This window comes from Phyllobates terribilis, unplaced genomic scaffold (assembly GCF_046119375.1).
Source record: "Phyllobates terribilis strain yellow unplaced genomic scaffold, ASM4611937v1 Scaffold_7__3_contigs__length_470593459, whole genome shotgun sequence".
In the NCBI taxonomy this organism is placed as follows: Eukaryota; Metazoa; Chordata; class Amphibia; order Anura; family Dendrobatidae; genus Phyllobates; species Phyllobates terribilis.
Window position 1 is genome coordinate 378,276,015 of NW_027362767.1, and position 60,948 is coordinate 378,336,962.

The following is a 60,948-nucleotide window of genomic DNA, read 5'->3' on the forward strand; positions in this document are numbered from 1 at the left end:
CGGGCTTCAGTGCAATGTTGGGGGTAGTGTAATAGAATGCTGGTGGTGATGGTGCAGGCGCAGCATAAAGCACACAGAGTCAGTGATGCAGTCCAGGGTCTTTTACTCACAGTTGTTATCCGAGTCACTTCTGCAGGGAATGACTGCCCGAGCCGAGCTGCGTCCACCAGGTGAGGAGCTCGGTCAACCCCCAGGCAATTCAGGAGTATGGCACAGGACCCGCTTCTGTTCGTTCTCTGGCCTCTCGTGCCCCACCAGTGACCACACTTCTGTCCAGCTGCCTCGGGCCTTCTCTTGGTGAAACCTGTCGCTGGTTTCCCTGACCCTATGTGGTGCCTTCCTAGTGGGTGTAGCAGGGGGTCGCACCAATAGATGATCACGACCTCCGGTCTTTGGCTGAGGGATGATTTACCTCCACCAACTCGGGAATCCGGTACCCTTATTCTGCCCGACCCTTCACCCGTTATCTCATGGGTCCCTTCTGCCTTCTTGTTTCTGGAGCCTTTCTACTCCTCTTTCTCTCCACCTTTCTTCCTTCTCCTTCTCCTCTTCTCCCTTCTGGCTCTGGCCTTCACCCTAGGCCTGCCTCGTGGAGCTGAGCTCAGGCTGAGCCACAGCTCCCTGTCAGCCCTCTCTGGTTGAACTCCTTCTCTCTCTCAACTCACTCCTCTCCTAAGATGGCCCCCACCTTTTATCTGCTTCACTGTGTCTGAGCTCAGGTGACCTGCAACCAATGAGCTCCTTCCTATGCTCCAGAAACTGTCCCCTTCTGCTCCTACATCACAGGGTTATCTCCCCCCTCCCCACTCCAGCCAGGGACATGGTCAGTTGTGCCTGCATATATATAAATGGGAGCACCGTCGAGCTGTCCCCCGGAAATGGGATGAGTGTGTGTATGCAGCTATCTGAGCCCTGGTCCATACTCCATCCTTACCTGGGAGTGGAATATCACACCTCTGGTTGAGGTGCAATACCCCTGTAGCAACCGAACCCTGGGGCGCTATATTCCCCCCTGGTAAACCACAGCACGTCCTCGGGCTGGAACAAAGCAAAAACATTTGATTTACAAGACATGCAAAACTTTTTCAAAACTTTTCACATTAGAAACCGGCCGGCATTATTCAACTTCCCTTTATGGGAAACACTTTCTCTTACTAGACATTATACTGCATTTTTAATATTACCCGAATTCTTTTGTCATATATCATATAAAACATTTCCAATACTATGTAACTCTTTTAGCAGCATATAAAACTTTTCATATAAAACATTTTAGTAAATTCTCTTCTTCACTGGCCACTGTGCAACTTGCGACCAGGTGTCCATTTTTTCAATAAGTGCAAAACTTCAGCAAACTTTCAAACATGTGGGACACTTTGTCCGGAGGTAGACGTTGCAGTTCTTTTATAAAACCAGTAGGGGGCGCTTTAAGAAGCGCAACTATTTACAGGGATTGGCCGCTCCCAGTCCTCGGCCGCTTGGGAAAGGGGAATGGCTGCTCTCAGTCCTCAGCCAGGTAAGAGTTCAATCAGGATCAATTCTGTATCACACAAACAGTTCCTTTTGCCCTGACGGGCAACTATGTACACAGGTACTCTGCCACTCACTAGTAGCGGTGTCCTCCAGACGCTCCTTCTTCCTCCGCATATTGATCTTCAGACCCGTCCGGGTCCTCTTGATACTCGGGTTCTGATTCAGGGAGCTGCTCCTCTTTTATTCGCTGGACATGAAGGGCATACCATCCCTTTAGGCCTCGGTGTCGGGTGTAGGACACCAAGTCTCCAGGGAACAGATCTCGTTCTGGGTGGCCTTCTGGCAGGTGACTCTCCACATCTCTCCGGGTAACGAACACGTCCGTGTCCATGGTCGGGTCCCGGATGAAACCCCATCCTTGCACCTGTTGGAATTTGACGACGGTCCCGATGATTCTGGAACCTCGCGCAGCCTGAGGGTCTCGCCGGATGTGCATCTTCTGCTCCGCGCTCTAGGCGTGTAGCCGCTCCTGCCTCTGTCGTCGTGCCCGCCTCTCCCGTTCAAACTGCGCCACCTGTCGGTCACAGAACTCTCGTCTGCGGGCTGCGGCCGCCCGCGTCTCCTGTGAGAACCCCATGAGGTCTTCTCCTGTCGGGTCCCACTCATACTGGGCCTCCTCGACCGGGAGCTGGGGGCCTTCAACAGGCTGTGGGTCAGGCGGGGATGGAAGCAGAGGAGCTCCGGTCTCCGCGGACGGGTCTCCCCTTTGCCGAGGATTAACCCACCCGGGCGGCCAGGTAAAGGGCTGTCCATCAGGACCCGTATGTTGGGCGTACAGGTCCGCACCCAGAGGTGGTGATTTTGGGACCGGGGTCGCACGCGGTCGGGGGGCGCCTGGAGTGGTCAGGCCTTGCGACCGGGCCTGGAGCGGGCCGCTTCCTTCTGCGCTCGGGGTCAGAGGGCACGACGGGGGGCGTGGTTCAGCGACGGTGCTCGTGGCTTGCGGCATAGGTGATTGTGGCGGGAGCGTGGAAGCTGCAGCGGCTCCCTGGACTTCTGGCCCCGCGACGGGATCCAGCGGTACGGCTACGGTGGTGTCAGGACCCGGGGCAGGGGCGTCCGCCTTACTTGCCTCTTCTGCAGCGTCGTCCTCGGCCTCCGGTCTCCTCTCTCCGTCCTCGGGGGCAGGCGCACTGTCGGGTGCTGGCAGTGTCTCTTGCTGCCGGGCCGCGACCCGCCGGGCCATCTCCTCTTTCCACCCGGCGACGACGTCCCTCTGCGCTCGGACCATTCTCCGGTCCAGCTCCTCCAGTGCAGTCCGCAGAAACTCAGGGTCTTCTGCGGGGAGATGAGCCATCAGCTCCGTGAGGCTGCAGGCCGCTTGCCAGGGTGCTGGAGTTGACACTCCTCTCCATCTCCGGGTGTGGTCTGGTGAAACTGATCCAAACCACACCCTGCCCCGCAGTTTTCTTCTCTTTCCGCCCCTGTTGGGGGAGGTCCTGGGGCAATCTGCTGACAATCACTCTCAGGGGCAGCCCCCCCACCTGGATGGACATCTCTACAGCCGCACTCATGGCTGTTGGGGGTGGGCTCTTTCTTTGGCGCTATTCTGGGACCTGGCCCACGATGGGAGGTGGCTTCCTGTTGTCTTTTGGCTCGCACATTATGGCGTCCGTTCTACTGGGGCGGACGCCATTTTTAATACAGTGAAACAGTCTCTTTTCAGGCACGCAATACCCATTTGTGGCGGGTTGGTCACAATCCTGCCGACTACGCCAAAGCGGACGCGTGGGGCACTCGAAACCGGGCTTCAGTGCAATGTTGGGGGTAATAGTGGCAACCCGATCCTGTGGCTCAGGGTGGTCAGACCAAATGCTGTGGCAGTGTATTTGTAGGTTTTGAATGTCCGACTACGCCACCCGTGGATTGCGGTCAGGAAGGACCGCCGCTGCAAGGCAGACCACTGAGGCTGATGTAGATGTGTAGCACAGGGATAGGATAACTCCCCACGGGAAGAGTGTAGCCTCAGGGCAGTGTAATAGAATGCTGGGGGTGATGGTGCAGGCGCAACATAAAGCACACAGAGTCAGTGATGCAGTCCAGGGTCTTTTACTCACAGTTGTTATCCGAGTCACTTCTGCAGGGAATGACTGCCCGAGCCGAGCTGTGTCCACCAGGTGAGGAGCTCGGTCAACCCACAGGCAATTCAGGAGTATGGCACAGGACCCGCTTCTGTTCGTTCTCTGGCCTCTCGTGCCCCACCAGTGACCACACTTCTGTCCAGCAGCCTCGGGCCTTCTCTTGGTGAAACCTGTCGCTGGTTTCCCTGACCCTATGTGGTGCCTTCCTAGTGGGTGTAGCAGGGGGTCGCACCAATAGATGATCATGACCTCCGGTCTTTGGCTGAGGGATGATTTACCTCCACCAACTTGGGAATCCGGTACCCTTATTCTGCCCGACCCTTCACCCGTTATCTCGTGGGTTCTTAGGGTCCCTTCTGCCTTCTTGTTTCTGGAGCCTTTCTTCTCCTATTTCTCTCCACCTTTCTTCCTTCTCCTTCTCCTCTTCTCCCTTCTGGCTCCGGCATTCACCCTAGGCCTGCCTCGTGGAGCTGAGCTCAGGCTGAACCACAGCACCCTGTCAGCCCTCTCTGGCTGAACTCCTTCTCTCTCTCAACTCACTCCTCTCCTAAGATGGCCCCCACCTTATATCACTGTGTCTGAGCTCAGGTGACCTGCAACCAATGAGCTCCTTCCTATGCTCCAGAAACCGTCCCCTTCTGCTCCTACATCACAGGGTTCTCTCCCCCCTCCCCACTCCAGCCAGGGACATGGTCAGTTGTGCCTGCATATTTATAAATGGGAGCACCGTCGAGCTGTCCCCCGGAAATGGGGTGAGTGTGTATATGCAGCTATCTGAGCCCTGGTCCATACTCCATCCTTACCTGGGAGTGGAATATCACACCTCTGGTTGAACCCTCTGTAGCAACCGAACCCTCGGGGCGCTACATCTCTCTCTCTCTTTTCTCAAATCTTCAAGGTAAATACGAACCAAGTTTCTTGTGGTTGACCGAGTGGCAATAGCTCTGGCACTGACTTTGCAGTGCAGTTAGTCAGGATGGCTGAGTGGTCTAAGGTGCCAGACTCAAGAGTCATTTCTTCACCAAAAGGTGGGTGTTCTGGTCTCCAAGTGGAGGTGTGGGTTCAAATCCCATTTCTGACAGCTGCTACTTGTATCTTTACTTATATATTTCTGAGGTTAGTTATTTGTAAATTGTGGTAACAACCTTTCAACATGTATATATTTATTCAAAAAATACGTGCAAAGAGACTGCAACAACCACGAAGGGACTCAAACCCTCAATCTTCTGATTCAAAGTCAAACGCCTTATCCATTAGGCCACGCGGTCGACAGATTAGCACTTGTTGTTTACTAGTGTGCTTCCGTGGTCCAAAATAATATGCTCACCTTCTCGAATCTTTCTCTCTCTGTCGAGAATCACACTCTTGACACATCCTACTTTTTGATGTAGAAATTGTCCTGTCTTATTTTTGTATTACTCGACCCCAAGATCGGCATTCTTTGGTGGTTCCTGTGTCCTCCAGTATGACTTTTCCCTCATAGTTTGATGTTCTGTTCTCCAATTGGAGGTGTGGGTTCAAATCATACTTCTCACCAGGGCCAGCGTCAGCACCCGGGCAAGTGCCGGGGCCCTGAGCAGGCAGAGGGGCCCACTGGCGGTCGCGCACCCCGCCGGGCTATGGGTGGAGGAGAGCGGTGTCAGCGCCGGCCCTTCTCCGCCGCTTGCTCAGGGCCCCGGCAGCCGGATACTTACCTCTCCCCGTGCCTCCGCAGATCCGCTGTCTTCCTGCTCTGCGCTCCCTGTGACGTCTCAGGTCAGAGGGCGCAGGTGAGGAGCAGTGAGGTGAGTATTTGATTTTTTCTTTTTTTAACGTATGGAGGCATGGGGCATAATATGGGGGGGTGACAACCTGCATGGGGCATAATATGGGGGGGTGACATCCTGCATGGGGCATTATAAAGGGGGGCTGACATCCTGCATGGGGCCTTGTAAAGAGAGGGGGTGACATCCTGCATGGGGGATTAAAAAGAGAAGGGGGGTGACATCCTGCATGGGGCATTATAAAGAGAGGGGGGTGACATCCTGCATGGGACATGATAAAGAGAGGGGGGTGACATCCTGCATGGGGCATTATAGAGAGAGGGGGTGACATCCTGCATGGGGTATTATAGAGAGAGGGGGTGACAGCCTGCATGGGGCCTTTTAAAGAGGGGGGTACATCCTGCATGGGGCATTATAAAGAGAGGGGGGTGACATCCTGCATGGGGCATTATAAAGAGAGGGGGTGACATCCAGCATGGGGCATTATAAAGAGAGGGTGGTAACATCCTGCATGGGGCATTATAAAGAAAGGGGGGTGACATCCTGCATGGGGCATTATAGAGAGAGGGGGTGACAGCCTGCATGGGGCCTTATAAAGAGGGGGGTACATCCTGCATGGAGCATTATAAAGAGAGGGGGGGGTGACATCCAGCATGGGGCATTATAAAGAGGGTGGGTGACATCCTGCATGGAGCATTATAAAGAGAGGGGGTGACATCCAGCATGGGGCATTATAAAGAGAGGGTGGTGACATCCTGCATGGGGCATTATAAAGAGAGGGGGGTGACATCCTGCATGGGGCATTATAGAGAGAGGGGGTGACAGCCTGCATGGGGCCTTATAAAGAGGGGGGGTACATCCTGCATGGGGCATTATAAAGAGAGGGGGTGACATCCTGCATGGGGCATTATAAAGAGAGGGGGGTGACAGCCTGCATGGGGCCTTATAAAGAGGGGGGTACATCCTGCATGGAGCATTATAAAGAGAGGGGGGGTGACATCCTGCATGGGGCATTATAAAGAGGGTGGGTGACATCCTGCATGGGGCATTATAAAGAGAGGGGGTGACATCCAGCATGGGGCATTATAAAGAGAGGGTGGTGACATCCTGCATGGGGCATTATAAAGAGAGGGGGGTGACATCCTGCATGGGGCATTATAGAGAGAGGGGGTGACAGCCTGCATGGGGCCTTATAAAGAGGGGGGGTACATCCTGCATGGGGCATTATAAAGAGAGAGGGTGACATCCTGCATGGGGCATTATAAAGAGAGGGGGGTGACATCCTGCATGGGGCATTATATAGAGAGGGGGGTGGCATCCTGCATGGGGCATTATAAAGAGAGTGAGGTGACATCCTGCATGGGGCATTATAAAGAGGGGCGGTGACATCCTGCATGGGGCCTTATAAAGAGTTAGGGTACATCCTGCATGGGGCATTATAAAGAGGAGGGGTGACAGCCTGCATGGGGCATTATAAGGGGGGAACAGCCTGCATGGGGCATTATAAGGGGGGGGGGACAGCCTGCATAGAGCTTTATGTGGGGGGAACAGCCTGCATGGAGCATTATAAGGGGGGAGCAGCCTGTATGGGGCATTATGTGGAGGGTAGCAGCCTGCATGGAGCATTATAAGGGGGGGGGGCAGCCTGTATGGGGCATTATGTGGGGGGTAACAGCCTGCATGGAGCATTATATATAGTTACATAGTTACATAGTTTATAAGGTCGAAAAAAGACAAGCGTCCATCCAGTTCAGCCTATTTCTTGTGCACTGCAGCTATTCCGCAGCGTTGATCCAGGGGAAGGCAAAAAAAAAACATGCGGTATAGGCCAATTTACATCATTGAGGAAAAATTCACTTCCCGACACCAATCTGGCAGTCAGATTAAATCCCTGGATTAATTAACTATCACTAAGCATAAGATGTAATTTTATTGTTCTCAAGAAAGGCGTCCAGGCCTCTCTTGAACTCATTAAGTGAGTTGGACATCACCACTTCCTCTCCCAGAGAGTTCCAGAGTCTCACGGCTCTGACCGTAAAGAATCCCCTTCTATGCTGGTGCAGGAACCTCCTTTCCTCCAGACGCATAGTGTGCCCCCTCGTCTTTGTCACCATCCTTGGTATAAACAGGTCATGGGAGAGATCTCTGTATTGCCCCCTGATGTATTTATGCATGCTTATGAGGTCTCCCCTAAGCCTTCTCTTTTCCAACGTAAATAGGCCTAATTTTGACAACCTCTCTGGGTATTCTAGTCCCTCCATTCCCTTTATTACCTTAGTCGCCCTACTTTGTACCCTCTCTAGCTCCAATATGTCTTTCCTGAGCACCGGAGCCCAGAACTGTGCTCAATATTCTAAGTGCGGCCTTCCCAGCGCTTTATACAGAGGAAGAACAATGTTCTCATCATATGCCCCTATTCCTCTTCTGATGCATGCCATGACTCTATTTGCCTTCGCAGCTGCTGCCTGACACTGGGCACTCAAATTTAATTTGCTATTAACCAAGACGCCCAGGTCCTTCTCCATGTCAGATTTCCCCAACGGTTTCCCATTTAATATGTATGGGTGACTGCTGTTTTTCTTTCCCATGTTCATGACCTTACATTTATCGACATTGAACCCCATTTGCCATTTTTTGGCCCAACTCCCCAATTTATCTAAATCCTCCTGTAGCTGTGCCCTATCCTCATCTGTATTAACTACTTTACAAAGTTTTGTATCATCTGCAAATATTGCTATTTTACTATGCAACACTTCCACTAGATCATTAATAAATATATTAAATAATATAGGGCCCAAGACAGACCCTTGAGGCACCCCGCTAGTAACCCTGACACCCCCTGAGCTTACTCCATTGATAACCACCCTCTGCTTTCTATCACTCAGCCAGCTATTTACCCACTTGCACACATTATCCCCCAGACCAAGCATTCTCATTTTATATACCAACCTTTTGTGTGGCACGGTATCAAACGCTTTGGAGAAGTCAAGGTATACAACATCCACTGACTCTCCCCGGTCCAGCTGTGAGTGTTAGAACTCTCCTGTTAGGTTTTTTTTAGTTTGCTGGTCACATGACCATTTTTGCCTATTTTATCTGGCTCCGCCCTTCTGGCCTTGCTGGACTTCATTGTATTTACTACTCTTCAGCTAGCTTGGTGCTCTGTTACCTTTCTCTGTTAAGTTTGCTAGGTCTTCTGACCTCTATGCTTTTTGTTGTGTGTTTGTCTTTGACTGCTACTATTTCTGCTAGGAGGTGTCCAACTTTATCCCAGTCCCTAGTTCTTGTAGGGATCCCTCCCTCACATCTATAAGTCTTCGTACAGACTAGCCGAGGACTTTAGCGGGTCTGATCGCAGGATCAGGTTCCCCGTTACATCGTAGGGATCTAGTTTAGTTCTATTGTAGGGACAGATCTCCTGTCTTTCCTTAGTCCCTGTAGCAGATCATAACAGTAACTCCAGCCCTAAAAGAAAAAAAAAAATTTTTCTAAGGAAAGACCTCCAGTTTTCCATCATGGTCTCGGTTCAAGATTTGGCTCAACGCTTGCAGGGACTCTCTCTGGAGGTGGCCAAGCTCCAACAACACGTGAGTAGCTGCCCAGGAGCACATTTTGTGGAACCAAAGGTACGTCTGCCTGATCTATTTTTTGGCGAACAACAAGATTTTTTTTCTTTTAAAAATGCTTGTTTATTGTATTTTCATTTGAGACCCGAATCCTCTGGTGATGAATTACAGCGCATAGGGTTCATAATGTCACTTTTGCGCAAAGATCCTCAGGGATGGGCCTACTCTCTCCAACCTAGTGATCCGTGCTTTAGATCAGTGGATAGTTTTTTTTCTGCTTTGGGGTTGTTGTATGATGATCCTGATCGTGTCTCATCTGCTGAGTCTGAATTGAGACATCTGAGGCAGGGATCAGGTAATGTGGAAAAATATTGTTCTCACTTCCGTCGGTGGTCTGCCCAGGTGGGGTGGAACGATTCAGCTTTGAAAAGCTTGTTTCTTGCTGGGCTAGGTGAAAGGGTTAAGGATTTACTGATTGCTTATCCCACACCTGGAAACTTGCAGGAAGCAATGCAATTAGCTATACGGGTGGACAGGAGACTGCGTGCAAGGGTTAATGAGAGCAAATCCTCTGCTATGTCAGCTCCGAGTCCTGAGAGGGTCTGTGCTGACAATGGAGAGACGATGGAGATTGGGGCGATGGCACCCCGCTCTCAGGAAAAAGACCGCAGGCTTTCTGAAGGCTTGTGCTTCTATTGCTGAAATTCTGGTCATTTTATTAAGAACTGTGTGCTTCGTATGAAAAAAGAAAAAAAAATGGTCAGTCATGCACGTATAGCCTGTTTAAATTCTAAGGGAGTATTCCTATCTGCTACTACCGCTGCTCAGGAAGAATTAATTGAATTTCGGGTATTTGTGGATTGTGGTTCTACTCTGAATGTGATTGATGGGGGATTCTTGGAAAAACTTAGATTAGAACCTAAAACTTTGTCATCCCCTATTGCTGTGGTTTCTGTTGATGGCTCTCCCTTGAAGAGTGTTACTCATAAGGTCTGTGAATTTCCCCTCACTATTAATGGTATTCATCAAGAGAATTTGGATTTGGTGGTATTGGATAATTTGCCTTCTCCAGTAATATTGGGGTTACCCTGGTTAAAATTGCACAATCCTGTACTGGATTGGTCTACCAATGAAATTAAGTCCTGGAGCCCTAAATGTTATGACAAGTGTTGTAACGGACGTATTGCTGCTGTGGATAAAGGGGAATTACCTGTACCTATTCAGGATTTTTGGAGAGTTTTTTCTGAGGAGGAGTCACAAATTTTGCCTCCCCATAGAGACTATGATTGTACCATTGAATTTGTCCCTGGAGCGACTCTTCCTAAAAGTCGTTTATTTAATCTTACTATTCCTGAGAGAAAGGCTTTGGAGGAATACATACAGACAAGCTTGGCCGCCGGTCACATTAGACCTTCTAAGTCTCCTGTGGCTGTTGGATTTTTTTTTGTAAAAAAAAAAAAGATGGCGGTTTACGTCCTTGTCTGGACTTTCGTGAGATTAATAAAATTACTGTACGCAATCCTTACCCATTGCCATTGATTCCTGATTTATTTAACCAGTTAGTGGGGGCCAAGTGGTTCTCTAAAATTGATCTCCGGGGGGCATACAATTTGTTGCGCATGAAGGAGGGTGATGAATGGAAGACTGCTTTTAACACTCCTGTGGGTCATTTTGAGAATCTGGTGATGCCTTATGGTCTTACCAATGCTCCAGCATTTTTTCAGAATCTTATTAATGACATCCTTAGACCTTTAATCGGCAAAAATGTGGTTGTGTATTTGGATGACATTCTGATTTATTCGCCTGATCTGGAGTCTCATTGGCGGAGCGTACGTGAGGTATTACAGTTATTAATGGACAATTCGCTTTTTGCTAAGCTGGAGAAATGTGAGTTCGCTGTACAGAGAATTAGTTTTTTGGGCTACATTATCTCCAGTGAAGGTTTTGAGATGGACCCGGTTAAAGTTCAAGCTGTGCAGGAATGGCCTAGGCCTATTGGTTTGAAATCGATACAGAGGTTTTTGGGTTTCGCCAATTATTACAGAAAATTCATAAAAAAAATTTCTATTATTGTCAAACCTCTGACCGATCTCACCAGGAAAGGTGCTAATGCGGTTCAGTGGACTTCTGAGGCCATTGAAGCTTTTGTGTTTCTAAAGGAGAGGTTCAGCTCTGCTCCCATCCTTATGCAGCCTGATGTGACTAAGCCGTTTTTGGTTGAGGTTGATGCTTCTTCGGTGGGGGTCGGTGCGGTGTTGTCTCAGGAAAACAAGGATGGAGTACATCCCTGTGCCTTTTTTTCAAAAAAAATTTCTGAGACTGAACTTAATTACAATATTGGTAATCGGGAATTGCTGGCGATTAAACTCGCATTTGAACACTGGCGTCACCTCTTGGAAGGTGCTGAATTTCCATTCAGGTTTTCACTGATCATAAAAATCTGATCTATCTTGATGCTGCCAAGCGCTTGAATGCCCGTCAGGCTAGGTGGGCACTTTTTTTCTCGCGGTTTAATTTTTCCGTTACTTACATCCCGGGTACCAAGAATGTTAAAGCGGATGCCTTGTCTCGCAGCTTTTCTCCCATGGTCGGTGTTGAGGAGGAAGAGGAGAGCATTTTACAAGAAGGTGTTGTGATTGCTGCTTTGGACTCCGTTTTGGAAGATGAGATTCTTAAAGCTCAGGAGAATGCCCGATCTAACACTCCCCATGGGAGGTTGTTTGTGCCTAGGACCTTTAGGAGAGATTTGTTTGTTGAGTGTCATGAGTCTCGGTTGGCAGGTCATCCAGGAATTTCTGAGAACAAGAGACTTGTGGGTCGCAGTTTTTGGTGGCCTGGATGGCAGAAGGAAGTCATTAAGTGGGTGCGCCAATGTACTGTGTGTGCTAGATCCATGTCTTCGCATGCTCCTGCTGCAGGGTTGCTTTGCCCTCTGGAGGTTCCTAGTGCACCTTGGACACATCTGGCTATGGACTTTATTACTGACCTTCCCCCCTCTGAAGGTTTCACGGTCATCTGGGTGGTCGTGGACCGTTTTAGCAAGATGTGTCACATGGTTCCCTTCATCAAACTGCCTTGCGCTAAGACACTCGCTAAGGCCTTTGTCAAGGAAATTGTCAGACTACATGGCGTTCCTACTGACATTGTTTCTGATAGGGGACCTCAGTTCGTGGCTCGTTTTTGGCGTGCCTTTTGTGACAGGTTGGGAGTTCATTTGTCGTTTTCATCCGGATATCATCCTGAGTCTAATGGCCAGACAGAAAGGAAGAACCAGGATGTTGAGCAGTTCTTGCGTTGTTTTGTGGCAGACAATCTAGAGGGGTGGTCTGAGTTTCTGCCACTTGCTGAATTTGCTCTTAACAACCATACATCCTCTTCTGCTGGGTGTTCGCCTTTTTTTTGTTGTTCTGGGAGACATCCGTCTTTTGGGTCATTCTCCAAATTGGTTTCGGCTGTGCCTGAGGAGGAGAGTTTTTCCGGTGATTTGGAGAGAGTTTGGACGGATGTGCGTGGTAATCTTCAGGAGGCTAACAAAAAATCGAAGAGGTACTTTGATAGGAAACGGCAAGAGGTTTTGTTTGCTGTTGGTGACATGGTTTGGTTGTCCTCTAAGAATCTGCGATTGAGGATTCCTTCTAAAAAATTGGGTCCCAAGTTCGTAGGGCCCTTTAAGGTGCTTCAGATAGTTAACCAATCTGCTGTTAGGTTGGAGGTTCCTACGTCCTGGAAGATTAACCCGGTGTTTCATGTTTCTCTGTTGAAAAAAGCTGATGTGTCGGATGGTGACGCCTCTGCCACTGTTCCTCCGGTGGTGGAGGACGGGGAATATGAAATTTCCCGCATCCTAAATTCTAGACGGTATAGAGGGAGTTTGCAGTATCTCGTCGCTTGGAAGGGTTTCGGACCTGAGGATAACTCATGGGTGAGAGCGGATGATGTTTCTGCTTCCAGACTTGTCAGAGCGTTTCACAGGAGGTTTCCTGGTAAGCCTGGGCCTAGGGGATCCGGAGGATCCTCTTAGAAGAGGGGGTACTGTTAGAACTCTCCTGTTAGGTTTTTTTTAGTTTGCTGGTCACATGACCATTTTTGCCTATTTTATCCGGCTCCGCCCTTCTGGCCTTGCTGGACTTCATTGTATTTACTACTCTTCAGCTAGCTTGGTGCTCTGTTGCCGTTCTCTGTTAGTTTTGCTAGGTCTTCTGACCTCTATGCTTTTTGTTGTGTGTTTGTCTTTGACTGCTACTATTTCTGCTAGGAGGTGTCCAACTTTATCCCAGTCCCTAGTTCTTGTAGGGATCCCTCCCTCACATCTATAGGTCTTCGTACAGACTAGCCGAGGACTTTAGCGGGTCTGATCGCAGGATCAGGTTCCCCGTTACATCGTAGGGATCTAGTTTAGTTCTATTGTAGGGACAGATCTCCTGTCTTTCCTTAGTCCCTGTAGCAGATCATAACAGTGAGCTCACCTCCTCGTAGAAGGCCATCAGGTTTGTTTGGCAGGAGCGATCCCTCATGAATCCATGTTGATATGGAGTTAGACAGTTATTATCATTAAGATATTCTACAATAGCATGTCTAAGAAATCCTTCAAACAATTTACCCACAACAGACGTTAAGCTGACTGGTCTATAGTTCCCAGGGTCACTTTTAGACCCCTTTTTGAATATTGGTACCACATTTGCTTGGCGCCAGTCTAGTGGGACAGTCCCTGTCCATAAAGAGTGCTTGAATATAAGATACAGCGGTCTGTCTATCACATTACTTAATTCTTTTAGTACCGGGGGGTGTATGCCATCTGGGCCTGGTGACTTGTCTATTTTGATATTATTTAGGCGTTTCTGAACTTCCTCCTGGGTTAGGTGGGTGATATTTAGCGGAGGGTTTACTTTATCACTCTGCATTTCCTCCGATAAATTGTTTTCTTTTGTGAAAACAGTGGAGAAGAAGCTATTGAGTAGGTTTGCTTTACCCTCATCGCCCTCTATGATTTTACCCAGGTTATTTTTCAATGGGCCAACTCCATCAGTTTTAATCCTTTTACAGTTTGGGATTCGTTTTACTTTCCTTGGCAATTAGTCTCTCTGTCTCCTCTTTTGCTATTCTTATTTGTTTCTTACAGATTTTGTTTTTTTCCCTATAAGATATTAGCGCTTCCTCGCTGCCTTCTTGTTTAAGTTTACCAAAAGCCCTTTTTTTGTTTTTCATTGCCCTCTTGACTTCCTTATTTAGCCACATTGGCTTCCTCCTATTCCTAGCCCTTTTATTCCCATAAGGTATGTACCTTCTACAGTGACTATGTAGGACTGTTTTGAAAATTTCCCATTTTCTATCCGTGCTCCTATTACTAAAGATACTATCCCAGTCTATAAGGTGAAGGGCATCTCTTACCTGATCAAACTTTGCCCTCCTGAAGTTCAGTGTTTTTGTGACTCCCTTGCTGGGGGCCAGTATCCTGTATGGAGCGTTATAAGGGGACCAGTATCCTGTATGGAGCGTTATAAGGGGGCCAGAATCCTGTATGGAGCTTTATAAGGGGACCAGCATCCTGTATGGAGCGTTATATGGGGGCCAGTATTCCGTATGGAGCCTTATATGGGGGCCAGTATTCCGTATGGAGCCTTATATGGGGGCCAGAATTCCGTATGGAGCCTTATATGGGGGCCAGTATTCCGTATGGAGCCTTATATGAGGGCCAGTATTCCGTATGGAGCCTTATATGGGGGCCAGTATTCCGTATGGAGCCTTATATGGGGGCCAGTATTCCGTATGGAGCCTTATATGGAGGCCAGTATTCCGTATGGAGCCTTATATAGGGGCCAGTATTCCGTATGGGGCCCAGTATTCTGTGTGGAGCGATTCACCGGTTTCTGAGCTATTGTGGAATTTACAATAGATATCGCTCATGTAATGTAAGAAGTGAAATCTTTGCATTGTACTATATATATATATATACATTTCTCTGCGGTATCTATGTTATAGGGGCCCACTGAGACTCTTTCGCCTGGGGCCCAGAAAAACCTGGAGCCGGCCCTGCTTCTGACAGCTCTATTTAGAGGGCTTTTGGTTGCTTTACTTCTCTATAACTGATCTGTTAGTCTAAACTATCGTAATAACCTCTCAGCATGTGTATATTTTTTTTTAAAAGAACATGGAAAGAGACTACAGCGACCACGAAGGGACGCGAACCCTCAATCTTCTGATCTGAAGTCAGACGCCTTATCCATTAGACCACGCAGCCGACATGTTAGAATGTGATTGTTCTTATGCTTCCGTGATGCAAAATAAAACGCTAACGCGCTAGAATATTACTTTGTCTGACGCTCGGCTCCGGGGGGTGATGGGATGGCATCTGGGATGTTTCTGCTCCCCACAGGCGGAGCGGGCCCCCAGGGCAGTGTAGGTGCAAATGGTGGTGATGCTGGGGCTTGCAGTGCAGGAGAGATGGCGCAGCAGGAGTAACTGACAGAGACAGGGGATTCACTTCAGTACCTTTACTGGTGCGGTTGTCAGGTACGGTCCAGGGTACTCGGTAGGAAGGGTGCACTTCAGGACTTCTCCCCAGTGAGCGGGTATAAGGCCTCCTGATCCGTGTCTCCCTCTCTCTAAGCTCCTGGCCAGCCTGCAACTGGGCCTAGCTTCTGTGTCGTGCTGTTCCTTTACCTGTCGCTTGGTAGTAGGACCTTTTGACCTTTTCTGAACTCACTGCCTAACTCCACCCTCCATATATATATCCCTAACGGGCCCCCTCTGGTGGTATGAGGTGGAAGGGTGGAGGTGTTTGTTTGTAACGAGGGCCTCTTGTGGAGAAGTCCATCCATGCACCCTTTTGGGTCCTGTGGTACCTGTGAACAGCAGGGTGCCACATTTGCAGTGGAGGCGATTGTCTCTGCTGCATAGTTACATCCATAGCCATTCATTAGATGCGTTAAATCCGCATGGTTCACTGAACACATGCAGATTTAACTACGAGTTAGAAAGCAGCATTTTGGACGCAGTGAAAATACAATGCTTCAAAAACGCTGCTATTTCCTGATCGTGGAGTCACAGCCCAATAAAGCACAGCGCACCCCCAAGGTAAGGGCTCCATGCCAATACACTGCTAAGATAAGAACTGACAGTATATTATGCATTAGAAAATATAAAAGAAAGAATTTCAAAATGAAACAACACAGGTATTGCACTGCAGGCAAGGCAGGAGACCCAGAGATGGAAAGCGGAGCTAGCAGGGGGCCTGACACATTAGTGATAACCTTCTCTGAGAATGCCAGAACTATGGAAGAGAGAAAAGCCATAAAAATGGACACCATCAGGAAAAAATAAGAGACCCTATTGATAGACCTTAACGAACAGGGGGTAAAAAACTATTGTTATTCTACTCGGGGCACCACGAAAGCTGGGACCAGACTCTCAGCAAATATTACAATGTCAAAACGCGGGGCATTAGCAGAGGCAAATAAATTAGAGTATTAGGATGAGGAGGACCCTGAGACTTTTAATCTTTCCATAAATATTTAGAACAATGGAACTGTCATGGTACAATGAACGGAACCCAAAGTGGAGGAATTTCAACAACAATTACGGCATATTAACAACCAAGTTATAACCCTGAGGCAGAGAGGAATCACAAATACTCCTGATCAGATCACAGGATACAGGCTCTCCTGCTGTCTCCCAGTCCCATCTACATCACAACCCCCCATGGATATTCACAGAGACTACCTGTCCCAAATGGAAAGCCAGTTTATCCAATTCAAAGAGGAATGTCAAAGAAGCCATCCTGCGAAAAATGCAAATGACCAACTGACGGATGAAGTATCAAGAGTGAAAACAGAGCTGTGTGAAATGCAATGGTCATTTCAAGGGCTGCAGAAAGAAAATTCACACCTCAAAGAAGAAATATCACAGCTAAAATCATCAAACCTGGAAATGCAAAGTACAATCACCCCACAAAACCGATGGCTACATCAACTACCTCAGTGCCTGACACATCACAGACCTGCGACAGCCTTAGGCTATGTTCACACATTACGTTTTTTGTGTCAATTTTCTGCAGCAAAACCTGATCTTCAGTGGCATTTTGTTCAGGATTTTTCTTGCAGTTTGTGTGTTTTTTGATGCGTTTTTGGTGAGTTTTTTTCAACGTTTTATTCACTGTCCTTCTGTCTCTTTTTTGCATGTACATAAAATGCTGTGAGAAAAATGAACCCCATTCTATTTTGGCATCAAAAATGCTTATACAAATTTTGATGCGTTTTTGATGTGTCTTTTTCACCACCCATTACTTCCTATGGGTGAAAAAACACTGAAAGAAGTGACATGCTCTATTTTCCAAAAAAACATGCAAAGCACAAAATCCTCAACAAACAAAAAAAACTATGATGTGTGAACAGAGAATTCTGGTTTTGCAAAGACTTTGCTGGTACTGCAAAAGGCAGCTGAAAATTTGCATAAAAAACTGCATAAGAAAACACTGAAATAAACATGATGTGTGAACATAGCCTTAGCCAGATGGACTCTACACACTATTCCAGCAACAAAAATACAGCCCCATCCGCAAAGCAAACCAGGGTAACCAACAACACTGGACCCAACAACACAAAGAGAAACTCTACTCTACTCTCAATCCTAGCAACGAAAATATAGTCCCATCAGTACAGCAACCCAGGGCAACAGATACCCAATGACACAAATGGCCCAAATAAAACACCAGGCCCTGACATCGTCCTATTCATAGAATCAAGTGGGAAATATCTGGACACTAAGAGACTGTTCCCAGGGTCACGGGTCCTAGAAATTCACTGCTCAAAGATCCCATAATCAGAGGAGGTGATCAATAACCCATACTTCACAGAGTCCACACACCTCATACTACACACCAGCTCAAACCATATCCACCAAGTGGCAGTCACACAAGACCTATCTAAACTCGCAATAGCGGCCCAGCAAAAATTCCCCAGAACCTAAATAATCCTGTCTGCCCTGCTTCCAAGGAAAGACATTTGCCAACAGGTAACCCAGTAAATCAACACAGAGCTGGCCGCCCGCATTACCTCAACACCAAACATACAGCTGGCAAGACACCCCGAAATAACGCTCAGTCATCTATATGACGACAAACACCTCAATAAACAAGGGGTCAGCCATCTAGCAAAAGAGCTAAATGACCTGGTTCTAAACCAACCGCCGAGACCACAAGCAAGACACCTTCCAAACAGATGGCAACCCACAGCGATCCCAAGAGAGTGCCCACAGAGAAAGCAGAAGTACAGGAGTCCACATGCCCCACAATGGCAACATAAAGCAAGAGAGGGCAGTAACATGGCAGAAATATAGTGCAGCAAACTCATGGGACACCCCAAAAATATGCCACCCAAACCCACCATTAAAACCGATTATATAAAGATTCCAAAAAATGAAGACAGCACTCCTGTAGAAATATCAGTGATTTATTAGCTCAAAGGAGCTAAAAAATCACTGGAATTTCTGCAGGAGTGCTGTCTTCATTTTTTGGAATCTATCTATTGGGTTGGTCTATACCTGGAGGATGTGCACCCATTTTAAATTAGTGTGTTTGCTGGTGCTGTTTGGACTTTATTTTTTCTATCTCCATTATAAGGTATATCGACAAAATATGACATCCTTAGTTATCAGCAGCTGGAACATTCAAGGACAAATGATGCAGAATTCAAAGAAAGGCTAAAAAACATCAACATTCAGATCCTCCTAGAGACATGGGCCCGATCTGAGGAGGAATCTCTTGCACCCATGGCATACAGGGAATTATCTGTCTCCACCCAGAAAAACAAGAACACCAAACAGGGCTGTTGCTCAAGGGGCATAGCAGTATGGTACAAGGAGGAGATCAAAGAACATATCAAGGCAATAAAAAGAGAAGACAACCACATCTGGATGAGGATAAGCAGCTCCATCCTCACTTCTCAACAGGACATCTACCTCTCCGCAGCTTACATCCCTCCATCAGAATCCCCATACCTCAAGCTAGACATCTTTGAGGTCCTACAGAGGGAGGCAGCCCAATTCCAGTCCAAGGGCAGGGTACTCATCTGTGGAGACCTCAACGCAAGGACATGTGACGCGCCCAGAGGATGGGGATGACTCAGCGCCCGGGCCTTGTTGCCTGGTCTTGGGGATGTCGCGGTAGTCGGCTCCCGGGCCTGTGCCCTGGGCCTCTCTTTAAAAGGGTGGAAAATTATATAAAAGTTTGTGATGCCACCTGTGGTGTCTGGTGAAGATCACCAGCACTGCGGCAGTCCACTGAGGCCGGTATTAAGGCAGCTTGCGTGGTATAGCTCCCCACAGGTGGAGCTAGGCTTCAGAGCAGCGGGGATGTAAGGATGCAGCGATGCAGGACAGAGGAGACCCAGCAGGGTCAGAGTAAGAACAGGGACAGACACGATAGTCACTTCAGTACCTTTTACTGGTGGTATTCAAGGCACAATCTGGAGCACTGTAGGGTGAAGGGTGCATATCAGGATCCTCCCCAGTGAGCGGGTGTAGGGCCTCCTGTTTCTTGCCTTTGTGTAGTAAGTTTCTGACCTGCCTGGAGCTAGGCCTAACTTTGTCTCTGTCCTGCACCGACTGACTTTGTGATAGGGCCTTCTCTTGGAGTACACACTCCCAGCTTGCGTGGCCTCCGTGACTCCTGGCTCTGTTACGTAGCAGCTCTTGGGTGATCCTGGGACTTGAAGTCTTCCAGGGGTCTCCGGTTGTCTCTACAGGGGGGTATACAGCCCTGTAGATGCGGACCCGGTGTCCGGTATATGTTTTCTGATGTGAGCTTGTACAGCTCCTCTGCCCCCAATGCTACTCACTCCTCTAGCCTTAGGCTATACACACTAGCGGCAGCTTGCCGCGCTTCACCGCTCTTATGGCGTTGGCACGCCTTGGGCTCACTAACCTGAGCTCTCTCTGGGCTGAGCTCCACTGCAGGCTGACCTCTCTCAGGCTTCTCTACTGCAGCAACTCTTCAGAGGAACTACTGACTGCCTAGCTCCACCTTCCCTTTTTATATCCCTAACGGGCTCCCTCTGGTGGTCTGAGGTGGAAGGTGGAGGTGTGTGTATGCTGTGAGGGCCTCTTGTGGAGGAATCCGTTCATGCACCCCTCTAGGATCTGTGGCAGTCATGCGCAGCAGGGGCGCCACACATGTACAGAGAAGTACTACATGTCAACTGATGGAAACACATATGTACTGGGAGATGAGTCATTTTACAGTGACTCAGTGCAGACAGCAAGAAACAGCTATGATAGAATCGTGAACAAATGCAGCAGAACACTGCTGAACCTGTGCCGGAGCCTTACGCTGTATATACTGAATGGGCACTTCAGGGTGGACTCATTAGGGAGATCTACACTAAACTTCCACATAGGCAGCAGTGTGGTAGATTACGCCAAAACAGACATGGACCCAGCAAACATAAATGTCTTCACAGTCACTGTCATAGAGAATATGAAAATATTAATATCTCTGAAACCCCTCTCCCCCTCTCTCCTTCACTCTGTCAGTTGCAATCTGAGCTGACACTCAGATGTAGGATCGTACAATAGAATACAAGTAGGAAATTGAATAGTGAACCAGCTTAACTAACATGCAAGAGCTAACAGTCTAGTGAATTACACAGTTTAACATATGGGCCATGTGACTGAATGAGGATGTGTATTGGGTATAGACAAAGAGTACAGATTGAATAGATAGGAAAAGGTTAGTTGAGGATCAAATGGAATATCTCACATTCTTTAGAACTAGCCATTGTCCCAAACAGGCGCCCATTCCTATCATCCACACATATTTGATAGATGCTGAGGCACCTACAGAAAAGTATGAATATTGGAATTTCTATGAATCCAATATTAAAGAGACATACATTTTCGGCGCCGGGGCTAACCATGGAAAAGATACATATTTTTTTATATCTGTGGCACCTGCGTAAAAGCCACAATTCAATAGTAGTCAGATAACTGGCAACAGCTATGCCATGTTTGGTCTCTAAGTAAAGATAAAATTCGATGGAAAATATGGCGTCAATCTCGAGCTTCTGTGATCATCTGGACGCATAACTTGAGGATTTCATAAAATCATGAAGGGCTGAGACCAGCCCACAACACTACCTATGTAAGGTCATCACGGAAGAGTGTGTGGAACTCAGGGACTGATAAAACATCAAGCTGAATTATAATCTGCGTTCCTGTAGAAAGATGAGATTCATGCATACATACATGGATATCTATTTATCGAGCGGCCCCAAGCGAAGTGCTCTTGTGGCACCCCAGGGGTCTGGTTTCCACAGTAATAGCAATATTACGTCTGAGAGCAGGTGGGAGGTCTCCTGGTCAGGAATCCTAAGCATGCCACACCTCCTGCCCAGTCCTAGGAGGGGAAGAACTTCCCCTATATAAACTGGGGCTGAGGCAGGGTTAGGGAGGAGGAAAAAGAGGAGAAGAGGAGTCCCAGACAGAGACATAGTCTGGTCTGGAGAGGAGCAGCTATAGGAAAGAAAGATCAGGAGCTCAGTGGGAGCAGTGCTAAAAGGAGTCAGGGGCTGGAAGCTGTAGAGCTCGCCCTGATTGAAGAGTTCTCACCGGACCCGGAGTCCGAGGCTGTGGGGACTAATCCTTACCCAGCAGCAGAAACCGACCGGCAGGGGATTTCAGGTCCTCTGGCCAAGAAACCCGAAGGCACGGTCACACGCAAGGGACCAGCACCGCCGTCGTGGAGCGGAAGCTACCAGAAGGCCCCGAGTCACCGGCCATACGGGTGAGCACCACACGGTACACTCAGGGACGTGGGCTACTTTTACCCGCCTCTAGCAAGGTAGCCAGAAGAGTACAATTAGTTGGGGAGGCCTACAACTCCCCCTGGCCAGGGGAGATCCCATCCACTCACGGACTGACCAGGCCCCGATCGCTAGCCAGTACTCCGGGAGGGTCTACCTTGGTCATCAGTAAAGACCCTGAACTACACCGCACCGTCTTTGAGTGGTTCCTGCTACCTGCATGCTATTCTGCTACCCCCTTCAAACACGTCGGCTGCCCTGAGGCCATACCCCTCCCGTTGGGGGTTATACCATCTACGCTGCACAATCGTACCACCGGCCTCAGCGGTCTGCCCTGCAGCGGCGGCCTCATAGCCGCATTCAACGGGTGGCGTAGTCGAACACCGTACCATCTTCTGCTAAACTCTGCCACTCAGCTTGACTCCCTGGGCACGGACCGGGTCACCGCCACGAGACTACTACCCCTATCAGATCCGGCTCCGGGTAGGCTCCCGCGTGCGCAACGCTGCGCGACTCAGGCCCAGGGGCGCGTCAACTTTGGCGTAGTCGGCAGGATTCCGTGCCCGCAACCACCGGGTACTGCGTGCCTGAAAGAAGACTGTTAAACTTACCTGTGGTGAAGATTCCCGCCATCCGGCGCCATCTTCTGCCTTCTTCCCGCCATCCGTGGAGTTTTCCCGCCGTTGGACGCCATCTTGAAGACGCCGCGCGGGAAGAAGAGGGGCGTGGACTCTGAAAGCGCGCGAGAACTGAAGCCCCGCCTCACGTCCGGACGTTGCGTAAGGTCCTGGAAGGAGCCCAGCAGACGCCGACGTCACAGGAGCGCGACGGAAGGTCCTCAACCCTGACGATCCACTGCGGAACCGCGGCCTACGGAAGAGGATCATCGCAAGGTAGGCCACGGTCCACTAGGGGGGAGGAGGATATCGGATACGGAGGAGAGCTTCACTGCCACAGCCACCGCCAGCGCCACCGCTGCTGCGGTCATGCCTTTCACCATGCCCTATATCCCAGGGGCAGCCTGGCTACCCCAGTACTCAGGGGAGTCACATACCCTGAATGACTTTAGAGAAAAGCTGGATAGCCTCTTCCAGGTGTACCCCCTCACAGAAGAGCAAAAAGTGAGCATCCTGGTGGCCCAACTAACCGGGGCAGCCCAAAGGGAGGTAAAGTCCTGGCCACCTGGGAGGAGGACTGTCGCAGGGATATTAACCCGGCTGAAGGACACCTTTGATACCCGCACCTCAGCCGAGATTAAGCTTAGATTCTACGGGTGCAAACAGCGAGCACATGAGAATATAAGGGACTATGCACTAAACCTACAAGAGGCCCTGAGAGCCATTAAGCAGACCGACCCTGACGGCGTGGGAAACGAGGACAGGCTGTTGACCGAACAATTTATAGAGGGACTATATTGCAATGACCACCGAACCCAGTTGCGGGCAATGGCCTTACAGGATCCTCATCTGGACTTTGCACAGTTCAAGGACAGAGCCATCCGGGTGCTCCGAGAACCGGCACCGGGTGGCGTTGTGACCCACAGGCGCCCTACTACCGCTTACCACCAGGAGGCGGCGCCCTTGTCGGCAGGGCCTGTGGGAGCTGACGCGCAGGCTTTGAACAATGACCCGGCTCCAGACCTGCACCATCAGGTCCAAGAGCTAGCTAAAAGCGTTGCTGCGCTAACCCGAACTGTGCAGTCTTTACAGGTTTCTGCTCCAGGGAAGATCCAGCTGGCATCCGGACCGGAGGACATCCCGTGGCGTCGACCAAGGAGGACCCCACCGGCCAGAGGAAGACCCAGCGACCGATACAACGAGGACGGACAACCCATCTGCCGCCGCTGCAATCAACCCGGACATATGGCAAGGTACTGTCCTTTAAACTGGCACAACCTGGGGTAGAGGGCCAACCCCTAGGAATAAGATCACCAGGCCCATCGAACTGGCGTGACAAATACGTGGGAGGACGTCCAGTCTTGCCTGTGGTACTGGATGGCATTCCTATGAGTGCCCTACTGGACACCGGGTCACAGGTCACCACCATCCCGTACGTGCTCTTCAAGCAGTACTGGAATGACTCGGATATAACCCGCTACCCTGACGACGACTTGAGTATCATTGCCAGCAATGGTCAGCCCGTGCCACAGATCGGATTTAAAGAGATGACCATTAAAATCGGTAGAGTCGAACTGGCAGCACAGGGACTGATCATTGTAGACATTGACAAGCGCAAGAGTCACCCAAAGATAACTCTAGGAACTAATGTGATTGAAAATTGTCTTGCAGAGGTGATTTTCATTTTACAACAGGTTGCCAAGAACGCCAGCTCCGGCCAGCAGCGAGTGTTCCAAAAAGAGATCCGGGCACTGATGCGGCGGCAACAGGTGGAACTCTCCGGTGGTGAGATAGGAAGCGTGAGAATGTGTGACCCTTTCCCTATTGCCATGCCCCCGAAAAGTGAAATGATGATTTGGTGCCGGGCAGCTATTGGTCTGAGAGGTAGAGATTACCAGGCAATGGTAGAACCAGTCTACTCAGACAGTAGGCCCACCATTTTGACGGCACGGGGGGTGGTTGATGTACGCCATGGGAGGGTGCCCGTTCGCATAATAAATATCGGGAAGAGGGAAGTATACCTGCCCCGGTATGCCACGCTAGCCAAATTGTATACCATCGACCAAAATTCTGTACAGTCCGTGGAACCCTTGCCTCCATCTCACCCAGAGGAAGGTAACGGCTCTAAGAAACCAATGGGGGACTGGTGTCAGCAACTACATTTGGGAACTGACTCCACTCCCTCACACCAGAAACAGGGAGTCTATCGGGTGGTTCAAGAGTACGAGAGAGTGTTTAGTAAACACCCGTTAGACTTCGGGCGAGTAAAGGGGGTAGAACACCACATCCCCACGGGAGACCATCCTCCCATAAAGGAGAGATACCGACCCGTACCCCCTGCACACTACCAACACGCCAAGGGGATGCTTAGAGACATGAAGGAGGCTGGAGTAATCAGGGATAGCTGTAGCCCCTGGGCAGCTCCACTAGTCTTGGTTAAAAAGAAGGACAACACCATGAGAATGTGTGTAGATTACCGGAAAATCAAGCGTATCACACACAAAGATGCGTACCCCTTACCAAGGATAGAGGAGTCTTTGGCTGCTTTAAAATCTGCTAACTTCTTCTCCACTTTGGATCTCACTAGCGGGTACTGGCAGGTTCCTGTAGCAGAGGCGGACAGGGAGAAGACCGCATTCACCACCCCGATGGGACTTAGCGAGTTTACCTGCATGCCGTTCGGACTCTGCAACGCACCAGGAACCTTCCAACGATTGATGGAATGCTGTCTGGGACACCGGAACTTTGAGACGGTCCTGCTGTACCTGGACGATGTTATAGTTTATTCCAAAACCTACGAGGACCACCTGAAACACCTGGCGGAAGTGTTTGAAGCCCTGGCAAACTACGGTCTGAAGGTGAAACCGTCTAAGTGTCACCTGCTAAAACCAAAAGTGCAGTACCTGGGACACGTGGTGAGTGCTGACGGAGTGGCTCCCGACCCTGATAAGATCACCGCGATTAAGGAATGGCCAAGACCCTCCAGCGTAAAGGAAGTGCGGCAATTCCTCGGGTTGGTAGGCTACTACCGAAGGTTCATTCCCGGTTTCACCAAAAAGGCAGCTCCTATGCAGGACCTCCTGATAGGCCAGTCCAGGAAGGCCAAGAACCAGAAGCCGCCCTTCAGATGGGAGAAGCTGGAAGAAGAGTCCTTCCGCCAGCTGAAGATGGCCCTCACGGGGGATGAAATCCTGGCGTACCCTGATTACAGCCAGCCCTTTATCCTCTACACCGACGCAAGTAACATCGGGCTAGGAGCCGTACTGTCCCAGATCCAGCAGGGAAGAGAACGGGTAATTGCTTATGCCAGCCGAAAACTGCGACCCACCGAAAGAAACCCTGAGAATTACAGCTCATTCAAGCTAGAGTTCCTGGCAGTGGTGTGGGCAGTCACCGAACGCTTTAGGCACTACCTCGCCTCTTCCCGGTTCACCGTGTACACGGATAACAACCCGTTGACACACCTGGATACGGCAAGACTCGGTGCCCTGGAGCAGAGATGGATGGCCCGCCTGTCCAACTATGAGTTCACGATCAAATACCGGGCAGGACGCTCCAATACCAACGCGGATGCCTTGTCCAGAATGCCAAACCTACCGAACGTAGGGGAAGATCCGGAGGAACTGGAAGAAGTTGAACTCCCCGCGTTCCACCGTCATGGGACTATCCAGTATTCCCACCGTGTAAGGGGTAAGCAATCTGCTACGTTCAACCCCTTACCTCATTACAACTGGGCGGAAACGCAAGACAGTGACCCCGCCGTCCGACTGGTGAAGGAGATGCTGACTCAGCCAGATGCCCGCCTTGACCCAGACGCTCCGGAGGAGGCCAAGCAACTGTGGGTTGAGAAGAGTCGACTGTTCCTTTACAAGGGGAACTTGTGCCGCAGAATGGTTAACTCCCAGACGCATGAACTGATCTGGCAAGTAGTGGTGCCAAAAAGAGACGCGGCTATGGTACTGGAGGCATACCACAACGGAGCTGGGCACTTCGGATGGAAGAAGCTGGAGTTCCTGCTGCGCGGGCGGTTCCATTGGGTAGGCATGAGAGGAACCATCGAGAGGTGGTGCAGAGACTGTGGCCCATGCAACCTAAGAAGGAAGGACCGTGCTAGCCAGAAGACTCCCCTGCAGTCCATCGTCACCAAGCAGCCGTTGGAACTGGTAGCCTTGGATCATGTAAAACTGACCCCCAGCAGAAGTGGCTACGTCTATGCGTTAACCATCGTGGATCACTACTCCCGGTTCTTGGTTGTCGTCCCCGTCAAGGACTTAACGGCTCAAACAGCAGCTAGAGCCTTCCAGCAGCACTTCTGCCGTCCACACGGATACCCAGAGCAGGTGCTGATGGACCAGGGACCTGCCTTTGAAGCGGAGGTCTTCCAGGAGTTCTGCACTCTGTATGGCTGCCAGAAGATAAGAACAACACCCTATCATCCACAAACCAATGGACTCTGCGAGAAAATGAACCAGGTGGTGATAGATCTTCTGAAAACATTGCCCCTGGAAGAACGCAGTCTGTGGCCTGAGAAACTGCCTGATCTGGTGGACCTATACAACCACATCCCTGTAGGTTCTACCAACTGTACCCCGGCTTACCTAATGAGAGCAAGACCTGGTAAGCTGCCTGTTGACCTGGATATGGGAGTCCTGACACCCGAGGACACTTCACCAGAAGCAGACTGGGACACGGAGAGGCAGCAGCAGTACCGGAAAGTACAGGAGAGCGTGGAGCGAAGTCTCTGTCAAGCTAGAGAAAGACAGGAGAAGACTTACAACCAGTATGCTCCCGCTGTTCCCCTGGTACCTGGAGAGCAGGTCTTGAAGAGGAAGAGACGGCTCCACAAGTTGGACGACCAGTGGGAGAAGGACCCGTACACCGTACTGCCCTCAAGCCATGAGAACCCGAAAGTCTGCACAATCAGTAAGGATGTAGGAGAAACCACAGCCATTGTATCCCGAGATCACCTGAAGAAGTGTCCCGAACAGCTACGGAACCCTGAAGAAGAACAAGAAGACCCTCGACCCGCAGAGGAAAGGGAAGATATGGTCAGTACTGTGCTCGGAGACTTCCCTCGGTCTTGGACTCAAGTCAATGGCGCTGTTGTGGTACCCGTCCTCACCTTCCTCCAACCAGCATCTCAAGTACCTACGGAGAAACAGGTAGAGCTGGAAGAGCAGCCGGTCCAGGAGGCAGAAGACCCCACACAAGCAGACCAGGAGGATCAACCCTCTGCTTATAGTGAGCCTGCCGTGCCCCTAGTGAGCCAAAGAGCCCGTAGACAGCTGCCCAGTTTACCTTTGACAGCCCCTACACCCTGTAGCTCAGGACCAGTCAGTCAGCTCCGTAGGTCTACTAGGGTCACTAGAGGCCAGTTGCCCGTACGTTGGAGGATTTAAAGTGCTCAAACTGTTTTATTTGCATTTACCTGTTTATTGTTGCTTGTGAATAATTGTGTATTTCTAGTTATTTTATAGGTGTCGTTTATGGATTATCCGGAATCCTTTGTACATATGTTTGGAGCGTAACCCAGGAACGGACTAAAGACTGTTAAAGACTCGGGGCAGGACAGACCCATACCTGGTTACGGCTCCCTGTTCTTTGGTGAAATGGACACCCTTGTTTTCTTCAAAAACTGCACCCGGTTGCGGACACGCCGTGACCATCCTAATGTGTTTTTCTTTATTGTACTGTTTCTGTTTATAACTTGTTATGTTTACAAAAATATGTTTAGCCCCGGAGTACTAAATTTTACTAGGGGGGAATGTGGCACCCCAGGGGTCTGGTTTCCACAGTAATAGCAATATTACGTCTGAGAGCAGGTGGGAGGTCTCCTGGTCAGGAATCCTAAGCATGCCACACCTCCTGCCCAGTCCTAGGAGGGGAAGAACTTCCCCTATATAAACTGGGGCTGAGGCAGGGTTAGGGAGGAGGAAAAAGAGGAGAAGAGGAGTCCCAGACAGAGACATAGTCTGGTCTGGAGAGGAGCAGCTATAGGAAAGAAAGATCAGGAGCTCAGTGGGAGCAGTGCTAAAAGGAGTCAGGGGCTGGAAGCTGTAGAGCTCGCCCTGATTGAAGAGTTCTCACCGGACCCGGAGTCCGAGGCTGTGGGGACTAATCCTTACCCAGCAGCAGAAACCGACCGGCAGGGGATTTCAGGTCCTCTGGCCAAGAAACCCGAAGGCACGGTCACACGCAAGGGACCAGCACCGCCGTCGTGGAGCGGAAGCTACCAGAAGGCCCCGAGTCACCGGCCATACGGGTGAGCACCACACGGTACACTCAGGGACGTGGGCTACTTTTACCCGCCTCTAGCAAGGTAGCCAGAAGAGTACAATTAGTTGGGGAGGCCTACAACTCCGCCTGGCCATGGGAGATCCCATCTGCTCACGGACTGACCAGGCCCCGATCGCTAGCCAGTACTCCGGGAGGGTCTACCTTGGTCATCAGTAAAGACCCTGAACTACACCGCACCGTCTTTGAGTGGTTCCTGCTACCTGCATGCTATTCTGCTACCCCCTTCAAACACGTTGGCTGCCCTGAGGCCATACCCCTCCCGTTGGGGGTTATACCATCTACGCTGCACAATCGTACCACCGGCCTCAGCGGTCTGCCCTGCAGCGGCGGCCTCATAGCCGCATTCAACGGGTGGCGTAGTCGAACACCGTACCATCTTCTGCTAAACTCTGCCACTCAGCTTGACTCCCTGGGCACGGACCGGGTCACCGCCACGAGACTACTACCCCTATCAGATCCGGCTCCGGGTAGGCTCCCGCGTGCGCAACGCTGCGCGACTCAGGCCCAGGGGCGCGTCACTCTCCTTCGGCTAAACTCAATCGTCTCTGTAGTAAGTTCTCTGTTTAATCCCTTTTATTTTCTGTAACTGTATATGCTGTATTGTTTTGTACACTTTGTAAAATCTTTTGTATATTTTTCATTAACACTGCCTCCCTTTGGATTACGGTAAATATAAAATTTAATAGTTCTGTTCTTTTTGTCCTGTAATTGAACCTCGTCTCAAAACCATACGCTACCTGCCAGGCGTTCAATCAGCATTTAAAGAAAACAGATTGGTGGTGACAGCGAGTAGTGTGGAGTTATCATGAAGTTAACACTGATATGATACGGTGGTAAATACACATATTCCGTGTGTTGGAATCTGGAGGTGTATATGCCATACCCTCACTGTTAGTTTTCCAATAACTCATTAGTGGGAACAGCCTGCGGCCTCCTCGGTTGTTCGTCAGCCAATCGTGCCATTGTGCGAATAATAGGGGGCAGCAGAGAACTGTTCACTCCAAGGATCACAGCGGGTGGTTTTGCATGACTCTCGGCCTGTGATATCTGCGGTAATTGATGCTAATTCCTGACAAATTGGTGGCAAGCGGTGGGATATTAGAGAACATCAATGATCTGGTTTGAGGAATCATTCCTGTCACTGAAGACTTGAATGGTTCTTGCGAGAATTCTGTGCAGAGTTTTGAGGGATCAGACTCAGTGTTTTTATTATTTTTTCATCTGGGACATTACTGTACATTTAGCAGTTGCATCCTCCCCCTTCTATAATTTTTCTGTTCTATCTTTTGTTTGGCAATGATAGCTATGTTTGGAGAGCCTAACCAGCAGTCGAAGGACACTCTTATTGCCCTCTGTGCGTTGAGACAGATTGACTCCATGGGCAAAACCAAGCCCCAAATGATTGCTGAACTGTTGCAAGGTGACGCAGAGCCAGCCCTGATAATGGGGAGGCTAGCCAAGGTGCAGGTGGTGCTGCTGCACAGATCTAAGCGGTGAATGCCAGCCATACCCGCAAACATGGTAGTGTGGATCCCCTCCTGCAGATTTGTGGCGCCCTGAGGGTTCGACCGCCACAGGGATGCTGCACTTCTTTAATGGAGTATAGTGTTCCTCCTCTGAGGTAAGAACAGTGTGATAGTCGTGACCCAACCTTTGCATCCAACACCATATTTCTCCACCAGAGGGAGCTAGTATGTGTAGCACCCTGAGGATTCGGCTGCTACAGGGGTATTGCACCTCAACCCAGAGGTGTGGTATTCCACTCCCGGGTAAGGATGGAGTGTGGAGCTGAGCTCAGAAAGCTGCATGCACTACACACATCCCATTTCCGAGGAACAGACCAACGGTACTCCCACTTAGAAATGTGCAGGTACGACCGAGTCTGTTCCTGGCTGGAGTGGGAGGGGGGTGGTACATCCCAGTAGTGTAGGGGCAGATAGGGGGAGCAGCCTGGGTAAAGTTAGGAGCTCATTGGGTGCTGGTCACCTGAGCTCACACATAGAGGGAGTATTTAAGGTGGGCACCATCTAAGATCAGGGTCAGTCTGAGAGAAGTCAGTGAGACATCAGTCTTTGCAGAGAGGAGTGGAAGAGAGCAGAAGAGCAGAGCAGCCCCAGCCCAAGAGTGAGAGAGGAGAGCAAGAAAGACCCAGAGGGGGAGACAGAAGGAACTCTGAGAACCCAAGTACAACCCTAGGGTGAAGAGTTGGCAACAGGGTACCGGATCCCAAACTGGTGGGGGCTAAAGCATACCTCAGCCAGAGACCGGAGGCCGTGGGCAGGATCTGCCACGGCCACCCACCACATCCACCCTGAAGGCAAACCACGTGTAGGGTCAGGGAACCCAAGGCCAAGGGTCTCCCAACAGAAGGCCCGAGGGAGCTGGACCTAGGTGGATCCCTGGTGGGGACGGCCAGAAGAAAGGACAAGAAGGAGGGCTCAGGGACACGCTCCGGACTTTCTTGGGGGTTGGCTGAATCCAGGACCTGGTGGACGCAGCACGGCTCGGGTGGTCACTCAAGGCCGGAGTGACCGGAATATCTGCAGTAAGTAAACACCCTGAACTGCACAACCCGACTCTGTCTTTAATTATCATCTACGCTGCACCACCACAACCCCCATCCTCTGCACCTGACCCCCTGAGGCCATACCCCTCCCGTTGGGGGTTATACTATCTAAAGCTGCACCAACACCATCAGCCTCAGCGGACCCTGCTGCAGCGGCGGCCGTAGTGACCGCAATCCAACGGGTGGCGTAGTCGACATAACGAACTTTGTAACATCTGTAGGACTGCCACATACTCTGAGCTTGACACCCTGGGCACGGACCGGGTCACAGCCACTCGGAGACTACAACCCCCATCTGATCCGGCTCCGGGTATTCCCCTAAAGAATATGGCCCAGGGGGCGCGTCAACTTTGGCGTAGTCGGCAGGATCTCGTGCCCGCAACACCCGGGTACTGCGTGCCTGAAGAAAAGAACAAGTTTACCTCAAAAAGAAGTCTCCCGCCGGTTCCGGAGGGTCCCCGCCATCGGACTCCATCACAGATCGATTCCCGCCGGTTGTCCGCCATTAACAGCTTTTTCCCGCCATCTGCAGAGTTTCCCGCCACTGGGAGACGATTCCCGCCATTTCCGAAGATTTCCCGCCTTGGAAGAGCGGACGCCATTATGGGCGTGCCAGAGGGTGGCAAGAGGCCGCCTCCCATCGTGGGCCAGGACCGAAAATGGCGCCAAAAGTGGAAACCGCCCCCACCAACGGAGACTGTGATGCTAGAGGTGTCTGTCAGCGTGAAAGAACTGCCCCTGGAGCTGACAATCACCAAGTGGCCCCGGGACCGCCCTCGAAGTGGGAGGACTGAGAAGAAGAGAGCAAAGATGGGTGTCGCCTGGAGCAGTCTGGAGAGAGCGCACCCGGAGACAAGAAGCCTAGAGCTGAGTCCAGAAGAAGCTTACCCGGAGATGGAAGAAGAGCAGAGCAGCACCGGCCCGCTGGCCAGGAGCCTGCTGGAGACAACGGAAGGAGAGCAGAGCAGCACCGACCCGTTGGTCAGGAGCCTGCTAGAAGCAACGACCCCACTAGGCTTAGTGGAGGTCCTGGCACGGCTCCCCCGAGATCGGGAGTGTGCACAGACCGCGCTGGAGGGCCTCGCACGGAGGATGGCCCGGGTGCAGCGAGAGACGTTAGCAGAATGGAGCCGTGAGATGGTCCAGCAGACAAGAACTCGTCGGCGGAGCACGCCACCCGAGACGAGGAGACAGACCGCCTCTGAGGATGGCGCAGGAGGACTGAAGGCCGGAGACGGCGCCGAGAAGGGAGCCGAACGAAAGGAGGCAGGTAAAGGGGACGTCTCTACCCCAATCCGGGAAACCGCGTACCTGCCCCAGCTCCCCGTCGCAGAGCCCGAAGTACCCCCTGCCGTGCCCGTAACCGCAACGTCACCGCCGCCGACTAGGCCTCAAACGGAAGCCGCGACCCCTGTGACGTCACACGCCTCGACCCCGAGCGTGACCAAGCAGGAAGTACCACCAGCCTGGTCGCAGGGCCTAGTACCCCCGGGCGCCGCAATACCAACAGCGCCCCCTACCTCCGCGGAGCCACCGGCCTGGTCGCAGGGCCAAGTAGCCCAGGGCGCCGCCGTCCTTACGGTGCCCTTCACTTTCCAGGTGCCCCAGGCCTGGCCGCAAGGCCTGGGCAACCCGGGCGCCACCACCACCGCGCCCATAAAACCAAAAGTGCCGCATCTGGGAGAAGATCTGTTCGCCCAACATACGTGCCCGGATGGGCAGCCCTTTATATGGCCACCGGAGTTTCACCATCCCCGACTCCGGAAAGAGAGACCCCTAGACGAACCCCTGATCCCGGCTCCAAAGCCCGTAAAGAGGATCTCGCCCCCGCTAGCAGAAGCGCAGTTTGAGTGGGACCCCACCGGAGAAGACCTCATGGGGTTCACTCAGGAGACTCGGGCAGCTGCAGCGGAGCGTGCAGAGTGCTGCCGGCAACAGCTCGAGGTCTTTGAGAGGGAGCGGAGAGAGAGGCGGGTCCGGGAACAACAAGCCCAAATAAAGAGCGCGGAGCAGAAGAGCCGGGCCAGGAGGAATCCCCGTGCAGCTCATGGTCCCCCTTCCACCGGGACTGTGATCAAGTTCAATATGCAGCACGGGTGGGGCTTCATCCGAGATCACCGCACCCCAGGCGACGTCTTCGTGACAAGAAGAGACGTTGAGTCCCACCTACCGGAGGGACACAGAGGTCGTGACCTGTATGTAGGGGACGAGGTCACCTTCACCCGGCACAAGTGTGCCAAAGGACCTTACGCCCTCCATGTGCATCGCCTGACGGAGGAGGAGCTGCGGTGTGAGGAGGAGCAAGAGGACCCGGACGGGTCTGAAGCTAAAGTTAATCACAAAGAAAGAGCAGGAGGACGTCGTCGTTGAGTACAGCAGAGTAGAAGCTGTATATAGTTGCCCGTCGGGGCACAGTGAACTGTTGCTGCTATTATAGTCCCCGTTGGGACCAGAGAATTGAACTGTTACCCGTATTTCCCTTAATCCACCTGGCCGAGGACTGAGAGCGGCCATATCCCCTTGTATATAGTTGCGCTTCCTAAAGCGCCCCCTACCGGTTTTATAGGAAAACCATTTTTCTAGAGAAACTGTTGCACTTTTCCCGGGCACACGTTGCACAGTGTCCGGAGGAGGAGCTAGAAGCAAGAGAAGTCTACGAGAATGTTATTTATGAAAAAAAAAGTTTTATTGCTGATATATATGTTTTATATGTTTTTATTATGTTGTTTATGCAAAAATTGTATGTTTTGGTGTTTTTATATCTTACAGCCCGAGGACGTGCTGTGATTTACCAGGGGGGAATGTAGCACCCTGAGGATTCGGCTGCTACAGGAGTATTGCACCTCAACCCAGAGGTGTGGTATTCCACTCCCGGGTAAGGATGGAGTGTGGAGCTGAGCTCAGAAAGCTGCATGCACTACACACATCCCATTTCCGAGGAACAGACCAACGGTACTCCCACTTAGAAATGTGCAGGTACGACCGAGTCTGTTCCTGGCTGGAGTGGGAGGGGGGTGGTACATCCCAGTAGTGTAGGGGCAGATAGGGGGAGCAGCCTGGGTAAAGTTAGGAGCTCATTGGGTGCTGGTCACCTGAGCTCACACATAGAGGGAGTATTTAAGGTGGGCACCATCTAAGATCAGGGTCAGTCTGAGAGAAGTCAGTGAGACATCAGTCTTTGCATAGAGGAGTGGAAGAGAGCAGAAGAGCAGAGCAGCCCCAGCCCAAGAGTGAGAGAGGAGAGCAAGAAAGACCCAGAGGGGGAGACAGAAGGAACTCTGAGAACCCAAGTACAACCCTAGGGTGAAGAGTTGGCAACAGGGTACCGGATCCCAAACTGGTGGGGGCTAAAGCATACCTCAGCCAGAGACCGGAGGCCGTGGGCAGGATCTGCCACGGCCACCCACCACATCCACCCTGAAGGCAAACCACGTGTAGGGTCAGGGAACCCAAGGCCAAGGGTCTCCCAACAGAAGGCCCGAGGGAGCTGGACCTAGGTGGATCCCTGGTGGGGACGGCCAGAAGAAAGGACAAGAAGGAGGGCTCAGGGACACACTCCGGACTTGCTTGGGGGTTGGCTGAATCCAGGACCTGGTGGACGCAGCACGGCTCGGGTGGTCACTCAAGGCCGGAGTGACCGGAATATCTGCAGTAAGTAAACACCCTGAACTGCACAACCCGACTCTGTCTTTAATTATCATCTACGCTGCACCACCACAACCCCCATCCTCTGCACCTGACCCCCTGAGGCCATACCCCTCCCGTTGGGGGTTATACTATCTAAAGCTGCACCAACACCATCAGCCTCAGCGGACCCTGCTGCAGCGGCGGCCGTAGTGACCGCAATCCAACGGGTGGCGTAGTCGACATAACGAACTTTGTAACATCTGTAGGACTGCCACATACTCTGAGCTTGACACCCTGGGCACGGACCGGGTCACAGCCACTCGGAGACTACAACCCCCATCTGATCCGGCTCCGGGTATTCCCCTAAAGAATATGGCCCAGGGGGCGCGTCATATGCACTAGGTGCTGCTCCCCTGGTTACAGGGAGACTGGGGAACCAAGAGTTAGGGGAACCAGTTAGTAGATGAGGGTGGAGGACTCACAAGTTAGTTACACTTGAGATTTCATATTTAATAGAAAGCCATCTTTGGTCTCAGTCTTTTGTCGGTCTTCCGGCTGTGCTCTGTGCTGTCATATACTGTGTGTAAATGTGACCTCCCTCCCGGAGCGCAGACCCTGTGTGGGCCTGCAGGGTCGGGAGACACGGCCCTCGTACCCCGGCCTTGGGACGAGAGGCAGGTTGTAGACGGGAAATGTCTCAACCCGGCCAATGACCAGGACCAAAAAGGCCCGGAGCTTAAGAGTGTGGCTCCACAGCAAATGGATCCCAGGCAGGATGCAGACGGAGCGGTATACGCCACCTGTCCTCGCCATGCTGATATATTCAGAGGGACTCCGGCTGCAAGAGGGGTACCGGCCCCCGACACCCGACCTTGCTAATCTATGTCCTGGTCGGGAAAGCCCGGTAGGCCCAGAGGATCCCACCGGGCATCGGACGGAGCGGAGCTGCCACCCGTGCCCTTGTTCTGAGAGGAGCTCAGAGGGAGACCCGGCCTATTTGCACACACACACGGACAGGACAGGAATCGGTCTGTAGTTCATGAACACTCTGCTGTAGGGTCCCGACTGAATGCTGGACTTACTCAAAGGTTGTCGGACCCCCGTCTCTGGTGAGCGCAGGACTCCGCGGGGAGCAGGGAGTCGCCTTCCTTTGCCAGCTATGTGAGTAAAGCCTTGGAAGTTCACCCCTATGGCCTCCGGACTGTTATTCCTGCGCCACACCGCGCGACGCGGCATCCGTTCCCCTCTAATACTACCCCCCTCCATCCTGTCCCTCTGGCCTGAGACCTTGCTCCGCCTTTGGGAGTAGTAATAACTTTGACCGCCATAACATCATGCCTCAGAGGACTGCAGCGGCGCTGGTGGCCCTTCACCAGGCACCACAGGTGGCGTAGTCATTAATTAGCCACTCAACCCGGATAAGCCCACACCATCTCCTTTTAATGTGACGGCCCTGAGCACGGGTCGGGTCTGGGCCACGGCTGCATCCCATCTCTCCATCACAGGACCCGACTCCGAGTCCCCCATCACCCAGGGTTAACTAAAAGGGCTTCCACCGGAGAGGACGTCACAGATTGCCTTGGAACAACTCGACGTAGACGATTGTGAGGGACGTCTGAAGCTAATTTAACAAGAGCGTCAGGCCCAGGACAAGAGAGGGGAGCGAGAGTACCAGCTGGAGTTTGAGCAAATCCAGATGCAGAGATTCACCCCACAGAACCGTGAGTCCAACAATGCCAACAGTTTTAAACCCTGTCCCGAGCATTTTCCTGTGATGGACAAGGACGGGGATTTATTTTTGCGGGGGGTTGAAAAAGCCTGCAAATAGTACCAGCTGCCTGAGGACCAGTGGGCCGATATTTAACCCCAAGGCTCCGAGGGAAAGCTCTAGAGTTGTTTGGTTCTCTCCCTCTAGACCAATATGGATACTATGAGGCCATCAAGCAGGCCCTGATAAAAACATACCAGCTTACTGCCAAGGTGTACCGCAAAAAGTTCCGAGTCCTCCAGCGTGGACCACATGGCAGCTATATTGATGTGGTGGATGGGCTCAGGATAAACTTTGAGCAGTGGGTCCATGGACTGTCAGTCACCACCTTCAAGGACCTGAAGGATCTCATGGTGAAGGACCAGTTTCTTCATCTTTGCCCCGTGGAGGTGTGACAGTTTGTGCTCGACCGGGAGCCAAAGAGGCCGCCAAAGCAGCACAGATCACAGATGCCTATGAGGCCAACCACACACCTGAGGTGTGGAAGTCAGCTGTCGCCAGCTGGAAAGGGGGTAAGCCAACAGCCACCCCCAGTGCCCCTGCCAGCTGGCCCTCAGGGCTTCCTGTCCCATTTTCCAGCACCCGGTCAGCATCTGACTCACGCCGCTGCTATACCTGCAACCGAACAGGTCACATCAGCCTCGTCTGCCTGGAGAGGCAGAAGATGAACCCCACATCTAAGGCCCCAGTGCCTAGTGTAGCCATTGTTTTTGTGGGTGGGGCAGTGGGGAGGGCCCGTGAGAATTTGCAACCAGTTACTGTGGATAACACCATTACTGTTGGGCTTAAGGACACCGACGCTGAACGTACTCTCGTCCACCCTTTGTTTGTGTTACCATAGGAACTCATTCCTGGGAAGACCCTGACTGTCACCGGGTTTGGGGGTATTTGTCGTCTCATACCGATGGCCCGAGTTTTCCTGTATTAGGGTGTGGGGAGGGGGTTAAGGAAAGTGGGGGTGTCGGGGAATTTCCTCACAAATGTGTTATTGGGAACTGATTTGAGACGGTAGGTTGCCCAATACCTTCCTAACAACCTTCCCAGATCTGATATGTCATGTGATGCAACTGTCAATACTGTCAATGTTATGCATAATAAAAATGTGTGTTGTGGTAAAGGAGAACTCAGCCACCTCATGCTGCGGTGTGATGTTGCTGAGGATCCCCAAAAAGTAGCCAGCATAAGTGCTAAGGATGATGGGGGCAGGCATGGAGACCATGAAGCAGGTGGTCGCATGCAGCTGACCAGTTTCACGATAGCCGCTGACATGGCCGGTGGTAGCTGCCTCATGATTAGCATGGCTCCAGAGGTAACGGGAAAGGATGGGGAGAAGCACGGGGATCATAAGGAAGGTGCTCCTGTGCAGCTGACCTGTGTCACAAATGGAGAAATATTCCAAAAGCGCATGTAGAGCTGGACTTCCAGTTGAATGGCCTTCCAGCAGATATTCTTTTAGGAAATTATGTGAGAGATCTACAATGCCAATTTGTGAATGCAGAAAGCAGAGTTTAAGCCAAAGGGTAGGCGAAAATAGAGCTTTCCTCTTCAAACCTACAACTTCACTATAGAATACAGAAGAGTGAGTCACCATCAAAAAGACACGTTTGGGGGTTGTTGTTGGTGCTGTGTCTTTAAAGGGCTAGGATCCGCTGCTGAGGTCAGATTCTGGTGACACTACTTGGATTAGAGACGGGATCATTGGCCATGTGGTATTGTGTTGTCTTGCCCATCCTACTGGATTTGAGAAGCTATTCTAAGGACCAGTGTTTTATATTCCTTAGTGTTGGATTACCAGGTGGCACCCTTGGATTTGTTCTTGTTGCCATGTTACAGACTCTGGGGAATTATATCTATGTTTGGTGGAATATTCTTCAAGTGACGCGATAAAGGTTGTTTGCTTGTTCACCAGTCTGCTGTCCCTGCCTGCTCTGTCACACACCGCGTCACAACAACATATTCATAATCTCCATATTCAAACTGTAACAACAGTGTTTTGCTGTTTTTAGGTTAACTAAGAATTAACTTTCTTTAAATTCTCTAAAATTTACTAAGTGGGAACAATAGCTTATGCCATGGCTGTCCCCTCTCCACTGTTTTTCCTTATGCTCTCTATCCCCTGCCATGCTTAACACTTTTCCAAGCTGTGCTCTTGACGCGCCCCCTGAGCCGTGGGTACCCGGCAGCCGGGCCTCTGTGGATGCCGGTGGGGGATATCACGGTAGCTGGCTTGGTCCGTGACCCACGGCGGTCAGTAAAAAGGGGGAATATTTATAGGGGATTTGGAAAGTTCGTGACGCCACCTGTGGAACGCGGCTAAGGGGTGCCGCCGCTGCGGAGCAGTCCTCTGGAGCTGGTGTTACGGGAGCAGGGATGGTGTGGCTCTCCACAGGTAGAGCTAGCTCCAGGGCAGCGTAGGGTGTAATGGATGGTGGTGCAGGGGAGAGACGGCAGGATGGTCCCGGAGGAAAGACGGACACTCACACGAGGGTAAGCTTCTGTACCTTTACTGGTGATGTTGCAGGCACGGTCCAGGGTACTCCGGACGAAGGGTGCACTTTTGGACTCTCCCCAGTGAGCAGGTATAGGGCCTCTTGATCTGTGGCTTTCCTCGCTAAGCTTCTGGCTTGCCTAGAACTAGGCCTAGCTTGGTTACTGCCTCACTTTGCACCTGCTGACCTGGTGGTAGGGCCTTCTCTTGGAGATCACTCTACCTGGACGCTGGGGCCTCCGTGACTCCTAGCCCTGGTACTGTAATCAGCGTTTGGTGAACCTGGGACCTGTAGTCCTCCAGGGGTTCCGGTGGTTCCTACTGGGTGTAAAGGGGTCCCTGTAGGCGCGGACCCAGTGTCCGGTATATATATCGGGGTGAGCCTGGTATGCTCCTCTGCCCCCCTCGCTACTTCTTCCTTCTCCTCTCGCCTTCGGCCCACTCAGGGCCCTCACTAGGCCTTCACACGTGCTGTAGGCCTTGGCTCGCCTAAGCACAGCAGCCAGCGTGCTGCCTCTTCGCAGCTCTCTGAGCGTCAGCACGCTCTCTGCTCAATTCTGAGCTCTGTCCCTCTCTGACTGAGGGACTAACTTCTGACTGACTGCGCTGCCTGGCTCCACCCTCCCTATATATATCCCTAAGGGGCTCCCTCTGCTGGTCTGAGGTGGTAGGGTGGAGGTGTGTGAATGTGTGAGGGCCCCTTGTGGAGAAGTCCATCCATGCACCCTTCTGGGTTCTGTAGCAATAGTGTGCAGCAGGGCGCCACACTCTCATTTCATGCTACCTCCTCTCTATATTCATACTGTACCTCCTCTTCACTCTGTCCTTATACTGCTGTCACGCTGTCTCTGTATACTGGAGGTAGGGGGCCTAAGCTGACCCTAAGCTGGGGCCCTGACTAGTCCCTCAACCTGGAGGTACTGTTAAAGGTACAGAGGTCCAGGCCGCCAGCGTAACCCCTACCCCCTGAGGATCCCTGCACCTAAGTAATCTAGTCCTGAGAAGGACCCCGATCACAACAAAAGGGGACAAGTAATAATATGCCCACACACAGTACTTAGACGAACGAGACAGTACAAGGGAAAAACCAAAACCACCTTGCATACAACAATTACACAACTACAACAGAGGGAACACCAACGGGAAAGGAGATAAATGATAAAGCGAGGAAGGGAAAAAACACTCCAAATACACTTATCTCAGAAACTCCAAACACCACGAACCGCTCTGTTAGTCTGAATGAAATGCTTTCACCGACACTTCCCAAACAGACCAGCAGGCATTTGAAGGAGTCTCGCTACAGCAGTATTGGTTGCAGCTGGGCGAGGCTGGACCTCGTCTAGCACAGAGAGAGAGAGAATTAACTCCCTCACTGCCGAAAAACACAAAGCACCAACAAGTCAGCTGCGAGAAGTCAGGCTGTGTACTCGTGACGACCTTCGTGGCGACACACCCGTGACAGTACCCCCCCTTCTACGAGGGGCCTCCGGACCCTCAGGGCCAGGTTTATCCGGGTGAGTCGTGTGGAAGGCCCGAACTAATCGGTCTGCGTTAATATCCGACGCAGGAACCCACATCCTCTCCTCAGGACCATACCCTTTCCAATGAACCAGGTACTGAAGGGACCGGCGATTAAAGCGTGAATCGATGACCCTCGATACCTGGAACTCCAAGTTACCATTGACCACCACTGGAGGGGGAGGTAAAGGTGACGGTACCACCGGCGCCACATACCTCTTAAGCAACGATCTGTGGAACACGTTGTGAATTTTAAACGTAGGGGGGAGGTCAAGACGGAATGCCACCGGATTAATAATAGAACTGATTCTGTACGGCCCGATGAACCTGGGACCCAGTTTCCAGGAGGGAACCTTAAGTTTAATATTCCTGGTAGACAACCATACCCGATCGTTCACACTTAGGTCCGGACCAGACACTCTCCTCCTATCAGCCATACGTTTGTATCGGTTCCCCATAGTATTCAGATTCTTCAGCACCCCTCTCCATACTGAAGCGAGTGATGAGGAAAATCGTTCCTCCTCAGGAACCCCCGAAGAGCCCCCCCTACTGAAAGTACAAAACTGGGGGTGAAAACCATATGCCCCAAAAAACGGGGACTTACCAGTGGACTCGCTCCGCCTATTATTAAGAGCAAACTCTGCCAGAGGTAAGAAAGAAGCCCAGTCCTCCTGGTTCTCTGACACAAAACACCGGAGATATGTCTCCAAGCTCTGGTTCATACGTTCCGTCTGACCATTGGTCTGAGGATGAAAAGCCGATGAGAATGACAAATGCATCCCCCGCCGTGCACAAAACGCCTTCCAGAACTTGGACACAACCTGAGACCCCCGATCAGACACCACCTCGGAGGGTACCCCGTGAAGCCTCACAATCTCCCCAATGAACACCTGCGCAAGAGTTTTAGCATTAGGGAGAGCCGGAAGAGCGATAAAATGTGCCATCTTGCTGAACCTGTCCACTACAACGAGTATGACCGTTTTACCCGAAGACGGAGGGAGGTCCGTAATAAAGTCCATAGACAGATGAGTCCAAGGACGCTCCGGGATCTTCAAAGGTAAGAGGGCCCCAGACGGACGGGTATGTGAGGTCTTAGAGCGCGCACAAACCCCACAGGACGCGACAAAAGTTACCACCTCCTTATGTAAGTTAGGCCACCAAAACCGACGCGAGAGGAGATCCACAGTTGCTTTACTCCCCGGGTGTCCTGCAAAAACTGAGTTATGGTGTGCCTCGATCACCTTTTGTCGCAACTGATCTGGAACAAACAGTCTCCCCGGAGGTCCAACAGGGGCGTCCCCCTGAGCCTCCAATACCTCCTCCTCCAGCTCAGAGCATACTGCCGAAACCACCACCCCCTCCTGAAGGATAGGAATCGGGTCGTCCGTATTCCCGGCCCCAGGGAAACTACGAGATAAGGCATCCGCCTTTACATTTTTTGACCCAGGACGATATGTAACGACAAAATTAAACCTGGTAAAAAACAATGACCACCTAGCTTGTCTGGGATTCAGACGTTTCGCGGACTCCAGATATAGCAGGTTCTTGTGATCGGTGATGACGGTGACCGGATGGACTGCCCCCTCCAAAAAATGGCGCCACTCCTCAAAAGCTAACTTAATGGCCAAGAGTTCCCTATTGCCGACATCGTAATTCCTCTCAGCGGACGACAATTTTTTAGAGAAAAAGGCGCACGGATGCCACTTACCAGGGGACGAACCCTGTGACAATACTGCTCCCACCCCTACCTCGGAAGCGTCTACCTCTACAATGAATGGCTGTGACGCATCAGGTTGAATGAGTATGGGTGCCGAGGCAAAACATTTTTTCAAGGAGGAGAATGCTTGACAAGCCTTGTCAGACCACCTAGAAAAATCCGTCCCCTTTTTAGTCATGTCTGTGAGAGGCTTAACCATGGACGAGAAATTACGAATGAACTTCCGGTAATAATTAGCAAACCCCAGGAAACGTTGTAGTGCCTTAAGATTCTCTGGCCGATCCCACTCAAGAACTGCCCGCACTTTCCCAGGGTCCATACGAAAACCGGACGCTGAAACCAGGAAGCCTAAAAACTGGAGTTCATGTACGGCGAACACACACTTTTCCCATTTGGCATACAGTTTATTATCCCGCAAGATCTGTAACACCTGCCTAACGTGCTCCTGATGAGACACCAGATCCGGCGAGTAAATTAAGATATCATCCAGATATATGACAACAAACTGTCCCACCAGGCGGCGAAAAATGTCATTAACAAAGTGTTGGAACACCGCCGGGGCATTAGTCAGACCGAATGGCATGACAAGGTTCTCATAATGCCCCTCCGGAGTGTTAAACGCCGTCTTCCACTCATCCCCCTCCTTCATCCTAATCAGATTGTACGCCCCCCTGAGATCCAACTTAGAGAACCATTTGGCGCCCACGATCTGATTAAAGAGATCGGGAATAAGTGGGAGCGGATACGGATCTCGGATCGTAATCCGATTAAGTTCACGGAAATCCAGGCAAGGGCGTAGGCCTCCATCTTTCTTCTTAACAAAGAAGAACCCCGCAGCCACCGGTGAAGATGAAGGTCTAATATGCCCCTTAGCCAGACTTTCTGAAATATAATCCTTCATGGCCTGCCTCTCAGGACCAGAAAGGTTATACAACCTAGCTTTAGGTAACTTGGCCTCAGGGAGCAGTTTTACAGAACAGTCATACTCGCGATGAGGAGGTAGTTCCTGACACCCTTTCTCCGAGAATACATCCTCAAAGTCCGCCAGAAATGGAGGTAAGACCCAAGGAGTAACCGCACCGATGACCGTGTTCATGCAGTTTTTATTACAGAATTTACTCCATTGGCTTATCTCTCTGGTTTGCCAATTAATAACCGGGTTATGCTTAGCTAACCAAGGAAGGCCCAACACTATAGGAGTGGGAAGACCCTCCAACACGTAGCAAGACAACAGTTCTTTATGTATCGCCCCCACTTGAAGTTTTACGTCATGCACAGCTTGCAAAAAACTTCCCTGACCGAGAGGCCTGGCATCGATCGAGAATATGGGGATGGGTTTAGCCAACTCACTCAATCGCATACCTTGAACCTGGGCAAACCGAGCATCAACCAGATTAGCCCCGGCCCCACTATCCAGAAGAACAGATATCCTCTCAGTTCTCGTACCCACCACCACCTCCGCCGGTACGAGAAACTGAGACGAACCTAGGGACGAAATACCTACTCCCAGATTGCCGTCCACCACACAACCTGGGATCAACAGTTTTCCGATGACTCTTCACTCTGCAAGGGACGGGATGGACACCCCCCAATAAAATGTCCCTTTCTCCCGCAGAAAAAACACCTTCCTGTCTTATGGCGCACCACCGGTCCCCTCCCCCGAAATGATGTCCCTCCTAATTGCATAGGCTCCTCTGGACTGACCAGGGGAACCACCATATGAGGGGACCTTGTAGGAGGTGGAGTCATCACAGGGGGTAGAGTTATCCCGCACCTCTCCCGAAGCCGTCTGTCAACGCGAATAGCAAGGGCCATAGCAGCTTCCAGTGACGCGGGAGAGTCATACTGTGCCAACACATCCTGTAATTTGTCAGATAAACCATGACAAAACTGGCTCCTAAGAGCCGGGTCATTCCACTGGGTGTCCGTGGCCCACCTACGGAACTCCGAACAGAATTCCTCCGCCGGACGATCTCCCTGCTGGATCCTACGTAACTTAGACTCAGCAAGGGAGATCCGATCTGGGTCATCATATACGAGTCCCAGAGCAGCGAAAAACCTATCCACTGACTGGAGAGCCGGGGAGCCCGGGGGAAGAGAGAACGCCCAAGATTGTGGGTCCCCTTGTAGGAGCGAGATGACAATTCCCACCCTTTGTTCTTCACTCCCCGATGACCGAGGCCGCAGCCGAAAGTACAACTTGCATGCCTCCCGGAAAACAAAAAACTTGTCCCGCCCCCCAGTGAACCTGTCAGGGAGAGCTACTTTAGGTTCTGGTCCGGCTTGCTCCTGAGGATGCAAAACCTTGGACCTAATGTCCGCCAGCTCCATGGACAAACTCTGCAACTGCCGAGCTAGACCGGCTACTGGATCCATGGTAGCTGGAGAAAAACTAAGTGGGTTGGTGAAAATGTCACGCTGTCTCTGTATACTGGAGGTAGGGGGCCTAAGCTGACCCTAAGCTGGGGCCCTGACTAGTCCCTCAACCTGGAGGTACTGTTAAAGGTACAGAGGTCCAGGCCGCCAGCGTAACCCCTACCCCCTGAGGATCCCTGCACCTAAGTAATCTAGTCCTGAGAAGGACCCCGATCACAACAAAAGGGGACAAGTAATAATATGCCCACACACAGTACTTAGACGAACGAGACAGTACAAGGGAAAAACCAAAACCACCTTGCATACAACAATTACACAACTACAACAGAGGGAACACCAACGGGAAAGGAGATAAATGATAAAGCGAGGAAGGGAAAAAACACTCCAAATACACTTATCTCAGAAACTCCAAACACCACGATCCGCTCTGTTAGTCTGAATGAAATGCTTTCACCGACACTTCCCAAACAGACCAGCAGGCATTTGAAGGAGTCTCACTACAGCAGTATTGATTGCAGCTGGGCGAGGCTGGACCTCGTCTAGCACAGAGAGAGAGAGAATTAACTCCCTCACTGCCGAAAAACACAAAGCACCAACAAGTCAGCTGCGAGAAGTCAGGCTGTGTACTCGTGACGATCTTCGTGGCGACACACCCGTGACAACTGCCCATCATGCCGCCCTCTCGAAACTGTGCCACCCTCAGCCGCCCATACAGTATAATGTCCACCACAGCTCTCCATACAGTACGATATCCACTACAGCCCCTCTATATAGTATGGTGTATACCACTGCCCCCCCTGATAGTAAGATGGTCCCCACAGCCGCCCATACAGTATATTGTCCACCACAGCTCTCCATACAGTACGATATCCACTACAGCCCCTCTATATAGTATGGTGTATACCACTGCCCCCCCCAGATAGTAAGATGGTCCCCACAGCTGCCCATACAGTATAATGTCCACCACAGCTCTCCATACAGAACGATATCCACTACAGTCTCTCTATATAGTATGATGTATACCACTGCCCCCCAGATAGTAAGATGGTCCCCACAGCTGCCCATACAGTATAATGTCTACCACAGCTCTTCATACAGTATGATATCCACTACAGCCCCTCTATATAGTATGATGTATATCACTGCCCCCAGATAGTAAGATGGTCCCCACAGCCGCCCATACAGTATGATGGCCTCACAGCCCCTTATATACTGTATAATGTCCCCCACACAGTATGATGACCCCCACAGCCACCTAACAGTATAATGTCCCCCACACAGTATGATGTCTCCCACAGCCCCCTAACAGTATAATGTCCCCCACACAGTTTGATGTCCACCACAGCCCCCCTATGCAGTGTGATATCTTCTGCAGCTCTACAATATGCGGTATGATGTTCATCACAGCCCCCTATACAGAATAATGTCCCCTACAGACCCCTATACAGTATGGTCCCCACAATTCCCAGTATTTCATCCCCCACATATTCCAATACAGTATGATGTCCCCACAACCCCCCATTTAGTGGCCAAATAACATAAAAAAAAAGCATATACCCAACTAATCCTAGCACCCCATCCCTGCAGCCCCGATCTCCTTTTCTATGCTGTATATCAGTTGGCGCTGAATGGCATGATGCATTGATGTCATTGCACTGCCAGACCGTGGCACCATCCTCCAGCAAGCCGTAGGCTGCAAGTAGCTTGCGGCCTGCCGGAGTTAGCGGCGGAGCAGGGAGCTGATTAGAGCTCCTCTGCTTCTGTCTTGGTGCTCACATCAATTGTATTCATGAAGAGAGAATGGCGGCTGGACCAAAGGCAGTGAATCACCAGCATTGCTCACCTGTGTGTCATCAGTGTGCTGAATGCTGGCGTACGGAAGAAGGTGCCGTGCGCCGCAGACACAGCACTGCTACTGATTTTGTTTTTAAATTATGCTTCTGACTCGCCACCTGGGCCGTGGGGCACGCGGATCCGGGCGATAGGGGAACGATGGGGATAGTAGTAGTGGCGGCCCGGTCCCGCGGCTCAGGGTGGTCAGGCCAATGGTAGTCTGCTACGTGCTTCAAGTAATGTCCGACTACGCCACCCGTGGATTGCGGTTATTAGGAACCGCCGCTGCAAGGCAGTCCGCTGGGGCTGATGATGAATGCAGCTGGGATGGTGTGACTCCCCACGGGAAGAGTGCGGCCCCAGGGCAGTGAAGTGGATGGTGGGAGTGATGGTGGTGAAGGTCCCAGTACCGGTAGTGCCGGAGGAGTGAAGGAGCACACGGACAACAAGTTACAGTCCAGGGTCTTTACTCACAGTTCGTTTGTTCCGGGTCACTTCCGTCGGCAGTGACCGCCCGAGCCGTGCTGCGTCCACCAGGTGAGGGGCTCGGTCAACTCCCAGGCAGTTCAGGAGCATGGCACAGGACCCCCTTTAATCCTTTCTCTGGCCTGCCTCACCAGTGACCCACTTTTGTCCAGCTGCTGCGGACTCGTGCGGTTAAACGTGGGCCCCGTCCTCCGCTGTCCTATATGGTGCCTTCCTAGCAGGTTTGATGAGGTGTCGCACCAATAGATGATCACGATGACCGGTCTTTGGCTGAGGGTAGTTTCTCCTCCACCAACTTGGGATCCGGTACCCTAAATCTGCCTGACCCTTCACCCTGGATTCTCGTGGGTTCTTAGGGTCCCTTCCACCTTCTTGTTCCTGAGCCCTTCTGTTTCTCTGTCTCTCCTTCTCTTTCTCTGTTCCTTTCTGTTCCGTTCTCTTGGAGCTGAGATGAGCCAAAATCCCAGCTCCCCTTCTCCTCCTCCTCGGCCTCTCACTAGGCCCTCCTGGAGTAGAGCTCCTACAGAGCCTCTACTCCCTGTCTTCTCCTCTGGCTGAACAGACCCAGAACTAAGATGGTGCCCACCTTTTATACCTCCCTCTAGCCATGAGCCCAGGTGACCAGCAACCAATGGGCTCCTTCCTATGCTCATGAACCAACCCCTATCTGCCCCTACAGCACTGGGTGTTCCACCCCCCTCCCCACTCCAGGCAGGGACATAGTCGGTCGTGCCTGCACTTCTGTCTAGTGGGAGCACCGTTGAGCTGTCCCTCGGAAATGGGGTGTGTGTGCTGTATGCAGCTAACTGAGCCCTGGTCCATACGCCATCCTTACCTGGGAGTGGAATATCACACCTCTGGCAGAGGTGCAGAGGTGCAATACCCCTGTAGCGGCCGAGTCCTCGGGGCGCTACACTTCCCCCCGAGAAGCAAGAGGTAATACTTAATTCAGGTGCCTACCATTGCCTACCCCTCATCCTGGCCCTGAGTGTCAGTGTGTGTAGGTGTGTTCACATCACTCTTTCCTGCCTGCAGTGGCAGATCGCTGCGCACAGGATCACACAGTAGCGGGTGGCAGATGCTGACAGAACAGAGGAATGAGACACTGTGTGTGCGCACTGACACTGTGCGCGCGCACTGACACTGTGTGTGCGCACACTTAGCCTCTGGCGTTTCAGAGCATGCTCTCATCCCTCTCTAAATCAAAATTTTGTAAGTACACCCAAATTGTCGCAGCAAAAAACAACAAATCGCCATGCAAAAAAACACCAGACCCTCACACAGCTCCATCAATGGTAAAGTAAAAAAACGTACGGGTCTCAAAAAATGGAGGCAATAAATAAAAGTTCTGAATATAAGAATTAAAAAAAACAAAGTTGAGATCGCAGTAATCGTCCTGACCTGAAGAATTATTACAAAGAAAGCTGTAAAGACAAGAGCCCCCCCAAAAAAATGGTGGAATTGTGGCTATTCTAAGAAGAGGAGACAAAAACGGAAGAACAAGAATGAAAAATGTCTGCAGTGTGAGGGGAGTGACTATGCTTAAAGGGGTTGTCCACTACTTGGACAACACCATCTCTATCAGCATATTTGCCCCCAGTAAAATAACACTTATACTCGCCTCCAGTGTCTGCACCGCTCCGGCGCTGTCAGCGCTCACTCTCCTGGGGCACACCTGGGATTGTTATGTCACACAAGCCCTGCAGCCGATCAGCAATGGAGTCACTCTCCCCGTCTTCAGGCGTATCAGACATCAAGAGGAAGTGAGCGGCCAGTCGCAGCCCTGACTTCATCGCGATGTATGATTTGTCCGTAGAAGAGAGTGACTCCATTGCTGATCGGCCGCAGGGCTTGTGTGACATAACAGTCCCACGTGTGTCCCAGGGAGAGCCAGCGCCGACACCGGAGAGGTGAGTATAAATATTATTATCTTACTGGGGGCAAACATGCTGATCGGCCGCAGGGCTTGTGTGACATAACAGTCCCACGCGTGCTCCAGGGAGAGCGAGTGTTGACAGCGCCGGAGTGGTGCGGACACTGGAGGTGAGTATAAGTGTTGTTATTTTACTGGGGGCAAACATGCTGATCGAGAAGGGGTTGTTCAAGTAGCAGACAACCCCTTTAAAAAACAAAACTTATATAATATAAAATAAATGTATATCTCTATATATTAATCTTTTTTTTTTTTTTTTTTTTTTTTTTTATTAAATGTCTCATTTAGTGTTTTGCTGGCTATTTTAGCATTCCCTGCAGCCCCAATAACTTTCCAGCAGACTCCTCAGCGTCTGCACAATCACTTTGGACGACATGACGGCTGTCTTCTCTGTAGTGTCACGCAATCACCTCCTGTAGGAGCTTACTATCGCCCTCTGCTGGTAGGCTTACAGCTAAGGCAGTGTGTTGAAGCCTAAGCTTTGTATGGGGTCTCTGTGGCGCAATCGGTTAGCGCGTTCGGCTGTTAACCGAAAGGTTGGTGGTTCGAGCCCACCCAGGGACGCACTTTATTTTTTTTCAATCATTTATTTTTTCTTTTAGAGTCATTTGACATTTTTTACTTACACTTCATATGAATGATTTATAGAGAAATGCTTCACAATGTATGTCAGCAAGGTAAGAAATGCTTTATTCCTTTAAGCATGGTGTGGTCACACAGACCTGTACTTCCTCTTCTATATTTTTTTTACCTTCCTCCTACAACTCTCCCTGGTGGTCTAGTGGTTAGGATTCGGCGCTCTCACCGCCGCGGCCCGGGTTCGATTCCCGGTCAGGGAAGTAATTTTTATTTTTTTTTATTTTTATATCATTATAAAATGCAGAGGAAGGTTTTTTTTTTTTTGATGATTGATGATATATGTGAGATTTGTGAAAAGATGCAACAAAGCAGAAGGTTCTATCTCCTGGCAATTGTATGCATAGAGCAGCCATGACACTGTGTCTATTATTTCTGGATACACTTAATTATTTTTAATTTTGTACTCCAGTTTTAAAAAAAAAAAAAAACTGATGCAATATGCCCCTGATGAGGTGCCTTGTTTTCTGCTCCACCTTTTAACCCCTGCCTAATTAGCCATTAACCAGTTCAATACCAGGATTGTTTATTTCATCCTTGTGGCTTATAGAGCTGTGACATCTTTTTCTGTTTTTTTCCTTTTCGTTTTTTGCTCCTCTTCTTCCCAGAGCCATAACTTTTTTATTTTTCAGTCCATATGGCCGTATGAGGGCTTGTTTTTTGCGGGACGAGTTGTACTTTTGAACTACATCATTGATTTTACCATATAGCGTACTGGATAACGGGGAAAAAATTCCATTTTGTGATGAAAGTGCAAAAAAACAGTGCAATTCCACAATTGTTTTTTGGGTTTTTTATTTACCATGTTCACTATATGATAAAACTGACCTGGCAATATGATTCTACAGGTCAGTACGAGTACGCAGATACCAAACATGTATAGTTTATTTTTTATTTAAGTGGTGAAAAAAATTAAAACATTTCTATGAAAAACTGTTTTTTTGCGTTTGTCGCCATTTTCCAAGACCTGTAGCGTTTTCATTTTTCGGGATCTGGGGCTGGGTGAGGGCTTATTTTTTGCGCACCGAGCTGACGTTTTTATTGATGCCATTTTGGGGTAGATCCAATGTTTTGATTGCCTGTTATTGCAATGTTGCGGTGGCCAAAAAAAACGTAATTCTGGGGTTTTGATTTTTTTTCTCATTGCTCTTTTTAATGATCGGATTACGGTAATTTATTTTATATTTTGATAGATCAGACATTTCTGAACGCAGCAATAACAACTACAGGTGCTTCTCACAAAATTAGAATATCATCAAAAAGTTAATTTATTTCAGTTCTTCAATACAAAAAGTGAAACTCCTATATTATATAGAGTCATTACACACAGAGTGATCTATTTCAAGTGTTTATTTCTGATAATGTTGATGACGATGGCTTACAGCCAATGAAAACACAAAAGTCATTATCTCAGTAAATTAGAATACTTTATAACAACAGCTTGAGAAATGTTTTTAAAATCCAAAATGTTGTCCTACTGAAATGTATGTTCAGTAAATGCACTTGTGAGGCAGTGACCGGGATCGTATACGAGGGACCTTACATATCCCCCAGAATGTGTACAGAGACCTATTAAATCCATTGGAGTGCATTGCAGTCACAAACTCACCTGCGGCTGCAATGCAGGAATGAAGGTGAGCATGGACCTGGTCAGGCTATCTGGCTAAGGCAGATTAAGTAAAACCCGGCAGGGCCTTCATTTCTTGGAGGAGGTCACAGGAGGCAGTGGGGCGGCCTCCTCCCTCCAACCCGGGTTTTCCAGTGGCTCTTGCCACAGGTCCTTTAAAAATCCCTGCACTAAGGATTAGTGTTGTTCAGTGTTGGAAAGCTCAGCAGGAGTGAGTGTGGCTGAACCCCTGCCTGGGAAGCCTCTGCACCCGTTAGGCTCTGAGCAGCCCGGCTCGGCCGTAGCCCACGGCAACCGTTGTTTAAGGACTCGCGTTAACCTGGCTGTGAACCGAAGGACTTTTCTGTTTACCCGTGAGTTGCTGAATGAAGCTGTTTATGTTGGACTTGCTTGGGTCACTGCCTCAGTTACTGCACAGTGTGAACACCGCCGCCTTACATTGGTGGAGAATGCCGGTATAGTGACTGAGGCATACCCCAACGGCCGCTGCATGACCACAATCAGGCCGGCCACCTTTCAGCCTCACCCCGTGGACAAAATGGAGGAGCTGTTAAAGCAGCTGGTACTTACCCAGCAGCTGCAGTCACAGCAGCAGCACCACCAGCAGCAGCAGCACTACCAGCAGCAGCAAAAAACAAATGAACTGTTGCTGCAACAGATTGCTGCCCTGCGAGAGACGCCGACAGCACCAGCCTCAGAACGTCGCGAGGCCCGGGACAAGGTTCGCTCAGCGTTGAGGAAGATGGGACCGGAGGACGATGTGGAAGCCTTCCTGACCATTTATGAGCCCACAGCAGAGCAGGAAAACCTACCGACTGGCCAGTGGGCAGAAGTGGTGGCTCCGTTTCTGGTCGGCGATGCCCAAAAGGCCTACTTCGACCTCAGTCGGGAGGACGCCCAGGACTACCAGAGGCTCAAAGGTGAGATCCTTGCCCGACTGGGGGTCAATACATATGTGAAGGCTCAGCACGTATTTTCATGGTCCTATGTGGAGACCCGACTTGCCCGGTCTCAGGCTTATGACCTCCTGCAGCTCTTAAAGAGGTGGCTCCAGCCTGAGACTTTATCTCTAGCCCAGATGGTGGAGAGGGTGGTGGTTGACCGGCTGGTGAGGACTCTGCCAGCCACTATCCAACGTTGGGTTGGCTGTTACGCCTATCCCTGCCAATCCAGGAACCGGGAAAGGGGTCGTGTCCCTCTGCTAAGGACAGTCAGCACTGTACCCGTGCTGAAGGGGTACCCCGGAATGAGAGTGGCAGGAGACCGGTTCCCTCCCAAACAGTCGTGAGACCTAACAGTACCTCCACCTTTTGGTGCTGGCGGTGTCAGGGGCCGGGACATGTGGTTGCTAACTGCCCCCTGACTACGGAACTCATGGACTGCGGGTTTATCTGCCGGGTCTCAATGTACGCCCAGACTGTCTGCACTGCAAGCACCAACTCCGCCCCGGACAGTGAACCCCAACTGTGCCAGGTACTGGTTAATGGGTACCCCACGGAGGCCCTCCTAGATTCGGGGAGCCTAGTGACTTTGGTACATGGGTCGCTGGTGGCAGGAGACAACCCCAGTGGACAGACAGTCGGGGTTGTGTGTATCCATGGGGACCTCCGAGAGTATCCAACCGCAGAGGTAGTTTTGTCCACGCCATGTGGAGACATAAAACATGTGGTGGGGGTGGTAAAAACTCTTCCGTATGAGACTGCGTTGTGAAGAGACTTGCCCCTGCTCTGGAGTCTGTGGAAAAACAAAATCCACTCTCCCCTGGTAAAATGTATTAAAGGCACTGTACCCGACGAACCCGAGTCGGGGATACCTGCTGTAAGGGTGTCCAACCTAGGTAGAGAGTGTGACCCTGATAGGTCTCCCCTAGAGGTGCTGGCAGGAGAGGTCGAGGAGACCCCATCAATCCCCGAGCTGGAAGTGTCCCGGGACATGTTTGGGACAGCTCAGCTACAGGATCCCACCCTGACTCGGGCGCGGGAAAGGGTGTTAGAGGTAAATGGCGTAGCTCAACAGCCTGGTGCATATACTGTATTTCCACGCATGGTAGACAACGGTGAGTTGCTCTTTGGGATAGACAAGATCAGGGACGATGTCGTGGAACAGTTAGTGGTACCTCAGTCGTACCGTCGGGTGGTTCTAGATTTGGCATACACACACCTGCTGGGTGGACACTTAGGGGTTAAAAATATGCAAGAACGTATCTTGCAGCGGTTCTTTTGGCCGGGGATTTACGCGGAGGTCCAAAAGTACTGTGAATCCTGCCCCGAATGTCAGCTGACCACAACCACCGCCAGTTTCCATAGCCCATTGGTACACCTGCCAGTTATAGAGGTACCTTTTGAACGGATTGCAATGGACTTGGTAGGGCCCATTGTCAAATCCGCTCGTGGCCACCAACATATACTGGTGGTTGTCGACTATGCCACCCGGTACCCGGAGGCTATACCGCTACGCCACACCTCGGCAAAACTGATTGCACGGAAGCTGTTTGCCATGTTCTGTCACCTTGTACTACCTAAGGAGATCCTGATGGATCAAGGGACCCCTTTTATGTCCAAGGTGACAAGGGAACTGTGCAAAATGCTAAAAATTAAACAATTGCTCACCTCGGTGTACCACCCTCAAACCGACGGGCTAGTAGAAGGGTTCAATAAAACCCTCAAGTCCATGTTAAAAAAAAAAGTGGTTTCTAAGGACGGAAGGGATTGGGACATGTTGCTAACCTATTTGATGTTCGCCGTCCGTGAGGTACCCCAGGCTTCCACAGGGTTCTCTCCCTTTGACTTATTGTACGGCAGACACCCTAGGCGTCTGTTGGACGTAGCCAAAGAGACGTGGGAACAAGAGCCGACTCCACATAGGAGTATAATTGAACATGTGGCTAGTCTGCAGGACCGGATTGCGGCGGTCATGCCCATCGTGAAAGAACATCTGTTAGATGCCCAGGCAGCCCAGAGGCACACATATAATAAGAGTCAGGTCTTTTAACAAGGGTGATAGTGTGTTAATACTGGTTCCCACAGCCGAGAGTAAGCTCATGGCCAAGTGGCAAGGGCCATATGAGGTTCAAGAAAAGGTGGGGGAGGTAAATTACGGGGTGTATCAGCCCCGAAGGAGGAAACCTGAGCAGCTTTATCATGTAAACCTGCTAAAACCTTGGAAAGATCGAGAGTGTTTAGTTACAGACGTCACTCCGGGCATATCACCAGAGAGTTCTCTACCTTCAGCCAGGGATGTGTCCGTGGGAGAGGTCAGGATAAGTGATGTTCTCACTAAACAGCAGCGACGGGAGGCTCGCTCGCTGGTGTAGCAGAATACAGACGTGTTCTCAGAGCAACCGGGTAGGACTTCAGTTCTCCAACATGACATTGTCACCGAACCTGGGGTAAGGGTGCGAATGAGACCGTACCGGGTACCCGAAGCCCGGAGGCAAGCCATCATGGCTGAGGTAAAACAGATGCTCCAGTTAGGCATCATCGAGGAATCACGGAGTGAGTGGGCTAGCCCCATCGTACTGATTCCGAAACCAGACTTATCGTTACACTTGTGTAACGATTTCCGAAAACTAAATGAAGTGTTGAAGTTTGACCTTTATCCAATGCCCAGGGTGGATGAGTTGATTGAGAGACTGGGGCAGGCCCAGTACTTTACCACTCTCGATCTCACCAAGGGTTACTGGCAGGTACCTCTCACGAAATCGGCGAAGGAAAAGACCGCCTTCATAACTCCGGAGGGTCCATATCACTATGTGGTCTTACCTTTTGGGTTACATGGGGCCCCGGCTACATTCCAGAGGTTGATGGGCATAGTGCTCAAGCCTCATCAGGAGTACGCATCCGCGTATCTAGATGATATTATAATCTTTAGCACCGACTGGCATATGCATCTATCCCAGGTACAAGCAGTGCTGGATTCTCTCAGTGCCGCGGGGTTAATGGCAAACCCCAAAAAATGTGCGATAGGGCTAGAAGAAGCCCGATATTTGGGGTATGTGATTGGCCGAGGAGTTATCAAGCCCCAAATAAGTAAAGTTGAGGCCATAAAAAATTGGTTTAAACTGTCAAATACAAAGCAGATGAGGGCATTCCTTGGCATCCTTGGGTATTACCGTCGGTTTATACCTAATTTTGCTGGGAGAATGGCGGCCCTGACCGATCTCTTGAAAGGAAAAAAATTGGTAATAGTTCGGTGGAACCCTCAGGCATAAGAAGCCTTTTAGTGCATGAAGTTGGCCCTGTGTGGACAGCCGGTCCTCATCAGCCCCAACTTCAAGGAAACCTTCATTTTACAGATAGATGCCTCAGAGGTAGGCGTAGGGGCGGTATTGTCACAAAAAGTGAATGGTGAAGAGCATCTGGTCACCTACTTGAGGAGAAAGCTTATCCCGGCAGAGAAAAACTATAGCGTGGTAGAGAAGGAGTGTTTGGCTATTAAGTGGCCCTTGGAATCGCTACGTTATTATTTACTCGGTTGTCAGGTCTGCTTGGTGACGAACCACTCGCCCTTGGTATGGATGAGAAATGAAAAGGAGAGGAATGCGCAAGTCACCAGGTGGTTCCTGTCACTACAAAATTTCAGTTTCTCTGTAGAACATTGCCCTGTGAAGTCGCAGGCAAACGCGGATGCCCTGTCCCAGGCACCCTGTATGGTGTCAAATGTTCAACCCCACAAGTTTGAAAAGAGGGGGGGGGGATATGTGAGGCAGTGACCGGGATCGTATACGAGGGACGTTATATATCCCTCAGAATGTGTACAGAGACCTATTAAATCCATTGGAGTGCATTGCAGTCACAAACTCACCTGCGGCTGCAATGCAGGAATGAAGGTGAGTATTGACCTGGTCAGGCTATCTGGCTAAGGAAGATTAAGTAAAACCCCGCAGGACCTTCATGTCTTGGGGGAGGCTACAGGAAGGCAGTGGGGCGGCCTCCTCCCTCCAACCCGGGTTTTCCAGTGGCTCTTGCCACAAGTCCTTTAAAAAACCTGCACTAAGGATTAGTGTTGTTCTATGTTGGAACCTGCTAGGAGCATAGCAGGAAAGCTCGGCAGGCCTGTGTAAAGCTGAACCCACGAGTGGGAAGGCTCTGCACCTGACAGGCTCTGAGCGGCCCGGCGCGACCGTTGCCCACGGCAACCGTTGTTTAAGGACTCTTGTTAATCCGGCTGCGAACCGGAGGATTTTTCTGTTTACCCGTGTGTTGCTGAATAAAGCTGTTTATGTTGGACTTGCTTGGGTCACTGCCTCAGTTACTGCATGGTGTGAACACCACCGCCTTACAGCTCGCAATACTCAGGGCTCCTTTTGCATCAATTACTGCATCAATGTGGCGTGGCATGGAGGCGATCAGCCTGTGGCACTGCTGAGGTGTTATGGAAGCCCAGGTTGCTTTGATAGCAGCCTTCAGCTCGTCTGCATTGTTGGGTCTGGTGTCTCTCATCTTCCTCTTGACAATACCCCATAGATTCTCTATGGGGTTAAGGTCAGGCGAGTTTGCTGGCCAATCAAGCACAGTGATACTGTTGTTTTTAAACCAGGTATTGGTACTTTTGGCAGTGTGGACAGGTGCCAAGTCCTGCTGGAGAATGACATTTCCATCTCCAAAAATGCTTGTCGGCAGAGGGAAGCATGAAGTGCTTTAAAATTTCCTGGTAGACGGCTGCGCTGACTTTGGTCTTGATAAAACACAGTGGACCTACACCAGCAGATGACATGGCTCCCCAAACCATCACTGATTGTGGAGACTTCACACTAGACCTCAAGCAGCTTGGATTGTGGCCTCTCCACTCTTCCTCCAGACTCTCATAGAATCATAGAATCATAGAATGGTAGAGTTGGAAGGGACCTCCTGGGTCATCTGGTCCAACCCCCTGCTCAAAGCAGGATTCACTAGATCATCTCAGACAGATGTCTGTCCAGCCTCTGTTTGAAGACGTCCATTGAAGGGGAACTCACCACCTCTGGTGGCAGCCTGTTCCACTCATTAATCACCCTAACTGTCAAAAAGGTTTTTCTAATATCTAATCTGTGTCTCCTCCCGTTTAGTTTCATCCCATTGCTTCTAGTCTTTCCTTCTGCAAATGAGAATAAAGATGATTCTTCTACAATGTGACAGCCCTTGACATATTTGTAGACAGCTATTAAGTCTCCTCTCAGTCTTCTTTTTTGCAAGCTAAACATTCCCAAATCCTGCAACCGTTCCTCATAGGACATGGTTTGCAGACCAGTCACCATTCTGGTCGCTCTTCTCTGAACTTGCTCCAGTTTGTCTATGTCTTTTTTAAAATGTGGTGCCCAAAACTGTACACAGTATTCCAGATGAGGTCTGACCAAAGAGGAGTAAAGACCGATAATGACTTCACGTGATCTAGACTGTATGCTTCTGTTAATACATCCCAGAATTGTATTTGCCTTTTTTGCTGCTGCATCACACTGTTGACTCATGTTCAGTCTATGATCTATTAGTATACCTAAGTCTTTTTCACATGTACTGTTGCTTAGCTCTATTCCTCCCATTCTGTATATGCTTTTTTCATTTTTATTGCCCAGATGTAGTACTTTGCATTTTTCCCTGTTAAAAACCATTCTGTTGGTTGCTGCCCACTGCTCCAGTTTATTTAGGTATTTTTGAATCCTCTCTCTCTCTTCTCTAGTATTAGCTATCCCTCCTAGCTTTGTGTCATCAGCAAATTTAATCAGTTTACCCTCAATTCCTTCATCTAAATCATTGATAAAGATGTTGAACAATACAGGTCCCAGGACGGAGCCCTGTGGTACCCCACTTGAGACATTCATCCAGCTGGATGTGAAGCCATTTACAACCACCCTTTGAGTCCGATCACTAAGCCAGTTATGAATCCACCTAACAGTTGCCTGGTCCATTGCATACTTGGTCATTTTTTCAATAAGGATGGTGTGAGATACTTTGTCAAATGCTTTGCTGAAGTCAAGATATACTATATCTACAGCATTTCCCTGATCCACCCAGTCAGTGATTCTGTCATAGAAGGAAATTAAGTTAGTCTGACATGACTTGTTAGTTACAAACCCATGCTGACTCTGGTTAATCACTTCATTCTTATCCATGTACTTACATACATGTTGTTTAATAATTTGTTCAAAGATCTTTCCTGGTATAGAAGTCAGACTCACCGGCCTATAGTTACCTGGGTCCACCTTCTTCCCCTTTTTGAAGATAGGAACAACATTTGCTCTTCTCCAGTCTTCTGGGACTTCTCCTGTTCTCCAAGAATTTTCAAAGATTATGGAGAGTGGTTCTAAAATTTCTTCTACGATCTCCTTCAGTACTCTGGGGTGTAATTCATCTGGACCTGGAGACTTGAACTCATTTATGTTAGCTAAATATTCCCTCACAATCTTTCTGTTTACAGATAACTTTGATTCCTCTATTCCTTTAAAAGGACAGTGAAGATCAGTTGATGTTACATTTTCTTTCTGAGAGAAAACAGATGCAAAATAGGAATTAAAAAGTTCAGCCTTCTCAACATCCTCTCTTACCATTTCTCCATTTTCATCCTGTAAAAATCCTATAGCATCTTTGACTTTTCTTTTACTTTTGACATACCCCCAAAATCCTTTTTTATTGCTTTTGACATCTCTTGCAAGCCTTAATTCATTGTCAGCTTTAGCTAACCTGATACGTGCCCTGCAGGATCTGCAGACTGCATTATAATCTTCTTTAGATATGCCTCCCTCTTTCCATTTAATAAACATTTCTTTCTTTCTTTTTAGCATGTGTTTAAGTTCTGTGTTCATCCATCCTGGTTTCCTTAAATGCTTCCCATTCTTCCTACTTTTCGGGATTGTTAACGATTGTGCTTTGAGAATCTCATTTTTAAAAATTTCCCATCCTTCGTGGACATTTTTGTCCTTAAGGACATCCAGCCATTGGATCCCTCCTATTCTCTTTCTGAGTCTCTTAAAATCTGCCTTTCTAAAATCTAACCTTGAAGTTTGAGTCTTCACATGTCTTCCTCCTCTAGTTATCCAAAATTCTATAATAGCATGATCACTGCCTCCTAGGGTCCCAGCCACCTTTACCTCCTCAACCATTTCCTCCCTGTTTATAAGGATTAGATCCAAAGTAGCAGATCCCCTTGTTTTCTCCCCTACCTTTTGGAAGATAAAGTTGTCAGCAAGAGAGGATAAGAATTTGCTTGACCTGTTAGTTTTACTTGAGAGAGATTCCCAACAAATGTCTGGATAGTTGAAATCTCCCATGACCACTACGTTATATTTTTTGGAGAACTTGGTCATTTGATACATAAAGAGTTCATCCATATCTTCAGCTTGCCCAGGTGGCCTGTAGTAAATGCCTACAATGGTGTCCTTTCCGTTGTTCTCTCCTTGTATTCTTACCCAAACAGTTTCCACAGAACTCCCAGTCTCTGAAGCTTCAATCTCTGTGCAGATATACGCTTTTCTAACATACAATGCAACACCTCCTCCTCGTTTATCAAGTCTGTTTCTTGCAAATAAGTTGTATCCTTTTAGCCTTTTATTCCAATCATGTGTATCGTCCCACCAAGTTTCAGTGATTCCAATGACATCATATTCCTTTTCCTGCGTTAGTAGTTCCAATTCTCCTTGTTTGTTGCCCATGCTTTGTGCATTTGTATAAAAACATTTTAGTTTGTGATTGGTTTCTCTTCCTCCCATATTTTTATTATTTAAATTGTTTTGTCTTTGTTCTTCCTTTCCACTTCCAGTAGCAGAGATCTCAATAGTATTTGTCAGCTGTATGGCTTTTTCTGGCCTTTTGCTTCCCTTCCCACATTGTTCTAGTTTAAAGCTCTCCTGATGAGTGTAGCAAGGCGACTTCCAAATACATATTTTCCAGTCTTCGTAAGGTGCACCCCATCTCTAGCAAGTAGTCCATCGTATAGGTAATTCATTCCGTGATCCAGAAATCCAAATCCTTGTTGACGGCACCATCGACGTAGCCAGTTGTTCACCTGTAGAATCTTATTCCACCTCATTGTTCCATGGCCATCCACTGGGAGGATGGATGAGAAGACCACCTGCGCTCCTAATTCTTTCACTTTCTTGCCTAAGTCTTCAAAGTCACTGCAGATGGTTTCCAGGTCCTTTCTTGCGGTGTCATTTGTCCCCACATGTATTAGCAGGAATGGGTAGTGATCTGTAGGTCTGAAGAGTCTTGATATCCTGTCAGACACATCTTTAATTTTTGCTCCTGGAAGACAGCACATTTCTCTTGAGGTTATGTCTGGTCTGCAGATAGCGGCCTCTGTTCCTCTTAACAGGGAATCCCCCATGACCACCACTCTCCGTTTTTTCTTCACATCATTCTTCTTTCTCCATCTAGGAGGATTCTGAGGGCTTACAAGGTTATTCATTGCTGGCAAAGTCTTATTTTGCTGTATTTCTTCATGGTTCTCCTGCGTGAGAGCCTGGTACTGGTTCCTGAGCAGTATGGGTGCTGACTGCCTCTCGATCCTCCTGCTTCTGTGGGTCACATGCTTCCATTCCTCTGTTTCGTCAGGTGCAGTTCGAATTTCTTCTCTTTCTGAATCATGAAGAGATAATTCTGCTCTGTCTAAGAACTCTTCACCTTCCTTAATGATTTTCAAGGTAGTTAACCTCTCTTCTAGATTTCGCAACTTTTCCTCCAACAGGGACACAAGCTTGCATTTCTGGCATGTGAAGTTTGGCTTTTCCACTGGCAAGTCTGTGAACATGT

The 60,948-nt window shown here is 50.2% G+C and overlaps 4 non-coding genes across 4 annotated transcripts; 3 read left to right on the forward strand and 1 right to left on the reverse strand.

Moving 5' to 3' along the window:
* The first annotated feature begins 4,584 nt into the window (after positions 1-4,584).
* On the forward strand, positions 4,585-4,695 carry TRNAL-CAA (transfer RNA leucine (anticodon CAA)). The gene is made up of 2 exons: positions 4,585-4,622; positions 4,650-4,695. It is a non-coding gene; the product is annotated as a tRNA-Leu (tRNA).
* Positions 4,696-4,809: 114 nt separating this feature from the next.
* On the reverse strand, positions 4,810-4,882 carry TRNAQ-UUG (transfer RNA glutamine (anticodon UUG)). The gene has a single exon. It is a non-coding gene; the product is annotated as a tRNA-Gln (tRNA).
* Positions 4,883-49,453: 44,571 nt separating this feature from the next.
* Positions 49,454-49,527, forward strand: TRNAN-GUU (transfer RNA asparagine (anticodon GUU)). Its single transcript has one exon. It is a non-coding gene; the product is annotated as a tRNA-Asn (tRNA).
* Positions 49,528-49,730: 203 nt separating this feature from the next.
* Positions 49,731-49,802, forward strand: TRNAE-CUC (transfer RNA glutamic acid (anticodon CUC)). Its single transcript has one exon. It is a non-coding gene; the product is annotated as a tRNA-Glu (tRNA).
* Positions 49,803-60,948: the final 11,146 nt, after the last annotated feature.